General features: G+C 52.2%; 1 protein-coding gene across 1 annotated transcript; it reads left to right on the top strand.

Annotated features, from left to right (window-relative positions):
* The first annotated feature begins 11,618 nt into the window (after positions 1-11,618).
* Positions 11,619-57,904, top strand: dlc (deltaC). Its single transcript, XM_072490310.1, has 10 exons — positions 11,619-11,922; positions 13,031-13,282; positions 13,538-13,595; positions 15,355-15,612; positions 17,151-17,211; positions 21,509-21,809; positions 55,184-55,400; positions 55,505-56,183; positions 56,326-56,443; positions 56,573-57,904. Exons 1-10 carry the CDS (start codon positions 11,872-11,874, stop codon positions 56,576-56,578), a joined length of 2,001 nt encoding a protein of 666 aa, XP_072346411.1. The 5' UTR covers positions 11,619-11,871; the 3' UTR covers positions 56,579-57,904.
* Positions 57,905-64,017: the final 6,113 nt, after the last annotated feature.

Raw genomic sequence — 64,017 nt, 5'->3', positions numbered from 1 at the left:
CACACAAACACGCACACAAACACACATGAACACACTCACACACAAACATGCTCACACACACACATAAACACACGCAAACACACTCACATACACACACAAACACGCTCATGCACACATACACTCACGCACACATACACTCACACACACACATGCGCACACATAAACATGCTCACACAAACATACACACACACACTCAAACACAAACACGCTCACACACACGCATATACTCACACAAACACGCTCACCCACAAATATACACGCTCACACACACACACACACATATATACTCACGCTCACACACGCTCACACACAAACACGCTCACACACACACACACACACACACACAAACACGCTCACACACACACAAACACACACACGCATGTACACATATACCATACACTCACACACACAGAAACTCATACATAAACACACACATACACTCAGACACACAAAAACACGCTCACACACACATTCACATGTACACATATACTCACACACACAAACACACATGAACACGCTCACACACACACAAACACGCACACAAACACACATGAACACACTCACACACAAACATGCTCACACACACACATAAACACACACAAACACACTCACATACACACACAAACACGCTCATGCACACATACACTCACGCACACATACACTCACACACACACATGCGCACACATAAACATGCTCACACAAACATACACACACACACTCAAACACAAACACGCTCACACACACGCATATACTCACACAAACACGCTCACCCACAAATATACACGCTCACACACACACACACACATATATGCTCACGCTCACACACGCTCACACACAAACACGCTCACACACACACAAACACGCTCACACACACACAAACACACACACACATGTACACATATACCATACACTCACACACACAGAAACTCATACATAAACACACACATACACTCAGACACACAAAAACACGCTCACACACACATTCACATGTGCACATATACTCACACACACAAACACACATGAACACGCTCACACACACACAAACACGCACACAAACACACACATACACACAGAAACACGCTCACACACTGGCTGTGATTGGCTGTGTAGGTATCCAGTCTGTGCAGTTTGGGATTCAGTGCTTCAAACCGGTAGACAAGAGGCACCCTGGTCAGTTTAAAACTCGCCCTGGACTGGGCCGTAAATTTGTTACTAATATTTAGATTAGATGGGAAGATGGACAGCTGTTGGAATGCCTCCAGACTTGCCTCAGTTTCTACAGCACCTGCTGGTGTTTAAGAGCCCCGGTTCCTCACAGCCCTGTCTGCTCTTCCCCAGAGGGTAGAAAGCGTCACATCATTCCCAAATCAGGAAGACTCCATCACTCCCCCAGAGAGGGATATGGGATCAGGTTTGGCCGCTGTGCGTGAAGCACCTGAGGGGCTCCTTGCTGCCTGTCCCTCCTGTGGACTCACACTTGTCCAGGCTGTTCTGGGAATGAACCATTCCCGCAGGGCCTCCAATGGCGAGGAACTGTCTCTGAATGGAGACCAGGAGACAAAGCTAGCTGGGTTGCTGCTTTGGGGGTATATACGGGGTATATAAAGGGATGTATATACTCCTATACTTCTGTGGGAATGGGGCACATTATGGCTGTGGACCCCCCCCCCCCCCCCCGCCCCCCGCCCCAGGCCACCCCAAGTCCCGCTGTGCTCAATATGATTAATGTAACTGTACATATTTATTACCACACTATAAATTAACTTCAATCAGATTCACATAGCTGGGACTTAAACAGGTTTAAAATATAGAGCAGAAACAGCTACTGCTGAATGTGACAGTCTAGACTCACATTCTGATCAATTAATAATCTCATGACATGCCAAAACTTTGTGTCTCGCCCATTAATTGGCTCGATAGCAGATATATAAATTCATATCATTCCAGTATATCTCGATGGACCTTTCACACATCACTAAAGTTTTTGGAATGACTAACCTCTGTCTCTTTACCTCTCTCCTACCCACAGATAGGAGCAGCGCTCCGAAAGCTAGTGATTCGAAACAAACCTGTTGGACTTTAACCTGGTGTTGTAAGACTTCGTACTGTGCTCACCCCAGTCCAACGCCGGCACCTCCACATCACAGATAGATAAACAGAGCTCCATGTGTTTCTATCCCACATCTACCTATCCACAAACACCTTCCACCCATCATCTCTGATAACACTCAGCACGGAGTGTCAAATCCTGAGGAGATCTCTGTTCCAATGTTCATTGTGAGAGGGAGATTGGCTCTGCAAAGTTGTTTAATCTGCTGGGGGGGGGTAATTCGCCACTCGTGGGCAATCCTGGTGGCTGCTCCAGTTACTGCAGCCTCGGCTGGGTTGGTTTGATGGTGTCAGTGCCAAGCTATAGGTTCCCACTGGATCACTGCCAGGAATTGACAGGGTGGCACCTGTACGGACTAACGCTACCCAGCCCCCTGCAATCCCTCCCCTCCACCCACCCCTCTCCACTCCCTCCCCTCCACCATTCAACCTCTCCTCCCACCCTCCACTCTTCCCCATCTCTGCCCGTGCCTCATTACCCCCCTCACTCCCTTCATTTTCTTCCCCTCCCTCCCCTCCACCTATTCCCCTCCCCTCAATCCCCTCCCCTGACCTCCTCCCTCCCCTCCACTCATTCCCCATCCTTCCCCACCCCTCATTACCGCCCCTCCCTCCCCTCATTCTCTTCCCCCCCCCACTTCTATCCACCCATTTCCCTCCCCTCTCCCCTCCCCTCATTCCCCATCCTTCCCTCTTGCCCCCCTCATTCCTCTCCTCTCCCCTCCTTTCCCTTATTCTCCATCTCTCCCTTCCCGCCGATCATTCCCCTCCCCTCCCGTCCTTATTTCCTTCTATTCCTGACTCTTGCCTCTATACCTCCATCGACCCTCTTTCAGAATCTCCCTCTCTCTCCCTCTCTCTCTCTATATATATATATCTATCTATCTACCTATCTATTAGATTAGAGGGGGGATCTTATAGAAACATATAAGATTATGAAGGGAATAGATAGGATAGATGCGGGCAGGTTGTTTCCACTGGCGGGTGAAAGCAGAACTGGGGGCATAGCCTCAAAATAAGGGGAAGTAGATTTAGGACTGAGTTTAGGAGGAACTTCTTCACCCAAAGGGTTGTGAATCTATGGAATTCCTTGCCCAGTGAAGCAGTAGAGGCTCCTTCATTAAATGTTTTTAAGATAAAGATAGATAGTTCTTTGAAGAATAAAGGGATTAAGGGTTATGGTGTTCGGGCCGGAAAGTGGAGCTGAGTCCACAAAAGATCAGCCATGATCTCATTGAATGGTGGAGCAGGCTCGAGGGGCCAGATGGCCTACTCCTGCTCCTAGTTCTTATGTTCTTATATCTATCTATCTATATCCATCTACCTATCTACCTATATCTATCTAGCTACCTATATCTACCTATCTGTCTATCCATCTATATCTATCTATCTATCTATCCATCTATCTATCTATCTACCTACCTACCTATATCTACCTACCTATCTATTTATCTACCTATTTATCTATCTATCTATCTATCTATTTAGCTATCTATCTATGTATCTCTCTCTCTCTCTCTCTCTATCTATCTATCTATCTATCTATCTATCTCTCTCTCTATCTCTCTGTCTCTCTCTCTCTCTCTATCTATCTAATCGATCTATCTATATATCTATCTATCTATCTATTTATGTATCTATCTATCTATCTATCTCTCCTGATGTATGACTATATTCTGGGCAAGGTGGTGACAGTCTAATTGGCGGGTAGTGTGTGTGTCTCCACCTGGGAACACTGTGACCCCCCCCCCCCCCCCCCCCCAGCTCAGTGACACAGGAGTGTGAACCATTTGTGCACCAGCCCAGCCCAGCCCCCGGAGCAGGGCGAGGGCCCAAACATTTGCTGTCAGGATGTTAAAATCCTGGAGATTCTGCCACATCGCAGACGGGTTGACAGCGCTGGAACACAAATGGTTATTTGCAGGCAGAGTCCTTACAATAAAACATCCACACCGCCAGAAAGAAATGGGCGAGAAGTTACAAGTGTTTAAAAACTAATTGACTGTAATAATGACAAGTAAAAAATACGACAGGGATCAGATGGAAAAAAACAACACGCATTCTCATTCCAAACTGGGGATTAGCACGGATATTAAAACAGGGTAGATTTCAGCCAGAAAATAGATCTGTCAAGAAGGAGAATGTCCAGGCTGTGGGACGGGATAAAACTCTGGAGTATTCTGCCTGAGATTGGTCACATTGTCAATATCTACCTGTCCTGTCAATTCAACATTTGCTCTCTCTCTCTCTCACTTTCTGTATTAGGATCACCGAATTGTTACTGGCTCTCGGAATGAGCAAATGGATTGGCCATGCTAAATTGTCCCTTAATATTAATCTGTATTGGGCGGCATCTGGCGCAGTGGTTAGCACTGGGACTGTGGCGCTGAGGACCCGGGTTCGATCCCGGCCCTGGGTCACTGTCCGCGTGGAGTTTGCACATTCTCCCCGTATCTGCGTGGGTTTCGCCCCCACAACCCAAAGATGTGCAGCTTAGGTGGATTGGCGGTGGTTAGGTGGATTCCCGTACTGCCCGAATGTGGCGACTAGGGGCTTTTCACAGTAACTTCATTGAAGCCTACTTGTGACAATAAGGGATTATTATTATTTATTATTATTAGTGACCACGCTAAATTGCCCCTTAATTGGAAAATATATAATTGGATATTCTAAATTTAAAAAAAATAAGAAATAATCTATATTATTGTCACAAGTAGGCTTACTGCAATGAAGTTACTGTGAAAAGCCCCTAGTTGCCACATTCCGGCGCCTGTTCGGGTACACGGAGGGAGAATTCAGAATGTCCAGTTCACCTAACAAGCGCCTCTTTCGGGACTTGTGGGAGGAAACCGGAGCACCCGGAGGAAACCCACGCAGACACGGGGAGAACGTGCAGACTCCGCACAGACAGTGACCCAAGCCGGGAATCGAACCCAGGACCCAGGAGCTGTGAAGCAACAGTGCTAACCACTGTGCTACCGTGCCGTCCACCAAAGACGTGCAGGTGAGGTGGATTGGCCACGCTAAATTGTCCCTTAGTGTCCAAAGATGTGCAGATTAGTTCGGGTTGGGGGGGGGGGGGGCTTGGGTAGGGTGCTCTTACAGAGGGTCCCTCCCATTCCCCCCCCCATAAATCAGAATCCACGCTTGCGTGTGTGTTTGATAGATGGCACAGCTTTTGTTTTTGATTTGAGACAAGGTGGGTGGGTGGGGGGGGTGGTCTGTTAACCTCAAGCCTGGAGTCTGCCCTGATGTATGTGAAGTGGGTTGAGCTCCATCGCTTGGACACGCGCGGGGAGCCTGTCTCCTGGGCTATGATGCGAGAGGAGGGTGGCGGGGTGGGGGGGGGTGAGATAAGAAGATAAGAAGGCATTTCTCTCCTCTCCGTCTCTCTCTCTCTCTGTGGAGTCCAGGTCCTATTGTGATGCATCCTCACCCCCACCCCCCCCCCCCCCCCACTCCCTCCCTTAGACTGAAGCGTGCCCTGCTGCTCTATCTGCCCCCTCTACCCCCCCCCCCGCCCCCGTCTATGGAACTATGTGAACAAGAGAAGCAGCAGATGAGGCACGCGTCTCATTCTCCCGCCCTCATCACAATGACAATGCCAAAGGGGCCCAGACAGCAACAGTTTGCAAGTCGCAGCCTGGGAACCTCTATCTGAGGGATCATGTGGCGGTCCCCCTCCCTCAACAAACTAAACGCCACGGCAGAATCCAGGAGAGAAGCGCGTCCCATCTACAGTTCCAAACGTCCAGTCAAACAGTGACAAAACCTGGCGATTCCGCCACGTGTAAAGTAATCCCTTTGGAAACTATCGGGTCCATAAATTCTGATGCTTTTTGCGCGGTGCTACCCATTTTAACTGGCTTCACCCGAGGAAGGAGCAGCGCTCCGAAAGCTAGTGTTTGCAACAAACCGGTTGGACTTTAACCTGGTGTTGTGAGACTTCTTACTGTGCCCGTCCCAGTCCAACGCCGGCATCTCCACATCCTTTTAACTGGGGTAATGGATGCAGACTATTGTGGGATAGTCTGCATAGATGTGAAGAATTTCCCACCCCCACAAAACTTTGAGTGAGTGTCTGACGTGTGCCCCTCTCCCAGAGATTGTCCGCAGTGTTGACAATAGATGAGGACAATTCCCCCGATCTTTTTTTAAACTCCGAATTGAACACATTTTGATGGGAATGGGACCTTTCCTTTTTAAGCCTTCAGATATTTGAAGTGCTCCGAGGTGGGGTATTTAGGGACGGGCGTGGGTGCAGCATTTCCTAGTGGGCTGAATGGTGCAGGGGGTTTAGCAAAAAGAAACCTTTGCAAGATGGGCTGTGAGGGCAGCAGGGTCTGGGTGGGGGGGAGTGAGTGAGGCGGGGGGGGGGGGGGGGGGGAAGAGAGAGAGAGGAGTGGGCTCCAAGCAGATGGCCGGTATAATGACACGAATCCCAGCTTGTAACCACGGGGGCCTGATAAACCCGGCCTTGTATTCCAGTGCAGGTTCTGTGGGGGGGGGCATACAAACTGCCAGGGGCAGAATAAACAGCACAACCAGTGTCATTGAGAGATAGCGGGGGGGGGGGGGGGATCAATCAATTCGGATTGTCCAACAGAATTTTCTCCTTCCACTCCCCACCACCCCTCTTCCTTCCCCCCCCCACCCCTCCTCCCCCCCACCACTCCTCCTCCCCCTCACCACCCCTCCTCCCCCACCACCCTTCCTCTATCCCACCATCAGGTGAGGGAGCCATAGCACGCACCTCAGTCACGTGGCGTAGGTGTGAGTGTGGGGGGTGAGGATGGGGGGGGGGGGGTTGGATGTGTGGGGGTGTGTGCGAGGGGGGGGTGGATGGGTGTGGAGGGGGGTGTAGGTGGGGGTGTTGAAGGTGTGGGGGAGTGTAGGTGTGGGGAGGGCGTGAGTGTGGAGGGGTGTGGGGATGGGGATGGGGGGGTTGGGTGGAGGTGTGGGGAGGTAGGAATAGGTCGAGGGTGTGGGGAGTTGGATGTGTGGGAGGTGGGTGGGTGTGGAGGATCGTATGGGTGAGGGGGGGTTGGATGGAGGGGCGGGGGTGAGGGGGTTGAGTGTGTGTGTATGTGTGTGTGGGGGGGGGTGAATGCGGAGGTGTGTGTGGGTAGGGATGGAGGTGTGGGGTGTGAGTGTGTGAGGGGGGCATGAGGGGGTGAAGGTGTGAGGGGTGAGTGTGTGTTTGTGGGGGTGGTGAGTGTGGAGGAGTGTGTTGGTAGGGTTGGAGGTGTGGGGTGTGAGGGGTGAGTGTGTGAGTGGTGAGTGTGTGAGGGGGATATGGGAGAGTGAAGGTGTGAGGGGTGAGTGTGTGTGTGGGTGTGTGGAGGAGTGTGCGCGTAGGGATGGGGTGTGAGGGGTGAGTGTGTGACGGATGCATGGGGGGGTGAAGGTGTGAGGGGTGAGTGTGTGTGTGGGTGTGTGTGGAGGTGTGTGTGGGGGGGGTGGAGGAGTGTGTGGGTAGGGATGGGGGGTGAGGGGTGAGTGTGTGAGGGGGGTATGGGGGGTGAAGGTGTGAGGGGTGAGTGTGTGTGGGGATGTGTGTGTGGAGGAGTGTGTGGGTAGGGGTGGGGGGCGAGGGGTGAGTGTGTGAGGGGGGTATGGGGGGGGGTGAATGTGTGAGGGGTGAGTGTGTGTGTGGGGTGTGTGTGTGGAGGAGTGTGTGGGTAGGGTTGGAGATGTGGGGTGTGAGGGGTGAGTGTGTGAGGGGTGAGTGTGTGAGGGGGATATGAGAGAGTGACGGTGTGAGGGGTGAGTGTGTGTGGGTGTGTGTGGAGGAGTGTGTGCGTAGGGATGGGGTGTGAGGGGTGAGTGTGTGACGGATGCATGGGGGGGTGAAGGCGTGAGGGGTGAGTGTGTGTGTGGGTGTGTGTGTGTGGAGGAGTGTGTGGGTAGGGATGGGGGGTGAGGGGTGAGCGTGTGATGGGGGTATGGGGGGGGTGAAGGTGTGGGGGGTGAGTGTATGTGTGGGGTGTGTGTGTGTGGAGGAGTGCGTGGGAAGGGTTGGAGGTGTGGGGTGTGAGGGGTGAGTGTGTGTGTGTGTGTGGAGGAGTGTGTGGGGGGGTGGAGGAGTGTGTGGGTAGGGTTGGGGTGTGAGGGGGTGAGTGTGTGACGGATGCATGGGGGGGTGAAGGTGTGAGGGGGTGAGTGTGTGTGTGGGTGTGTGTGTGGTGGAGGAGTGTGTGGGTAGGGATGGGGGGTGATGTGTGAGTGTGTGAGGGGGGTATGGGGGTGTGAAGGTGTGAGGGGTGAGTGTGTGTGGGTGTGTGTGTGTGTGGAGGAGTGTGTGGGTAGGGATGGGGGGGTGAGGGGTGAGTGTGTGAGGGGGGTATGGGGGGGTGAAGGTGTGAGGGGGTGAGTGTGTGTGGGGATGTGTGTGTGGAGGAGTGTGGGTAGGGGTGGGGGGGGCGAGGGGTGAGTGTGTGAGGGGGGGTATGGGGGGGGTGAATGTGTGAGGGTGAGTGTGTGTGTGGGGGTGTGTGTGGAGGAGTGTGTGGGTAGGGATGGGGGGGTGAGGGGTGAGTGTGTGAGGGAGGTATGGGGGGGTGAAGGTGTGAGGGGTGAGTGTGTGTGGGGTGTGTGTGTGGAGGAGTGTGTGGGTAGGGTTGGAGATGTGGTGTGTGAGGGGTGAGTGTGTGAGGGGTGAGTGTGTGAGGGGGATATGAGAGAGTGAAGGTGTGAGGGGTGAGTGTGTGTGTGTGTGTGTGTGTGTGTGTGGAGGAGTGTGTGGGTAGGGATGGGGTGTGAGGGGTGAGTGTGTGAGTGGTGAGTGTGTGAGGGGGATATGGGAGAGTGAAGGTGTGAGGGGTGAGTGTGTGTGTGGGTGTGTGTGGGGGAGTGTGTGGGTAGGGATGGGGGGTGAGGTGATGTGTGTGACGGATGCATGGGGGGTTTGAAGGTGTGAGGGGTGAGTGTGTGTGGGTGTGTGTGTGTGGAGGAGTGTGTGGGTAGGGGATGGGGGGTGAGAGGTGAGCGTGTGATGGGGGTATGGGGGTTGAAGGTGGTGAGGGGTGAGTGTATGTGTGGGTGTGTGTGTGGAGGAGTGTGTGGGGGGGGTGGAGGAGTGTGTGGGTAGGGATGGGGGGGTGAGGTGTGAGTGTGTGAGGGGGGTATGGGGGGGTGAAGGCTGTGAGGGGTGAGTGTGTGTGGGTGTGTGTGTGTGGAGGAGTGTGTGGGTAGGGTTGGAGGTGTGGGAGTGAGGGGTGAGTGTGTGTGTGTGTGTGGAGGAGTGTGTGGGGTAGGGTTGGAGGTGTGGGGTGTGAGGGTGAGTGTGTGTGTGTGGGGGGGGGTGGAGGTGTGTGTGGGTAGGGATGGGGGGGTGAGGGGTGAGTGTGTGAGGGGGTATGGGGGGGTGAAGGTGTGAGGGGTGAGTGTGTGTGGGGATGTGTGTGTGGAGGAGTGTGTGGGGTAGGGGTGGGGGGGGCGAGGGGTGAGTGTGTGAGGGGGGTATGGGGGGGGTGAATGTGTGAGGGTGTGAGTGTGTGTGTGTGTGGAGGAGTGTGTGGGTAGGGGATGGGGGGGTGAGGGGTGAGTGTGTGACGGGGGGTATGGGGGGGTGAAGGTGTGAGGGGTGAGTGTGTGTGTGGGGGGTGTGTGTGGAGGAGTGTGTGGGTAGGGATGGGGGGTGAGGGGTGAGTGTGTGAGGGAGGTATGGGGGGGGTGAAGGTGTGAGGGGTGAGTGTGTGTGGGGTGTGTGTGTGGAGGAGTGTGTGGGTAGGGATGGGGGGGTGAGGGGGTGAGTGTGTGAGGGAGGTAGGGGGGGGTGAAGGTGTGAGGGGTGAGTGTGTGTGGGGTGTGTGTGTGTGTGGGTGTGTGTGTGTGTGGAGGGTGTGTGGGTAGGGATGGGGGGTGAGGGGTGAGTGTGTGACGGGGGTATGGGGGGGGTGAAGGTGTGAGGGGTGTGTGTGGTGTGTGGGGGTGTGTGGGAGTGTGTGGGTAGGGATGGGGGGGGGTGAGGGGTGAGTGTGTGAGGGGGGGTATGGGGGGTTGAAGGTGTGAGGGGTGAGTGTGTGTGTGGGGGTGTGTGGGGGTGGAGGAGTGTGTGGGTAGGGATGGGGGCGAGGGGTGAGTGTGTGAGGGGGGTATGGGGGGGTGAGGTGTGGGGGTGAGTGTGTGTGTGGGGGGGTGTGTGTGTGGAGGAGTGTGTGGGTAGGGATGGGGGGCGAGGGGTGAGTGTGTGAGGGGGGGTATGGGGGGGTGAGGTGTGAGGGGGTGAGTGTGTGTGTGGGGTGTGTGTGTGGAGGAGTGTGTGGGTAGGGATGGGGGGTGAGGGGTGAGTGTGTGAGGGGGGTATGGGGGGGGTGAAGGTGTGAGGGGTGTGTGTGTGTGTGGGGTGTGTGTGTGGAGGAGTGTGTGGGTAGGGATGGGGGGTGAGGGGTGAGTGTGTGAGGGGGGTGAAGGTGTGAGGGGGTGAGTGTGTGTGTGGGGGGGGGGGGGGGGTGCGGGAATATTTTATTGAGCACATATGTTGCTGAGGGCCAGGTTGTAAAATGTCTCACTGATTGATTGGGGGAGGAGGGGAGGGGGTTGTTCTGAAGGAGAGAGGGTTTGTCAGAGAGAGGGAGCCGTGGTCGAGTAGGTGCTTATATATTAACATACAGCTGAATGCAGGGACAAGGAGAATAGACAATCCCCCTAACACCAACCCCCCACCACCTTCCGCCTCATCACATGCCACCTCCCTTAGGGGCCAATGTGGACAAAATACCCCTACAGTCCCACAGTAACTCCCCTTTGCAAAGAACACACAACATAGCACACAGGAGGGATCAGAGGCACACGTCCAGAACAATTAAGCGTTCTTTGGTGTTTAACAGCCCAATCCTCAGAGAGAGAGACCCCCCCCCCCCCCCCCCCCCCCACCACACAGCACATGCCACAGTTTTGTAAAGATTCCAGGAAAGTAAAAAAAAAAAAGTTTTAATAATAAAATGTGTTTTGTGTGTGTAGGATTCATTTGAATGTTTTAAGGTTTAAACCATCTTATCCTAACCCCTTCCAAAATCTCAAGCTGTCAATAACCATTTATTGCTCTGGGAAGAGGCGCGTTTTGATTAAAAATCAAACACACTCCCAATCCAAACTCAATCCCGGGTTTCTCTGCTGTTGTGAAACTTTTTTGCAGAGTTACAAATAAAAGAATGGAAATCTTGATTTATTTCCATGGACCCGGCAGCAAAATTGGGCTTTAAGTTGTTGGGGTTTGTGGAGAAGGACAAACTTTGGAGCAGTTTGACTTGTGTGCTGGACAAGATCAAGGGAGCTGCTCGCCAGCCTGGGCGTTACTGAACCGGGTGCAAGCTGCAACTTCAGGTTTAAATGTAAATGTTTTACTCTCTTCCCCCTGCTGGCTTTACAGCTCTCTCTCTCTCTTCCTCTCCCTCCCTCCTTCCCGGTTTCCCTCTGAGCTTTTATTGATTCGGATCAGTGAGACTGCTGCCACAATGATTGACGGAATCTCACACCCAGTCCAACTATATATAGGGGAGGAGCTGGACTACGTTTCATTCATATCACAGCAGCAGAGGCACACACACAGACAGAGAGCGAGAGAGGAGCTCTGCCGGGCACTGTAACAGGAGAGAGTCCAAACTGCAGACACCAGGGGCAGGAGCAAGACAACGTCTCATTGCCAGCTGCTCAGATCGAAGCACTACTCAACAAAATCACATTGTGTGTGTCATTTTAAAGACTAATCTCAGCAAGCTCTGGATATTTCTCCTGCCTCCTATCGCTGGTCGGTTCAGAATGATTCCAGTCCTCCTCCTTTACATTGTCTTCACATTTCCTTTGCCCCAGGTAAGTTCCAAACTAACTCTGCAATTCTGTCTTCATCCCTCCTGTTTCTTTTAGTGCCCGCGTCCCCATTTCTGTTTTATATTTTGTGTCTTGTGTGTGTGCAACATTTGTGTCTCTGCGTGGTATTTATGTTTTGTGTCTGGAATATTTGCGTGTGTGTAATATTTCTGTGTGTGTGTAATATGTCTGTGTGTAATATTTTGGTCTGTGTGTAATATCTTGGTCTGTGTTGTAATATATTTGCGTGTAATATCTTGGTCTGTGTTTTAATATATTTGTGTGTAATATCTTGGTCTGTATTCATTTGTGTGAAATATTTTGGCCTGTGTGTAATGTTTTTGTGTGTAATATTTTGGTCTGTGTGCAATATTTCTGTGTGTAATATTTTGGTCTGTGTGTAATATTTCTGTGTGTAATATTTTAGTCTGTGTGTGATATCTCTATGTTAAATTTTGGTCTGTGTAATACTTTGGTCTGTGTGCCTGTAGTATTTTTGTGTGTAGTATTTTGGTCTGCATGCGTAATATTTTGGTCTGTGTAATATTTTGGTCCGTGTGGTAATATTTTGGTCACTGTGTGTCATTCTTTGGTCTGTGTGTGCTATTGTGGTCTGTGTATGTAATACTTTGGTCTGTGGAATATTTCTGTGTGTAATATTTTGGTCTTTGTGTAATATTCCTGTGTGTAATATTTTGGTCTGTGTGAAATATTTCAGTGTATCATATTTTCGTCTGTGTGTGTAATATTTCTGTGTGTAATATTTTGGTCTGTGTGTGTAATGTGTGTGTGTGTAATATCTGTGTGTGTAATATTTTGGTCTCTGTGTGTAAATATGTCTGTGTGTGTGTAATATTTATGTGTGTAATATTTTGGTCTGTGTGTGTAATATTTTGGTGTGCGTGTAATATTTCAGTCTGTGTGCAATATTTTGGTCTGTGTAATACTTTGGTCTGTGTGTGTAATATTTTGGTTTGTGTAATATGTTTGTGTGTGTGTAAAATTTTGATCTTGTGTAATATTCTGATCTGTGTGTGATATTTTCGTCTCTGTAATTTTTTTCTCCTCGCCCTCTCTTTTCATTATCCCCTGTCTCCTCGTTGCCTTTCAGACCTCCTCCACCGGTATCTTTGAATTGAAAGTCCACTCATTCACAAACCGGCAGCCAGAGCTGACCATGGGCTGTCAGAGGGGGCTGCGGTGTGGCCGATTCTTCCGGGTCTGCCTCAAACATTACCAGGTGAACATCTCCTCGGAGCCCCCCTGCACTTACGGAGCGGGGACCACTCCGGTCCTGAGGCCAGGGAGCGACTTAGTGCGGGACAGTGATCCCATCCGCATCCCCTTTCATTTCACCTGGCCGGTGAGTACCACCTTTAACTGCAGTCGGGATCACTCACTGCCACTTTGAAGGAGGCTGAAATGGGTTCTGTTTTGGAGTTTGCGTCTAGGTTCAAATGAAAGTCTTGACTGCACGTTTATCTGCTTTCAGTTAAAACTTTGCAAGTTAACTGGGTGTGCCTCACGCAGAAAGAGGGCTGGGGTTCATTGTCATAGTGTTTGAGCTGTCTGTGTTCAATTGCCAATTTGGACATTTTTTCTCTCTATATTTTTACAGGGAACATTCTCTCTCATTCTGGAGGTGTGGAATGCAGAATCGGACGAAGCCAGTATTGGTAATCTCAGTTCAGAATATTTTTACTAGAGGGCGCCTTGAGCTACAAACCAGCCTTATTTCCCAACTCTTTGTTTAAAATAACTTTAGAGTGCCCAATTCTTTTTTTCCAATTAAGGGACAATTTAGTATGGCCAATCCACCTACTCTGCACATCTTTGGGTTGTGGGAATGAGACCCACGCAGACACGGGGAGAATGTGCAAACTCCACACGGACAATGACCCGGGGCCAGGATAGAACCCGGGTCCTCGCACCATGAGGCAACAGTGCTAACCACTGAGGGGGGCGGCAGTGATCAAATCTGGGTTCTCGGCGCCGTGAGGCAACAGTGCTAACCACTGGAGATGGGGGGGGGGGCGTGATCGAACCCGGGTCCTCGGCACATGAGGCAGCATTGCTAACCACTGGGGGGGGGGACCAGGATCGAACCGGGTCCTTGGGACCATGCGGCAACAGGGCTAACTACTGGGGGCCGGGATCGAACCCGGGTCCTCGGTGGCGTGAGGCAGCAGTGCTAACCACTGGGGGCCGGGATCGAACCCGGGTCCTCGGCGCCGTGAGGCAACAGTGCTAACCACTGGGGGCCGGGATCGAACACGGGTCCTCGGCGCCGTGAAGCAACAGTGCTAACCACTGGGGGCCGGGATCGAACCCGGGTCCTCGGCGCCGTGAAGCAGCAGTGCTAACCACTGGGGGCCGGGATCGAACCCTGGTCCTCGGCGCCGTGAGGCAGCAGTGCTAACCACTGGGGGCCGGGATCGAACCCGGGTCCTCGGCGCCGTGAAGCAACAGTGCTAACCACTGGGGGCCGGGATCGAACCCGGGTCCTCGGCACCGTGAGGCAACAGTGCTAACCACTGGGGGCCGGGATCGAACCCGGGTCCTCGGCGCCGTGAGGCAACAGTGCTAACCACTGGGGGCCGGGATCGAACCCGGGTCCTCGGCGCCGTGAAGCAACAGTGCTAACCACTGGGGGCCGGGATCGAACCCGGGTCCTCGGCGTCGTGAAGCAACAGTGCTAACCACTGGGGGCCGGGATCGAACCCGGGTCCTCGGCGCCGTGAAGCAGCAGTGCTAACCACTGGGGGCCGGGATCGAACCCGGGTCCTCGGCGCCGTGAGGCAACAGTGCTAACCACTGGGTGCTGGGATTGAACCCGGGTCCTCGGCGCCGTGAAGCAGCAGTGCTAACCACTGGGGGCCGGGATCGAACCCGGGTCCTCGGCGCCGTGAAGCAACAGTGCTAACCACTGGGTGCTGGGATCGAACCCGGGTCCTCGGCGCCGTGAGGCAACAGTGCTAACCACTGGGGGCCGGGATCGAACCCGGGTCCTCGGCGCCGTGAAGCAACAGTGCTAACCACTGGGGGCCGGGATCGAACCCGGGTCCTCGGCGTCGTGAAGCAACAGTGCTAACCACTGGGGGCCGGGATCGAACCCGGGTCCTCGGCGTCGTGAAGCAACAGTGCTAACCACTGGGGGCCGGGATCGAACCCGGGTCCTCGGCGTCGTGAAGCAACAGTGCTAACCACTGGGGGCCGGGATCGAACCCGGGTCCTCGGCGCCGTGAGGCAACAGTGCTAACCACTGCACCACCGTGCCGCTCCATTTATTTCCCAATTCTTGTTTGTCTCTCTCCTCACCTCCTCCTCCATCCCCGGGTCTGCCAATATCTCAAACGACCTTCCCCACCCCCCTCCTTTATTGTTTTTTTCACTCCTGTTTTGTTGCTTTTTTTTTGTGCATGTGTATCTGTACAGATGACCCAGAGAATCTGATTAGCCGCCTGGCCACTGGGCGGCGCCTGGCCATCGGGGAGGACTGGTCCCAGGATGTCCAGACTGGGGGACAGAGTGAGCTCCGCTATTCCTATCACGTGATGTGCGCGGAGCATTACTACGGTGAGGGTTGCTCTGACTACTGCCGCCCCAGGGACGACACTTTCGGACACTACACCTGCGACGAGAGCGGGAGGAGGGTCTGCTTGGCCGGCTGGAGGGGGAACTACTGCTCTGAACGTAAGGCTTGAGAATCCTCTCAATAACATTGCCCACTCCTTAATGGGGGGGGAGGGGGGGGGGGGCGGTCATTGTCCCCAAGTCGAGAAGGGATTGGGGCTTTAAAATGCAACTTCCTTCAAATATATATTTAAAAAGTGCATTCTTTCTTTTTGCAAATGCAATTTTCAGGATAAATTCTTGAATTTCAAATTGAGGGTTAAATTTGAACCCAATTTAAATTTGTTTATTATTTTTTGAATTTCATAGTGAGGGTTAAATTTGAACCCAATTTAATTTGGGGGATTATTTCTTGAATTTCAAATTAAGGGTTAAATTTGAACCCAATTTAAATTTGGTTGTTATTTTTTGAATTTCAAATTAAGGGTTAAATTTGAACCCAATTTAAATTTGTTTATTATTTTTTGAATTTCATAGTGAGGGTTAAATTTGAACCCAATTTAATTTGGGGGATTATTTCTTGAATTTCAAATTAAGGGTTAAATTTGAACCCAATTTAAATTTGGATATTATTTATTGAATTTCATATTGAGGGTTAAATTTGGCCCCAAATTAATTTGGGGGATTATTTCTTGAATTCCATATTGAGAGTTAAATTTGAACCCAATTTAATTTTGAGGATTTTTTCCTGAATTTCAAATCGGGGGTTAAATTTGAACCCAATTTAATTTTGAGGACTATTTCTTGAATTTCGAGTTGAGGGTTAGAAATGTATCCGATTTAAATTTCGGGATTATTGCATGAATTGAGGGTTAAGTTTTAACCTATTTAATTTTGAGGACTGATTCACGTTGACGGATAGTTTTATTCTGCAAATATCACACCAAAATTGCACCTCCCTTTTATAATGTAAGGGAAGGGGCGGATTTGAGGGTTAAAATTCAGGATGTGAATTGAGTTTGAAGGGTTTGATACGGGGGGGGGGAAGGTTTTGGCAGAAGGAGGTGTGTGTGTACATATACATATATAGAAGGGGATTGATTGAATGCGTATCAATGGAAGCATATGTCGGTCTGGTTAACATATTCAAGTGTGTTAATACAGACCCAGCCCCCTCTTCTTCTGGACACCACAAAACCATCTGACACACGGCAGCTGAGGAATTAAATTTGAATAAATCTCACCACATTTTAAAGAGGCTCATTGTAGAGGGGGAAAGAGAGAGAGAGAGGGTGCATACGAGTGCAAGAGCATGTTGGCATAGACATTTAATTCGTCAGTCTCGGTTGTTAGCACGGGGTGGGGGGGGGCTTTGACTCCCATGTCGTCCCCTGTTTTGAGCCTCCTTTATCCTCGGCTACTTAGTGTCCACAGAGAATGGGTTTGATTATCGCAGATGAGGGCAGTCAGACAGCCTCAATGTGTCCACATTGTTCAGGAGTTCTGTCTGGGAGGAGCCAGCTGCCCTGAACAAAATGCCAAAGAACTTGACAAATTATGCAGATATATGTGTGTGTGTGCATCTCTCCTAAAAAAAGTTATCTTTTTTTCCTTCCCCCTCACCCACTGCAAAAAACCCCAAACCATTTGTTTAACAGCCATCTGCTTGTTGGACTGCACTGATAGTTATGGATACTGTGAACGACCAGGAGAATGCAAGTGAGTTAAGATTTGATTGTTCAACTTTTGTTTCTCCACCCCCCGCTGTGGGGGAACCCACAGAGCAGTTGGGTGTTACATTGCCGGAGGGTGGAATCACTACGATGCAGAAGGGGGGGGGGGGCATTCGGCCCATTGAGTATGCACTGGCCCTCCGGAAAGAGGTACCCAGGGCCCACTCCACTCCCGCCCCTCATCCCTTGTAACTCCACTGCACCTGTAACTCATAGAATTATCATAGAATTTACAGTGCAGAAGGAGGCCATTCGGCCCATCGAGTCTGCACCGGCTCTTGGAAAGAGCACCCTACCCAAGTCAACACCTCCACCCTATCCCCATAACCCAGTAACCCCACCCAACACTAAGGGCAATTTTGGACACTAAAGGGCAATTTATCATGGCCAATCCACCTAACCTGCACGTCTTTGGACTGTGGGAGGAAACCGGAGCACCCGGAGGAAACCCACGCAGACACGGGGAGAACGTGCAGATTCCGCACACAGACAGTCGCCCTAGGCCGGAATCGAACCAGGTTCCCTGGCGCTGTGAGGCAGCAGTGCTAACCGCCGTGCCACCGTGGCGTGACAATCCTGGTCATTGAGTTCGACTCTTTGGTCATTTTTACTGATATCCACTCAGAGTCATAGAATCACAGAAAAGCCCTTCTGCCCATCAGCTCAAATCGACCAACAACATTTACTCTAATCCAGTGTTTTTCAAACTTTTTTTCCGGGGACCCATTTTTACCAACCGGCCGACCTTCGCGACCCACGCCGGCCGACCTTCGCGACCCGCGCCAGCCGACCTTCGCGACCCAGGCCGGCCGACCTTCGCGACCCAGGCCGGAAGACCTTCGCGACCCACGCTGGCCGACCATCGCGACCCACGCCGGCCGACCTTCGCGACCCAGGCCGGAAGACCTTCGCGACCCACGCCGGCCGACCTTCGCGACCCAGGCCGGCCGACCTTCGCGACCCACGCCGGCCGACCTTCGCGACCCAGGCCGGCCGACCTTCGCGACCCAGGCCGGAAGACCTTCGCGACCCACGCCGGCCGACCTTCGCGACCCACGCCGGCCAACCTTCGCGACCCATGCCGGCTGACCTTCGCGACCCGCGCCGGCCGACCATTGCGACCCACGCCGGCCGACCTTCGCGACCCGCGCCGGCCGACCTTCGCGACCCACGCCGGCCGACCTTCGCGACCCACGCCGGCCGACCTTCGCGACCCGCGCCGGCCGACCTTCGCGACCCACGCCGGCCGACCTTCGCGACCCACGCCAGCCGACCTTCGCGACCCGCGCCGGCCGACCATTGCGACCCACGCCGGCCGACCTTCGCGACCCACGCCGGCCGACCTTCGCGACCCACGCCGGCCGACCTTCGCGACCCACGCCGGCCGACCTTCGCGACCCACGCTGGCCGACCTTCGCGACCCACGCCGGCCGACCATCGCGACCCACACCGGCCGACCTTTGCGACCCACCATTTTCTCTTACCTTGCTTGTTGCGACCATATTTAAAAACTGTGGCCGCACTGCGCATGCAAGCCCGATTGCGTGTGGATTTGCACGATCGGGAGCGCCGCGACAGACGGCTCCGCGACCCTCCCGACACCCGCCCGCCCCGGGTTTGACAATGCCTGCTCTAATCTACACTACTCCCACCTCCTAGCCCTTGGCCCATAGCCCTGAATGTTACAGCATTTGAGGTGCTCTTCCAAGTACTTTTTAAACATTGTAAGATTCCCTGTCACAACTAGCCTCCCCGACAGTCCATTCCAAACTCCCACCACCTCCACAATGTTCTCAAATCCCCTCTGAACATAGAACATACTGTGCAGAAGGAGGCCATTCAGCCCATCGAGTCTGCACCGACCCACTTAAGCCCTCACTTCCACCCTATCCCCGTAACCCAATAACCCCTCCTAAACGTTTTGCTCACTAAGGGCAATTTATCACGGCCAATACACCTAACCTGCACATCTTTGGACTGTGGGAGGAAACCGGAGCACCCGGAGGAAACCCACGCACACACGGGGAGGATGTGCAGACTCTGCACAGACAGTGACCCAGCGGGGAATCGAACCTGGGACCCTGGTGCTGTGAAGCCACAGTGCTATCCACTTGTACTACCGTGCTGAACCTTAAAATTCTGCCCCCCTTGTTACTGACCCTTCAACTAAGGGGAGCAGCTGCTCCCTGTCCACCCTGCCCATGCCCCTCACAATCTTGTTCACCTCGATCAGGTCCCCTCTCTGCCCTCTCTGCTCCAGAGGAAACAACCCGAGGTTCTCCAGCCTCTCTTCAGAGCTGAAATGCTCCATCCCGGGCAACATCTTGGTGAATCTCCTCCGCTACACTCCCTCCGGTGCAATCACATCCTATAGTGCGGTGACCAGCACTGAACACAGGACTCCAGCTGTGGCCTGTGCAGCTCCGACATAACCTCCCTACTCTTATTTAAAAATAAATAAATTTAGTGTACCCAATTCATTTTTTCCAATTAAGGGGCAATTTAGCGTGGCCAATCCACCTAGCCTGCACATCTTTGGGTTGTGGGGGCGAAACCCACGCAAGCACGGGGAGAATGTGCAAACTCCACACGGACAGTGACCCGGGGCTGGGATCGAACCTGGGACCTCGGCGCCGTGAGGCAGCCGTGCTAACCACTGCGCCCACCGTGCTGCCCCTACCTCCCTGCTCTTACAATCTATGCCAGGACTGATAAAGGCAAGTTTCCCGTACGCCTTCTTAACAATGCTATTCACCTGCCCTTCCGCCTTCCGGGACCTGTGGAGAAACATCCCAAGCTCCCTCCGTTCCTCTGAACGAGCTAGTTTCTGGCTTCGGAACCGCCAAATAGTTAAAAATCGAACTCAGATTCTCAAAATAGTCTGTTCCCTGGATTCTCTCTTTTCTTCCCTTCCCTCTTTCGCGGGATGGGCCGGGCCCAGCATCTGTTGCCCATCCCTAATTGCCCTTGAATTGAGTGTAACGCTCGGCCATTTCAGTGGGGCAGTTAAGAGCCAACCCCATTGCTGTGGGTCTGGAGTCACATGTAGGCCAGACCGGGGAAGGACGGCAGATTTCCTTCCCTAAAGGGGAAATTGGTGATGTTCTGGGCCAGGGTGTAGAGAGCCCCAAAGTGTATCATGGAGTTCACCTGACCCACAACTTTTACTAGATTGTGGTATGGGGAGCACACGGCCCACTCTACAGGTGTGGGACAGCAGAAATGGAAAAGTATTTTTTAAAGCAAAACAATGTTTATTCTATGAACTCAAGTTAACCTTTTTAAAATATACAGTGAACATCTTAGCAACCATCAATTCAAATACAACCCCCAAAGAATACAACACTAAGTAATCCATTAAGCTTTCCTTGTGACATCCATAAGACTTAAAACACCTTTTACCAGAAGCACATCAGGTTAAAGTCACTGCTGTTATTAATTTTAAATCACCAGGATCGTCTTTAGATTACAGAGAGAGATTCATGCACCTTCTGGCTGTGACTGCAGCTATCCAGCTCTGAAAACGAAACTAAAACACCCCCTGCAGCAAACAGCCTAAAACGAAAGTAAAAAGCTGACAGACAGCCCACACTCTGACACCACTGATAAGCACCCATTTCTTAAAGGTACATTTCTCAAACACCATTTTCTTAAAGGTACTCTCACATGTACAGTGAACCAGCTGGGTTTTTACGACAACCCAGGATAGTTTCAATGTCGCCATTACCGAGACTAGCTTTCAGTTCCAGATTTTGTTTTGAAATTAACTATTAATTAATCATGGGATTTGAACGCATGTTACCAGGGCAGTACTCTGGGCCTTGGGATTACAAGTAGATTACCACCTCACTAATACAGGAACACATTCGTTCAACCACCCTAACTCTGGGATATTTGATGTAACTGCCTATACATGTACAAGTTTAAAAAAATAAATTTAGAGTACCCAATTCAATTTTTGCCAATTATAAGGGGCAATTTAGCGTGGCCAATCCACCTACCCTGCACATCTTTGGGTTGTGGGGGCGAAACCCACGCAGACACGGGGAGAATGTGCAAACTCCACACGGACAGTGACCCGTAGCCGGGATCGAAGCCGAGCTCTCGGCGCCATGGGGCAGCTGTGCTAACCACTGCGCCGCCTTTTGATTTGTTATTTTACAGGTGCTGTGTATTTACAATATATTTTGGTTTTGTTCCTCTTCCATTAGAAACTGCTGTGATTGGCGATGGTTTAAACAATTTGCCTCCTTTACCACCGCCTTCCGCTTCTCCTCCCCCAGGTGCCGCATTGGCTGGCAGGGCCGTTTCTGCGATCAGTGCATCCGATACCCGGGCTGCCTCCACGGGATGTGCCAACAGCCTTGGCAGTGCAACTGCCAGGAGGGCTGGGGTGGCCTCTTCTGCAACCAGGATCTCAACTACTGCACCAACCACAAGCCGTGCAGGAACGGCGCCACCTGCACCAACACCGGGCAAGGCAGCTACACCTGCACCTGCAAACCGGGCTTCAGCGGAACCAACTGCGAGATCGAGGTCAACGAGTGCGAGAGCAACCCTTGCAAAAACGGAGGGAGTTGCACGGTAGGTGCCCGTCCAAGCGATTCGCTGCCCACGCTCGGTTCAATGCTCACTCCCCCGCCACCATTTCCTCGCTGAACGTATTGTGCCCCCCACCCGCCCCCCCCCCCCCCCCCCCCACCACCCCACCCGCAACTAATTCTGTTAACGCCCCCGAATATACTGCGATCACGCTGGAAAATAAATGTTCGTTGCTGCTTTGTGGGAGCTTGCTCTGGGCAGATTAGCTTGGCTCCATGACAACAGTGGCTGGATTCGCACCCCCCCCCCCCCCCAAAAAAAAAGCGCTTCATTGGCTGTGCACTCTGAGACTGTGAAAGGTGCTATAGAAATGCAAATCATTCTTCTCTTCTGTTCCTGCGACTAGTCTGTGCCTGGTACGGAGCGCTCCGCTTCTACCTGCAATGGTTTAGCGCCTGACATCTTTCTCTCCTGTGCTGGACACCATTGTCCCTCTCGTGAGTTGTAACTGAGCTCACTGTAGGTCTGGGCTCCTGCTGTGCGTAACGCTCTCCTGTGGGCTGTGTTTGGGTAGTTAAGGTCGGTGCATCAGAGAATCACAGAATTAGAAAATCCCTGCAGTGTAGAAGGAGGCCACTTTGCCTATCGAGCCTGCCCTGATCCTTTGAAAGAGCACCCTGCCTAGGCCCAATCTCCCGCCCAATCCCTGTATCCCCACCTCACCTTTTGGACACTAAGGGGCAATTTTATCATGGCCGATCCACCTAACCTGCACATCCTGCACCCGGAGGAAACCCACGCAGACACAGGGAGAAGGTGCAAATTCCACACGGACAGTGACCCAAGGCCGAAATTGGACCCGTGAGGCAGCTGTGAGGCAGCAGTGCTAACCACTGTGCCACCGTGCTGTGCTCGAAGTCTCAGCTTCCATTCCTGGTCTGGATTGGTGAGGATTGGGAAGAGACAGGGTCCAAGCCAGCTGGTGAAGTACCAGGACACCTTCGCTGAGAGAGTTCATTGACTTGCTCGGTCTCACAGCTCTGCTCGCACTTAACCCCAGTGTCCCAGCTCTCCCTTAGTCATACGCTTTTTAAAGGAAAAAAAATAAACTGATTGACAAAGCAACGGTCCTTTGAATAAACAAAAATAAAACTTGCAAAAGAAAAGTTGTCGAATTAAATTAAAATGTCATTCCCAGGGCTGACGTTACACTTCAGCCCCTGTGGGGCCTGCCAAGCACGGGAGGTGTGAAGTGTCCGGTTTCCTCCCACAAGTCCCGAAAAAGCGCTGTTAGGTGAATTGGACATTGTGAATTCTCCCTCTGCATACCCGAACAGGCGCCGGAGTGTGGCAACTAGGGGATTTCCACAGTAACTTCATTGCCGTGTTAATGTAAGCCTACTTGTGACAATAATTAAGATTATTATAATGGCCCTGACCCCCCTGGGTGAGGGAACTCTGCTCATGGCCTCAGTCCTTCGATCACCTTTCTGTTTGAAAGTACATGTGCCCACATGCATCGCTAACTTGGCCCCAGAATTTGATCGCACCGACGCTTTCAGGAGGCGGTGAAGGGAACAGTTACATGAGATGTAGCTTTGCTGTTATCATGCTGCCTGGAAGCAGATAGCCCAGAGCTCAAACCTCGGACCTCCCTGATCTGTACCGTAGACCGTTTAAGTTGAACAGGAAGCTTCAGAAGACAATGTGATCCACTGACTTGCCGTTTCCTTTGTCGGAATTGTTGCAGGGATTTGCAAATACGTTCAATATGATTACACTTAAAAACATGCGAGTTGCGCCTTTTGTGTGAATTGAGATTCCTGGACAGCAGGTTGTAAAATTCAATTGTCCTCGAAAAATAATTACTGCAGAATTCCTACAGTGCGGAGGGAGGCCATTCGGCCCATCGAGTCTGCACCGACCCTCTGAAAGAGCCCCCTACCGAGGCCCACTCCTCTCCGCCCTATCCCCGTAACCCCATCTGACCTTTGGACACTAAGGGGCAATTCATCACGGCCAATCCACCTAACCCGCACATCTTTGGACTGTGGGAGGAAACCGGAGCACCCGGAGGAAACCCACGCAGACGCGGGGAGAACGTGCAGACTCCGCACAGACAGTGACCCAAGGCCGGAACCAGAAAGCAAGTTATTTCTATTATTCCGGGTCTTAGTTCGACAAAGCAAGGCCGCATCCTCCAGTAGAATTTTCTCAGTTAAACCTGCGGAGGACCATTGACCCCGTGACAAACTCTGTATCTTCACCATTGAGTCTTCATCATTGAGTCTACCCCCTTTCTGGTCACTGTCTCTGGTTAAGGTCCACCGTTCGAAGAGCATTAACTCCTTTTTACGGTTGTCTGACTCGAGCCCCACCCTATCCGAGATTCCGATTCGATGCCCCCCACCATCAACTATTCCAAAGCTGGCGCGGCATGTGGCGCAGTGGTTAGCACTGGGACTGCGGCGCTGAGGACCCGGGTTCGAATCCTAGCTCTGGGTCACTGTCCATGTGGAACAACATCGTACATCGAACTGTACAGCACAGTACAGGCCCTTCGGCCCACAATGTTGTGCCAAACTAGTCTGAAACTAGGATCAAATCAACCTACTCCCAATCACTCGAGTGCTCTCCATATGTTTATCCGATAACCACTTGAAAGTTCCTAAAGTGTCCGACTCCACTACCATAGCTGGGAGTGCGTTACACGCCCCATCCACTCTCTTAAGAACCTACCTCTGACATTCCTCCTATATCTTCCACCATGATCCTTATCGTTATGCCCCCTTGTAACAGCTACATCCACCCGAGGAAATAGTCTCTGAACGTCCACTCTATCCCTCTCATCATCTTTTACACCTCAATTAAGTCACCTCTCATCCTCCATCACTCCAATGATAAAAGCCCCAGATCCCTCAACCTTTCCTCATAAGACCCACCCTCCAAACCAGGCAGCATCCTGGTAAATCTCCTTTGCACCCTTTCCAATGCTTCCACATCCTTCCTATAATGAGGTGACCAGAACTGCACACGATACTCCAAATGTGGTCTCACTTGGGTCGTGTGCAGTTGCAGCATAACCCCGCGGCTCTTAAACTCAATCCCCCTGTTAATAAACGCTAACACACTATAGGCTTTCTTCACGGCTCTATCCGCTTGGGTGGCAACTTTCAGAGATCTATGGACATGAACTCCGAGATCTCTCTGCTCCACCCCATTCTTCAGAACTCTGCCGTTAACCCTGCAATCCATATTCAAATTTTTCCGACCAAAACGAATCACCTCACACTTATCAGGGTTAAACTCCATCTGCCACTTTTCAGCCCAACTCTGCATCCTATCAATATTTCTTTGCAGCCTACAACAGCCCTCCACATCATCCACTACTCCACCAATCCTGGTGTCATCAGCAAATTTACTGACCCACCCTTCAATTCCATCATCCAAGTCATTGATAAAAATCACAAATAGCAGAGGACCCAGCACTGATCCCTGTGGTACACCGCTGGTAACTGGGCTCCAGGATGAAAATTTACCATCTACCACCACCCTCTGTCTTCTATGTGATAGCCAGTTACTGATCCAATTGGCCAAATTTCCCTCTATGCCATGCCTCCTTACTTTCTGCATGGGCCGACCATGGGGCACCTTATCAAACGCCTTACTAAAATCCATGTAGACGACATCAACTGCTCTACCGTCATCTATGTACTTAGTTACCTCCTCAAAGAATACAATCAAACTTGTGAGGCAAGACTTACCCCTCACAAATCCGTGCTGACTATCCTGGATTAAGCTGTATCTTTCCAAATGATCATAAATCCTATCCCTCAGGACCCTTTCCAATAATTTACCTATGACCGAAGTGAGACTAACCGGCCTATAATTCCCAGGGTTATACCTATTCCCTTTCTTGAACAAGGGGACAACATTCGCCCCTCTCCAGTCTTCTGGCACTATTCCTGTAGACAGTGAGGACATAAATATCAAAGCCAAAGGCTCTGCAATCTCATCCCTCACCTCCCAAAGAATCCTAGGATATATCCCATCAGGCCCAGGGGACTTATCTATCCTCAGGCTTCTCAAACTTTCTAACACATCTTCCTTCCGAATATCTCCCTCCTCCAGCCTACCAGCCTATATCGTACTATCCTCCTCAACAACATGGCCCCTCTCCTTTGTGAACACTGAAGAAAAGTATTCATTTAGGCCTCTCCGATATCTTCAGACTCCATGCACACGTTCCCACTACTGTCCTTGACCGGCCCTAACTTCACCTTGGTCATTCTTTTATTCCTCACATAAGTGTAAAAAGCCTTGGGGTTTTCCTTGATCCTACCTGCCAAGGACTTCTCATGCCCCCTCCGAGCTCTCCTAAGCCCTTTCTTGAGCTCCTGCCTAGCTATCTTGTATCCCTCAAGTGCCCTAACTGAATCTTGTTTTCTCATCCTTACATAAGCCCCCTTCTTCCTCTTGACAAGACATTCAACATAGAACATAGAACATAGAACATTACAGTGCAGTACAGTCCCTTCGGCCCTCGATGTTGCGCCGACCTGTGAAACCACTCTAAAGTCCATCTACACTATTCTCTTATCGTCCATGTCTATCCAATGACCATTTGAATGCCCTCAGTGTTGGCGAGTCCACTACTGTTGCAGGCAGGGCATTCCACGCCCTTACTACTCTCTGAGTAAAGAACCGACCTCTGACATCTGTCTTATATCTATCTCCCCTCAATTTAAAGCTATGTCCCCTCGTGCTAGACATCATCATCCGAGGAAGAAGGCTCTCACTGTCCACCCTATCCAATCCTCTGATCATCTTGTATGCCTCAATTAAGTCACCTCTTAACCTTCTTCTCTCTAACGAAAACAGCCTCAAGTCCCTCAGCCTTTCCTCATAAGATCTTCCCTCCATACCAGGCAACATTCTGGTAAATCTCCTCTGCACCCTTTCCAATGCTTCCACATCCTTCCTATAATGCGGAGACCAGAATTGCACGCAATACTCCAAATGCGGCCGCACCAGAGTTTTGTACAGCTGCAACATGACCTCATGGCTCCGAAACTCAATCCCTCTACCAATAAAAGCTAACACACCGTACGCCTTCTTAACAACCCTCTCAACCTGGGTGGCAACTTTCAGGGATCTATGTACATGGACACCGAGATCTCTCTGCTCATCCACACTGCCAAGAAACTGAATTACCTCACACTTTTCTGCATTAAACTCCATTTGCCACCTCTCAGCCCAGTGCTGCAGCATATCTATGTCCCTCTGTAACTTGTAACATCCATCCGCACTGTCCACAACTCCACCGACTTTAGTGTCATCTGCAAATTTACTCACCCATCCTTCTACACCCTCCTCCAGGTCATTTATAAAAATGACAAACAGCAGTGGCCCCAAAACAGATCCTTGTGGTACACCACTAGTAACTGGACTCCAGTCTGAATATTTCCCATCAACCACCACCCTTTGTCTTCTTCCAGCTAGCCAATTTATGTTCCAAACTGCTAACTCACCCTGAATTCCATGCCTCCGTATTTTCTGCAGTAGCCTACCGCGGGGAAACTTATCAAACATTTTACTGAAATCCATATACACCACATCAACTGCTTTACCCTCATCCACCTGTTTGGTCACCTTCTCAAAGAACTCAATTAGGTTTGTGAGGCACGACCTACCCTTCACAAAACCGTGTTGACTATCTCTAATCAAATTATTCCTTTCTAGATGATTATAAATCTTATCTCTTATAATCCTTTCCAAGACTTTGCCCACAACAGAAGTAAGGCTCACTGGTCTATAGTTACCGGGGTTGTCTCTACTCCCCTTCTTGAACAAGGGGGAAAACATTTGCTATCCTCCAGTCTTCTGGCACTATTCCTGTAGACAATGACGACATAAAGATCAAAGCCAAAGGCTCTGCAATCTCCTCCCTAGCTTCCCAGAGAATCCTAGGATAAATCCCATCTGGCCCAGGGGACTTATCTATTTTCACACTTTCCAGAATCGCTAATACCTCCTCCTTATGAACCTCAAGCCCTTCTAGTCTAGTAGCCTGAATCTCAGTATTCTCCTCGACAACATTGTCTTTTTCCTGTGTGAATACTTACGAAAAATATTCATTTTGCACCTCTCCTATCTCCTCGGACTCCAAGCACAACTTCCTACTACTGTCCTTGACTGGCCCTACTCTTACCCTAGTCATTCTTTTATTCCTGACATATCTATAGAAAGCTTTAGGGTTATCCTTGATCCTACCTGCCAAAGACATCTCATGTCCCCTCCTGGCTCTTCTTAGCTCTCTCTTTAGGTCCTTCCTAGCTAACTTGTAACTCTCGAGTGCCCTAACTGAACCTTCATGTCTCATCTTTACATAAGCCTCCTTCTTCCTCTTGACAAGTGTTTTGACTGCTTTAGTAAACCATGGTTCCCTTGGTCGACCACTTCCTCCCTACGTGACAGGTACATACTTATCAAGGACACGCAGTAGCTGTTCCTTGAACAAGCTCCACATTTCCATTGTGCCCATCCCCTGCAGTTTTCCTCTCCATCTGATGCACCCTAAGTCATCGCATCATAATTGCCTTTCCCCCAGATATAACTCTTGCCCTGCGGTATATACCTACCCCTTTCCATCACTAAAGTAAACATAATCGAATTGTGGTCACTATCACCAAAGTGCTCACCTACCTCCAAATCTAACACCTGTCCTGGTTCATTACCCAGTACCAAATCCAATATGGCCTCGCCTCTCGTTGGCCTATCTACATACTGTGTCAGGAAATCCTCCTGCACACATTGGACAAAAATGGACCCATCTAAAGTACTCGAACTATAGCGTTTCCAGTCAATATTTGGGAAGTTAAAGTCCCCCATAACAACTACCCTGTTGCTTTCGCTCCTATCCAGAATCATCTTTGCAATCCTTTCCTCTACATCTCTGGAACTTTTCGGAGGCCTATAGAAAACCCCTAACAGGGTGACCTCTCCTTTCCTGTTTCTAACCTCAGCCCATACTACCTCAGTAGACGAGTCCTCATCAAACGTCCTTTCTGCCACCGTAATACTGTCCTTGACTAACAATGCCACCCCTCCCCTCTTTACCACCTTCCCTGCGCTTACTGAAATATCTAAACCCCGGCACCTGCAACAACCATTCCTGTCCCTGCTCTATCCATGTCTCCGATATGGCCACAACATCGTAGTCCCAGGTACCAATCCATGCTTCAAGCTCACCAACCTTATTCCTGATGCTCCTCGCATTGAAGTAGACACACTTCAAACCACCTTCCTGCCTGCAGGTCCACTCTTGTGACCTTGGTACCTTCCTCAGTACTGCACTATCCTCAACTTCCTGAACTCCAGCAACGCTATCTCCTGGACTACAAATCAGTTTCCCAGCCCCCTGCCAAATTAGTTTAAACCCCCCAGAAGAGCTGTAGCAAATTTCCCTCCCAGGATATTGGTGCCCCTCTAGTTCAGGTGTAACCCGTCCTGTTTGTACAGGTCCCACCTTCCCCAGAGTGTGCTCCAATTATCCAAGTAACTGAAACCCTCCCCCCTACACCATCCCTGTAGCCACGTGTTTATTTGCACTCTCTCCCTGTTCCTCACCTCGCTAGCACGTGGCACCGGCAACAAACCAGAGATGACAACAAGGTTTGTCCTGGCTCTCAGCTTCCACCCTAGCTCCCTGAATTCCTGTTTCACATCCCCGTCCCTTTTCCTACCTATGTCGTTGGTACCGATGTGTACCACGACTTGTGGTTGCTTCCCCTCCCACTTAAGGATCCTGAAAACACGATCAGAGACATCACGGACCTTGGCACCCAGGAGGCCACACACCAACCGTGAGCCTCTATCGTTGCCACAGAACCGCCTACCTGTACCTCTAACTATAGAGTCTCCAATAACTAATGCTCTCCTCTTCCCCCCTTCCCTTCTGAGCCACAGGGACAGGCTCAGTGCCAGAAACCTGGTCACCGTGGCTTGCTTCTGGTAGGTCCTCCTCCCAACAGTATCCAAAACGGTCTACCTGTTATTGAGGGGAACAACCGCAGGGGATCCCTGCACTGACTGCTTCTTCCCCCTCCTTTTAAACATCACCCAGCTACCTTCATTCTTAGGAGTAACTACATCCCTGTCGCCTCTATCGATAACCGACTCTGCCTCCCGAATGATCCTCAGTTCATCCAGCTCCAGTTCCCTAACACGGTCTTTGAGGAGCTGGAGATGGGTGCATTTCCCGCAGGGGAACTCAGCAGGGCCACTGACGGTGGAGTTTGCACATTCTCCCCGTGTCTGCGTGGGTTTCGCCCCCACAACCCAAAGATGTGCAGGGTGGGTGGACTGGCCACGCTAAAGTGCCCCTTCGAACTAATTTGGGATTCGAACTCGGGACCCCAGAGCATTACCCCCGGGTCTCTGGATTCCTGGTCCGGTCACAATGCCCCTGCGCCACCTCCTCCCCCAAGATCTGAGATGAATAGATTTTTGGTAATAAAGGGTCATAGAGTTGCAGCACAGAAAGAGGCCCCCCGACCCACCGTGTCTGTGCTGGCCATCAAGCACCTATTCTAATCCCATTTCCCAGCACTTGGCCATAGCGTTGTCTGCGGTGGCGCTTACTTTTAGATGCCTGTTAAATGTTGTGAGGATTCCCGCCTATACCTCAAACTCCCACCAGCCTCTGGGTAAAAAGGTTTTTCCTCACATCCCCTCTAAACCTCCTGCCCCCTTACCTTCAATCTCTGCCCCCTGGTCACCGACCCCTCCACCAAAGGGAAAAGTTCCTTCCGTTCGACCCTATCTATATCCCTCATAGTTTGGGATGTGGAGTCAGGTCAGCTTTGATGTCATTGAATGACAGAACAGATCGAGGGGCTGAATGGCCGACTCCTGTTCTTATGTATCCTCACTTGTGACAACCAGCACCTCTGTGTTCACTGACCTGTCTTGGCTCCTGGGTGGGGGGGGTTCAACAATGCACCCATTTGATAAATCTCATCCCTGTGTTCAAATCCAGTCAAGGCCTCTTCCTTCCCTATCTCTGAAGCCTCCTCCAGCCCTCCAATCCTCCAGGAGCCCTGCCCATTTCCCCGGCCCTGGCTTCTTGCATATCCCTCACTTTCTGTAATTGTGGCGATGGTTTTGACAAGCTCTGGGATTTCTTCCCTAAGCCTCATTCCTTCTTGTTTCTTTGCGACCCTCTAAGCTTTTGATCACAGTGGTTAGCACTGCTACCTCATGGCTCCAGGGACCCGGGTTCAATTCCGACTTCGGGTGACTGTAGATTTTGCACGTCCTCCCCGTGTGTGCGTGGGTTTCCTCCGGGTGCTCCGGTTTCCTCCCACAGTCCAAAGATGTGCCGGTCAGGTGGATTGGCCGTGATAAATTGCCCCTAGTGTCCAAAGGTTAGGTGGGGGGTTACGAGGATAGGGTGGAGGCGTGGGCTTAGGTAGGGTGCTCTTTCAAGGGCGGGTGTAGACTCGATGGGCTAAATGTAGGGACTCCATGATTCTATGATCTCTCCTGATATCAGGGTGGCACAGTAGTTAGCACTGCTGCCTCATGGCGCCGAGATTCCAGGTTCAATCCCAGCTGTCCGTGTGGAGTTTGCACATTCGCCTCACATCTGCGTGGGTCTCACCCCCACAACCTTGGGTAGGGTGCTCTTTCCAAGAGCCGGTGCAGTCTCGATGGGCCGAATGGCCTCCTTCTGCACTGTAAATTCTATGTTAATCTATGTGCAGGCTAGGGGGATTGGCCACGTTAAATTGCCCCTTAATTGGAAAAAAAAGAATTGGGTACTCTAAATTTATATTGAAAAAACAATCTCTCCTGTTGGCTCCTTCTTGGCGTCAATTCACATCTGGGGCGGGATTCTCCGACCCCCCGCCGGGTCGGAGAATCGCCGGGGGCTGGCGTGAATCCCGCCCCCGCCGGTTGCCGAATTCTCCGGCAGCGGATATTCGGCGGGGGCGGGAATCGCGCTGCGCCGGTTGGCGGGCCCCCCCCGCGATTCTCCGGCCCGGATGGGCCGAAGTCCCGCTGCTGGAATGCCTGTCCCGCCGGCGTGGATTAAACCACCTACCTTACCGGCGGGACAAGGTGGCTCGGGCGGACTCCGGGTCCTTGGGGGGGGGGGGGGGCGCGGGGTGATCTGGCCCTGGGGGGTGCCCCCGCGGTGGCCTGGCCCGCGATCGGGGCTTACCGATCCGCGGGCGGGCCTGTGCCGTGGGGGCACTCTTTTCCTTCCGCCTTCACCACGGTCTCCACCATGGAGGAGGCGGAAGAGACTCCCTCCACTGCGCGTGCGCGGGGATGCTGTGAGCGGCCGCTGACGCTCCCGCGCACGCGCCCCACGGCAAAGTAATTTCCGCGCCAGCTGGCGGGGCACCAAAGGCCTTTTACGCCAGCTGGCGGGGCGGAAATCAGTCCGGCGCGGGCCTAGCCCCTCAAGGTGAGGGCACGGCCCCTCAAGATGCGGAGAATTCTGCACCTTTGGGACGGTGCGATGCCGGACTGATTCGCGCCGTTTTTGGCGCCGGTCGGCGGACATCACGCCGATTGCGGAGAATCCTGCCCCTGATTATGCTATGGTGATGCACCTTGGGAAATTCTCTATGTTAAGGACAATATATAATCGCAAGTTGTTATTATTGGTGAAGGCTTGAACGAGCCATCAGTACCAGTAGAATCATTGGGTGAACTCACTGGGGAGTCTTGTATAGCATTTTAAAATACGTGTGAAAATAATACTTGGGATGTTCACATGAGGCGCTGAGTTACGTGATAACTATTTAGCTAACTCTTTGATATTCATTCACGGGGTGTGGCTATGCCAGCGGTTAATGACCAGCCCTATTTGCCCTTGGCAAGGTGGTGGGTTCTGAAGTACAACTGGGTATCTTTCTAGACTATTTCAGCTGGTGTGGAGGAGTCATATGAAGGCCAGGAAGGGCAAGAATGGCAGATTTCATTCCCTAAAGAATATTAAAGAACCATTAGCACTGCTGCCTCACGGCGCCGAGGTCCCAGGTTCGATCCCAGCCCCGGGTCACTGTCCGTGTGGAGTTTGCACATTCTCCCCGTGTCTGCGTGGGTCTCACCCCCACAACCCAGCGATGTGCAGGGTAGGTGGATTGGCCACGCTAAATTGCCCCTTCATTGGATAAAAATAATTGGGTACTCTAAATTGATATTAAAAACACTCTCCTCCCCTCCGGGGGCCTGGCTGCCGTACAAACTGAACACAGTAGGAATGGACCACTCAGTCTATCCAGGTTACACTTGTCTTTCGATTCGAATCTAACTGCTCAGATGCTCGATTCCACTCTCGTAGAATAGAATCTCTACAGTGCAGAAGGAGGTCATTCGGCCCCTCGAGTCTGCACCGACCCTCCGAAAGAGCACCCTAACCACGGCCCACTCCCCCATCCTGTATCCGTAACCCAATAACCCCACCTAACCTGCACACCCTGGACACTAAGGGGCAATTTCTATCGTGGCCAATCCACCTAACCTGCACATCTTTGGACTGTGGGAGGAAACCAGAGCACCCGGAGGAAACCCACGCAGACACGGGGAGGATGTGCAGACTCCACACAGACGGTCAGCCGAGGCTGGAATTGAACCCGGGTCCCTGGCGCTGTGAGGCAGCAGTGCTAACCACCCTGCCGCCCTCCACGACGCCCCAATATCTTTGCACATTAAAAACCTACCAATCTCAGTCGCAACTTGCTCCTGATTTCCCGACGAGAGAAACTCAGCCTTTCCCACAGGCCGTGCTGCGCTTCACTCTTTGTGTGAGGGCTGAGGGGTGTCCCCCCCCCCCAGGGCAGGTTGTTTTGTTGCTGGATAACTGGGAGATGGGATTGTAGATGTTTTACCCCCAGAGTCGTCCAGAGTCAGCCAGTGTCTTAGAAACGTAGAAAATAGGAGTAGGAGGAGGCCATTCGGCCCTTCGAGCCAGCCCCGCCATGATCATGGCTGATCATCCGACTCAATAACGTGATCCCGCCTTCCCCCCTTTGTCCTTTGAACCCCTTCGCCCCAAGTGCTCTTTCTAACTGCTTCTTAAAAACATACAAGGGGGCGATTCTCCCGTCGGCTGACTCCAGGGGCGAGATTCTCCGACCCCCCGCCGGTCGGTGAATCGCCGGGGGCTGGCGTGAATCCCGCCCCTGCTGGTTGCCGAATTCTCCGGCACTGGATATTCGGCAGGGACGGGAATCGCGCCGCGCCGGTTGGCGGGCCCGGATGGGCCGAAGTCCCGCCGCTAAAATGCCTGTCCCGCCAGCGTGGATTAAACCACCTCTCTTAACGGCGGGACAAGGCGGCGCGGGGGGGGCTCCGGGGTCCTGGGGGGGGGCGCGGGGCGATCTGGCCCCGGGGGGTGCCCCCACGGTGGCCTGGCCCGCGATCGGGGCCCACCGATCCGTGGGCGGGCCTGTGCCGTGGGGGCACTCTTTTCCTTCAGCCTTCGCCACGGTCTCCACCATGGCGGAGGCTGAAGAGACTCCCTCCACTGCGCATGCGCGGGAATGCCATGAGCGGCCGCTGACGCTCCCGCGCATGCGCCGCCCGGAGATGTCATTTCCGCGCCAGCTGACGGGGCACCAAAGGCCGTTTCCGCCAGCTGGCGGGGCGGAAATTAGTCCGGCGCGGTCCTAGCCCCTTAAGGTTGGGGCTCGGCCCCCAAAGATGCGGAGCATTCCGCACCTTTGGGGCGGCGCGATGCCCGACTGATTTGCGCCGTTTTGGGCGCCGGTCGGCGGACATCGCGCCGATACCGGAGAATTTCGCCCCAGAATCGGGAAATACGATTGGGCGGAGAATTGCTTTTGACGCCGAAATCGTGGCGGCCGCCGGTTTCTTGCCAAATTGCAATTCTCCACCGCCTCGACAGCGACGTCAGTGCGTTCCACTCCGCACGTACAGTAAATGCCGTTGGCACATCATGGGCTGGAGTCTCCGTTTGGAAGACTCAGTCCCCACGCCGGCGCTAAGACGGTGGTGTTTTACGCCCTGAGCATTTCCGGTTCCGTGGCTGAGCAGGCTGGCGGCCTGCAGTGGCGGTCTGAGCCCGCGGACCCGGACCGCAAAGATAGTGCCCCCTTTCGGCCGCTTGCGCACCCCTGACTACCGTCCCGCAGTGCCCCCAGTCCCGAATGAAGCCGCCCCGGTCCGCCAATCGGCACTCCCCAACTGTGGCGGCGCCGGACTGAGCGCGCAGCCGCCACGCGGCGTTCCCGGACGGTGTGAGGACATGTAACCCACGCCGTTGGGAACTCAGCCGATTGGGGGTGGGGCATCGCGGGGCGGGCATCAGGCAATGGCCTGAGTCCGTGGATAATCGGCGCGGTGCACTCCACGAGAACGCCGCTTTTCAGGGGGGCGGAGAATACAAAACTGGCGCCGCTCCCGATTTCGGCGTCGCCGAGCGGTGAATCCAGCCCCATTAGCAGGTCTGCCCCTGTCACCTCCGGGGCTTCCGCAATTCTCCGTCTCCACCGGGGGGGGAATTCCCAACTGCGAGGTTCACTTGTGCTTTCCGAAAATGGTGACGTCAGCGGCGTGGCTGCTGAGGGAGGGAGGGGGGGGGGTGGCGGGGAGAGGGTATAGTGGGGGGGGGGGGGGGGGGTGGCCAGGTGGTGGGCTGTGGGGTCGGGGCGGACGGGAACGGAACACCATTGCCGCAGCCGGCAAGGCAGCCACGCAGCTGCGCACAGCGCTCACTGCCCATTGTGAACGTAGGGCCGCAAGTCGTCTCGGTGTCCCCCCCAGGGCACCCCCCCCAGCCGACCCATCAACGGGGCACCCAGGGCCATCTTGTTGTCTGGGATGAGTGTGTGTGTGGGGGGGAGTGTAATGTGTGTGTGCGGCTGCCGCTTGTCAGCCTCCCGAGTGTCAGTCACGGTCCCGGTGAATCCTGCACCGTTTCTCATTGGAACCGATTGCGTCCCACGTGGCGCCGGCGCGAGCCAACCGGCGCTCCCCAACTGCGGCGCCGCCGGACTGAGCGCTCCCCGGTCGCCGAATCGGTCCAGGTGCGGCACCAGTTTTGCTGTCGTGGAAGTCCGCGGATCCTGCCCCAGCGTCAACACCTAGTCTCAGGAACGGAGATTCCCGCCCACAATGTTTGCCTCCTCTCCCCTCGATGTACCGTGACCCCATCCAGTGCCACGACCCCCTCCCAGCTCTCCCGTTCTCTGATCACCCCTGTATTGCCTCCGTTGGCAATCATGCCCCCCCCCCCCCCCCCATGGGAAACCCCATTGGCCGGCTGCCAGGATGGAGGATACCACTGCCGGCGGGGGGGGGGCGGGGGGGGCACACCAGAACACGGGTGCGACAGGACGGAGGAATCCGCCCCATATGTTTCTACGTTACGAATGTATTAGCTGGACTTCAGGAGAATGAGGGGGGAACCTCAAAGAAACGTATAAAATTCTAACAGGACTGGACAGGGTAGATGCAGGAAGGATGTTCCCGATGGTGGGGGGTGTCCAGAACCAGGGGCGGGATTCTCCGGTATCGGCGCGATGTCCGCCGACCGGCTCCAAAAATGGCGCGAATCAGTCGGGCATCGCGCCGCCCCAAAGGTGCGGAGTCCTCCGCATCTTGAGGGGCCGAGCCCTCACCTTGAGGGGCTAGGCCCGCGCCGGACTGATTTCCGCCCCACCAGCTGGCGCAAAACTGACTTTGCCGGGCGACGTATGCGCGGGAGCGTTAGCGGCCGCTCACGGCAACCCCGCGCATGCGCAGTGGAGGGGGTCTCTTCCGCCTCCGCCATAGTGAAGACCATGGCGAAGGCGGAAGGAAGAGAGTGCCCCCACGGCACAGGCTGCCCGCCGATCGATGGGCCCCGATCGCGGGCCAGGTCACCGTGGGGGCCCCCCCCAGGACCCGCCCGCGCCGCCTTGTCCCGCCGTTCGAAAGGTGGTTCAATCCACGCCGGCTGGCGTGGGTTGACAGCGGCGGGACTTCGGCCCATCGCGGACCGGAGAATCACCGGGGGTGGGCCCGCTGACCGGCGCGATTTCGGCCGACCGGCGCGTCGCGATTCCTGCCGTCCCCCGCCGATTCTCCGACCCGGTGGGGGGTCGGAGAATCGCGCCCCAGGGGTCACAGTCTGAGGATACGGGGTGGACCATTTAGGACAGAGATGAGGAGAAATTTCTCCACCCAGGGAGTGGTCAGCCTGGGAAATTCACCACCACAGTTAATCTCAAAACATTGTATGTTTACAAGAAGCAGTTCGATAGAGCACTGAGGGCGAAGGTGGGTAAAGGGTATGGGGGGGTGAAGGCAGGATTAGGCTATTGAGTTGGATGATCAGCCATGATCATAACGAATAGTGGAGCAGATTCGAAGGGCCGAATGGCCTCCTCCTGCTCCTATTTCCGATGTTTCTAATCCCTACAGTGCAGAAGGAGCCCATTTGGCCCATCAAGTCTGCACCGCCTCACTGAATGAGCCCCCACCTCCTCGCCCCATCCCCATAACCCCACCTAACCTGCACGTATTTTGATACGAAGGGACAATTTATCACGGCCAATCCACCCAACCTGCACGTCTTTCGGGACTTGTGGGGGGGAAACCGGAGCACCCGGAGGAAACCCACGCAGACACGGGGAGAAGGTGCAGACTCCGCACAGACAGTGACCCAAGCCAAGAATTGAAGTTGGATCCCTGGCGCGGTGAAGCAACGGCGCTAACCACTGTGCTACTGTGCCGTCCATATGCAGGTTGGGTGGATTGTCTGTGCTAAATTACCCCGAGTGTCCAAAGATGTGCAGGTTAGGTTAAGGGGATAGGGTGGTGGAGTGGATCTCGGTGGAGCGCTCTAGCGGAGGATCGGTGCAGACCGGATGGGCCGAATGGCCTCCTTCTGCACTGTATGGATTCTGGGACTGGCTGCTGGTGCCTCCTGCCTCTACTTTCATGGATGGATGTTCTTGCAGCTGGTGGATCAGTGAGGATGGGCGGCACACAAGTTTGTTCCCTCTTGTTGGCCTTCTCACTACACCACCGTCCCGACCTGCCTGCTCCATCAGTAGCTATGTCACCGAGCCACTCTTGGTGATGGACATTGAGGTTCTCCATCGAGAATTCTCACTGTGTCCTTGCCGAGCGGTGTTCACCTTGGAGGAGTACTCACCGGAGCGTAGTCGGGGGGAGGGCAGAGAATCAGCAGGACGCTCCCTCCAACCATGTTTGACCTGATGTCACGACCCTGGTGTCAGAGGTGAGGACCCCTGGGGCCCCTCCTCCGGGTGGAGATCACAACGTCTCCACCTCTGGTAGTACGGGACACACCCAGGGATGGTGAATTTAGAATTTAGAACATTACAGCGCAGTACAGGCCCTTCGGCCCTCGATGGTGCGCCGACCTGTGAAACCACTCTAAAGCCCATCTACACTATTCCCTTATCGTCCATATGTCTATCCAATGACGATTTGAATGCCCTTAGTGTTGGCGAGTCCACTACTGTTGCAGGCAGGGCATTCCACGCCCTTACTACTCTCTGAGTAAAGAACCTACCTCTGACATCTGTCTTACATCTATCTCCCCTCAATTTAAAGCTATGTCCCCTCGTGCTAGACATCACCATCCGAGGAAAAAGGCTCTCACTGTCCACCCAACCTAATGCTCTGATCATCTTGTATGCCTCAATTAAGTCACCTCTTAACCTTCTCTCTAACGAAAACAGCCTCAAGTCCCTCAGCCTTTCCTCATAAGATCTTCCCTCCACACCAGGCAACATTCTGGTAAATCTCCTCTGCACCCTTTCCAATGCTTCCACATCCTTCATATAATGCAGCGACCAGAATTGCACGCAATACTCTAATTGTGGCCGCACCAGAGTTTTGTACAGCTGCAACATGACCTCAGGGCTCCGAAACTCAATCCCTCTACCAATAAAAGCTAACACACCGTATGCCTTCTTAACAACCCTATCAACATGGGTGGCAACTTTCAGGGATCTATGTACATGGACACCGAGATCTCTCTGTTCATCCACACTACCAAGAATCTTACCATTAGCCCAGTACTCTGTCTTCCTGTTACTCCTTCCAAAATGAATCACCTCACACTTTTCTGCATTAAACTCCATTTGCCACTTCTCAGCCCATCACCTCACACTTTTCTGCATTAAACTCCATTTGCCACTTCTCAGCCCAGCTCTGCAGCTTATCTATGTCCCTCTGTAACTTGTAACATCCTTCCGCACTGTCCACAACTCCACCGACTTTAGTGTCATCTGCAAATTTACTCACCCATCCTTCTACGCCCTCCTCCAGGTCATTTATAAAAATGACAAACAGCAGCGGCCCCAAAACAGATCCTTGTGGTACACCACTAGTAACTGAACTCCAAGCTGAACATTTCCCATTAACCACCACCCTCTGTCTTCTTACAGCTAGCCAATTTCTGATCCATACCCCTAAATCACCCTCAATCCCATGCCTCCGTATTTTCTGCAACAGCCTACCGTGGGGAACCTTATCAAAAGCTTTACTGAAATCCATTTCCACCACATCAACTGCTTTCCCCTCGTCCACCTGTTTGGTCACCTTCTCAAAGAACTCAATAAGGTTTGTGAGGCACGACCTACCCTTCACAAAACCATGTTGACTATCCCTAATCAAATTATTCCTTTCTAGATGATTATAAATCCTATCTCTTATAATCCTTTCCAAGACATTGCCCACAACAGAAGTAAGGCTCACTGTTCTATAGTTACCGGGGTTGTCTCTACTCCCCTTCTTGAACAAGGGGACAACATTTGCTATCCTCCAGTCTTCTGGCACTATTCCTGTAGACAATGACGACATAAAGATCAAAGCCAAAGGCTCTGCAATCTCCTCCCTAGCTTCCCAAAGAATCCTAGGATAAATCCCATCCGGCCCAGGGGACTTATCTATTTTCACACTTTCCAGAATTGCTAACACCTCCTTATGAACCTCAAGCCCTTCTAGTCTAGTAGCCTGAATCTCAGTATTCTCCTCAACAACATTGTCTTTTTCCTGTGTGAATACTGATGAAAAATATTCATTTAGCGCCTCTCCTATCTCCTCGGACTCCAAGCACAACTTCCCACTGCTGTCCTTGACTGGCCCTACTTTTACCCTAGTCATTCTTTTATTCCTGGCATACCTATAGAAAGCTTTAGGGTTTTCCTTGATCCTACCTGCCAAGGATTTCTCATGTCCCCTCCTGGCTCTTCTTGGCTCTCTCTTTATGTCCTTCCTGGCTAACTTGTAACCCTCAAGCAGCCTAACTGAACCTTCACGTCTCATCTTTACATAAACCTCCTTCTTCCTCTTGACAAGTGATTCAACTACTTTAGTAAACCATGGTTCCCTTGGTCGACCACTTCCTCCCTGCCTGACAGGTTACACACTTATCAAGGACACGCAGTAACTGTTCCTTGAACAAGCTCCACATTTCAATTGTGCCCATCCCCTGCAGTTTCCTTCCCCATCCTATGCATCCTAAGTCTTGCCTAATCACATCATAATTGCCTTTCCCCCAGCTATAGCTCTTGCCCTGCAGTATATACCTATCCCTTTCCATCGCTAAAGTAAACGTAACCGAATTGTGGTCACTATCACCAAAGTGCTCACCTACCTCCAAATCTAACACCTGTCCTGGTTCATTACCCAGTACCAAATCCAACGTGGCCTCGCCTCTCGTTGGCCTATCTACATACTGTGTCAGGAAGCCCTCCTGCACACATTGGACAAAAACGGACCCATCTAAAGTACTCGAACTATCGTGTTTCCAGTCAATATTTGGAAAGTTAAAGTCCCCCATAACAACTACCCTGTTGCTTTCGCTCCTATCCAGAATCATCTTTGCAATCCTTTCATCTACATCTCTGGAACTTTTTGGAGGCCTGTAGAAAACTCCCAACAGGGTGACCTCTCCTTTCCTGTTTCTAACCTCAGCCCATACTACCTCAGTAGACGAGTCCTCATCAAACGTCTTTTCTGCCACCGTAATACTGTCCTTGACTAATAATGCCACACCTCCCCCTCTTTTAACACCTTCCCTGAGCTTACTGAAATATCTAAACCCCGGAACCTGCAACAACCATTCCTGTCCCTGCTCTATCCATGTCTCCGAAATGGCCACAACATCGAAGTCCCAGGTACCAACCCATGCCGCAAGTTCACCCACCTTATGCTCCTGTCATTGAAGTAGACACACTTCAAACCACCTTCCTGCCTGCTGGTACACTGTGACCTTGAAACCTTACTCATGACCTCACTTCTGTCAACCTCCTGTATACTGGAGCTACAATTCAGGTTCCCATCCCCCTGCTGAATTAGTTTAAACCCTCCCGAAGAGCATTAGCAAATTTCCCCCCCCAGGATATTAGTACCCCTCTGGTCCAGGTGTAGACCATCCCGTTTGTAGAGGACCCACCTACCCCAGAATGAGCCCCAATTATCCAGGTATCTGAATCCTTCCCTCCTGCACCAAACCTGTAGTCACGTGTTCAACTCCTCTCTCTCCCTATTCCTCGTCTCGCTATCACGTGGCACGGGTAACAACCCAGAGATAATAACTCTGTTCTAGCTCTAAGATTCCACCCGAGCTCCCTGAATACCGGCCTTACATCCCCATCCCCTTTCCTACCTATGTCGTTGGTGCCTATGTGGACCACGACTTGGGGCTGCTCCCCCTCCCCTTAAGGATCCCGAAAACACGATCCAAGACATCACGGACCCTGGCACCTGGGAGGCAACACACCAACCGTGAGTCTCTCTCGTTCCCACAGAATCTCCTATCTATCCCCCTAACTATGGAGTCCCCAATGACTAATGCTCTACTCCTCTCCCCCCTTCCCTTCTGAGCAACAGGGACAGACTCTGTGCCAGAGACCTGCACCCCATGGCTTACCCCTGGTAAGTCCCCCCCTCCAACAGTATCCAAAGTGGTATACGTGTTACTAAGGGGAAAGGCCACAGGGGATTCCTGTACTGACTGCTTCCTCCCAGCTCCTCTCACCGTCACCCATCTATCTTTATTCTTCAGAGTAACTACATCCCTGAAGCTGCTATCTATGACCACCTCTGCCTCCCGAATGATCCGAAGTTCATCCAGCTCCAGCTCCAGTTCCCTAACGCGGTTTCTGAGGAGCTGGAGATGGGTGCACTTCCCACACGTGAAATCAGCAGGGACACTGACGGTGTCCCTCACCTCAAAAATTCTGCAGGAGGAACATTGCACTGCCTTCCCGGCCATCCCCTCTAGATCACTTGCGGATAAAACACGAAAAAGAAAGAAGGAAAGAAAGAGCTTACCTGATATTCACTCAACCCCTTAGATTAGAGGAGGTGGCTCCTCTCCCGCTTTTAAATCTCCGGCTCCTCTCCCGCTCTTGGTGAAGGTGATGTCTGGGACATAGTCACACTCACAGAGTCCAGACCTTCCAGACAGTGTCTGGCTGTTGACCTGACTCGTCTGTGGGATACCCCCCTCAATTCTGACACAAGTACCTGGATGTGTATGATATCATCTTATTATAGATATTATAGGCCTGGGTGGGTGCTCTTTCAGAGGGTGGGTATGGACCCGATGGGCCGAATGGCCTCCTTCTGCACTGTCGCGATTCTCAGATTCTAATGTGGAGAGACAATGGGCGGGTTTACCAGCTACTCCGACAGGTGGGCTCTGCAGGACCCGCCGACAGTGACTCCCTGCTGCGGGTTACGTGGGTTACCTGTTGACAACAGTGGGACTGGAATATCCCACTTCCAACCTATGGCAGGCTACCTCCGTCGGGGCAAAACGTGCCCCGGGGGAGGCGGGGGGGCTGGGGGTAGCAGAAAATCTCACGCAATATAATCGAAAGTGGGCGCAGGATTGGTGGGACCTGGGCGGGTTTGTGTATATACACCATCGAAGGACAGATTGAGAAAGCGATGGACAGGCCATAGAGAATCTTGGGATTTCTAAATAGCGGCTATGAGTTGCCAAAGCATGGGGGTTATGGTGAAGATTGGCAACGATGGAGCTGTTCCAGGGAAGGGAAGGCTGGTGGGGAGATTTGATGGGGGATGGTCAAAACCGCGAAGGGTAGAGTTGAGCGGGAGAAGGTGTTCCCCATTGAGAGAAGGATCGGGGAGGAGCGGGCACAGATTGACGGTGAATGGCTGAGGAACGCAGCAATGACACAAGGACATCTTAATTAAACAGCGAGGAGTTAGGGCCTGAGAATGTTGTGGAGGCAGGTTCAATCATGGCTTTCAAATAGTTAGAAGTCTTACAACACCAGGTTAAAGTCCAACGGGTTTGTTTCAAATCACTAGCTTTCGGAGCGCTGCTCCTTCCTCAGGCGGATTCGGATTCACCCGAGGAAGGAGCAGCGCTCCGAAAGCTAGTGATTCGAAACAAACCGGTTGGACTTTAACCTGGTGTTGTAAGACTTCTTACTGTGCTCACCCCAGTCCAACGCCGGCAACTCCACATCATGCTTATCAAATAGAAAATTGGACCACTATCTGAGTAGGAAAATGTGCAGAGTTCTCGTGTAAAAGGGGTGGTGGGAAGGGGGAGGGTGAGTGGGGGGTGGAGGACTAGTTGAGGTTCTCCTGCCGAGAGACATCAAGAAGAAAAAAGCCTTCTAAGCGGCCGCCACTTTATGGTTGGTTGGGCAAGATCTGCCTTTGCCACAACTAAACCTGACGCTTTGCTCATTGGTTGGGTCCTCACGGTTTCGCTCTTCTTATATTTTGGGCGCAGCGGCTTTGATACAACTTGGCTGGGCCATCTCGGAGGACAAGAGCAACGTGTAGGCCAGAATCTTCCGGCCGGTCCCTGGCGCCGGGTTGCTCTGGGTTTCCCGGAGTCGTGGGGTGGCTTCAATGGGAATTCCCATTGGCCAGTGGTGGGAACAGAGACCTCCGCTGGCAGGGAACGTTGCTCCGCCTCCCGTGTGGCTGGATGGGGGGGGCGGGGGGCGGGGGGCGGAGGGGGGGGGGGTGCGTAGAATCCAGCCGTTGGCCAGGCCTGGTAAGGGTGGCGGATTTCCTTCCCCAATGAGTCTGACGAGCTTTTACGGACTGTGGGTTAGTTTTGATGTTCATCCATTGCCACCAGCCTTTAATTCTGGGCCGGCGGGTCCCCCATGTCGCGCCGTACAGCCAAACCTCCTCACGCGTTGCTCAAGCGCGGAGACATTTCCCTGCGCTGAATAGAATAAGAGTCGGCTTTGTTCGTTTCTGCCCTGCACCTAGCGGTGTTCATGGCCGACTTGCGCACGTTTCCACAGCGAGGTTTATTCAATCCCCAGAACAGGACGCTAGCCTGCACCAGGGGTAGACCCTGAGCGTGATTCTCCACGCGTCGGCCAGCCGTGCGCCATTCGCCAGCGGTGTGACTCCCATCTTCCCGCTCCTTGTCGATGGGATTATCCATTGAACCCATCTCACGGTGTTGGCAGGGGGGGGGGGGGGGGTGCGCGCTGTAAAATAGAATCGCAATAGCAGGAAAATTCAATTATCTGACCTGGAAAACATCAGTGAATCCAGCAGGGCTTTGGGATTGTGCCCCCTGTTCTGCATGACCCAGTAAAGCAGTTAGACATTCACCAGTTAAGCAATCCGACCGTATTGCTTAATTTCCAATTCATTTTGAAAACCTGACGAATTATAAAACGCACGCCTGCCCGTTCTCCTCTGTGTAAATGTGTATGGCCAAGGAAAACTAATGTTCAAAACCACAGGGACCTGTGCTTCAGACCGCGCTCTCTGGAGGACTCTGTTGCCGCTCTCTGAGCACAGCTCCCTCATTAACAAACATCTCTTTAGACCAGCTGACTTTTATCTCCTGGTCGCCAAGGTGACGAACATTGCCGCTGGGAGTCGAACATTTTCCTGCTGTCAACAGGAAACATTGCAAGGAAAAGTATGAGTAACACATCGCAGGTCAAGTACAGAGAGATCCCGGGATGGGTACAGGATGGGCTAATGACTCTGGGTTGGGTACAGAATGGGTTAATGACTCTGGGTTGGGTACAGGATGGGTTAATGACTCTGGGTTGGGTACAGAATGGGTTAATGACTCTGGGTTGGGTACAGGATGGGTTAAAGATCCCGGGTTGGCACAGGATGGGTTAATGAAGCCCGGTTGGGTAGACCATGGGAAATTGATCCCTGGTTGGGTAATGGATGGGCTCATAACACTGGGTTGGGCATAGGATTGGTTAATGATCTGGTTTGGGTACAGGATGGGTTAATGGCTCTGGACTGGGTATAGGATGGGTTAAAGATCCCGGGTTGGCGCAGGATGGGTTAATGATCCCAGGTTGCGTTCAGCATGGGGTAGTGTTCCCGGGTTGGGTACAGGATGGGGTAATAACCCCGGGTTAGGTAGAGAATGGGTTAATGACTCTGGGTTGGGTACAGGATGGGTTAATGCCCCAGGTCTTTACAGGGTGGGTTAATAGCCAGGATTGGGTACAGGATGGGGTAATGACCCTGGGTGAGGTAGAGGAAGGGCTAATGACTCCGGGTACAGGATGGGTTAATGACCCTGGGCTGGGCACAGGAAGGGTTAATGACTCTGGTTTGGGTACAGATTGGGTTAATGACTCTGGGTTGGGTACAGAATGGGTTAATGACTCTGGGTTGGGTACAGATTGGGTTAATGACTCTGGGTTTGGTACACGATGGGGTTAATGACCCCGAGTTGGGTACAGGAAGGGTTAATGACTCTGGGTTGGGTACAGATTGGGTTAATGACCCCGGGCTGGGTATAGGATGGGTTATTGACGTTGGGCTGGGTACAGGATGGGGTGGATGACTCTGGATTGGGTACAGGAAGGGTTAATGACCCCAGGCTGGGTACAGGAAGGGTTAATGACTCCGGGCTGGGTACAGGAAGGGTTAACGACTCGGGGTTCGGCACAGGATGGGTTAATGACCCCGGGTTGGTACACGATTGGGTTAATGATCCCGGGCTGTGTACAGAATGGGTTAATGGCCCCGGGCTGGGTACAGGATGGGTTAATGACCCCGGGTTGGGTACAGGATGGGTTAATGACCCCGGGTTGGGTACAGGATGGGTTAATGACTCTGGGTTGGGTACAGGAAGGGTTAATGACCCCGGGCTGGGTATAGGATGGGTTAATGACTCTGGGCTGGGTACAGGATGGGTTAATGACTCTGGGTTGGGTACAGGAAGGGTTAATGACTCTGGGCTGGGTACAGGATGGGTTAATGACCCCAGGCTGGGTACAGGAAGGGTTAATGACCCCAGGCTGGGTACAGGAAGGGTTAATGACCCCAGGTTGGGTACAGGAGGGGTTAATGACCCCGGGCTGGGTACAGGGTGGGTAAATGACCCCGGGCTGGGTACAGGAAGGGTTAATGACACCGGGCTGGGTACAGAATGGGTTAATGACCCCGGGCTGGGTACAGGGTGGGTTAATGACCCCGGGCTGGGTACAGGAAGGGTTAATGACCCCGGGTTGGGTACAGGAAGGGTTAATGACCCCGGGCTGGGTACAGGAAAGGTTAATGACTCTGGGCTGGGTACAGGATGGGTTAATGACTCTGGGTTGGGTACAGGAAGGGTTAATGACCCCGGGCTGGGTACAGGATGGGTTAATGACCCCAGGCTGGGTACAGGAAGGGTTAATGACCCCGGGTTGGGTACAGGAAGGGTTAATGACCCCGGGCTGGGTACAGGAAAGGTTAATGACTCTGGGCTGGGTACAGGATGGGTTAATGACTCTGGGTTGGGTACAGGAAGGGTTAATGACTCTGGGCTGGGTACAGGATGGGTTAATGACCCCAGGCTGGGTACAGGAAGGGTTAATGACCCCGGGCTGGGTACAGGAAGGGTTAATGACCCCGGGTTGGGTACAGGAAGGGTTAATGACCCCGGGCTGGGTACAGGAAAGGTTAATGACTCTGGGCTGGGTACAGGATGGGTTAATGACTCTGGGCTGGGTACAGGATGGGTTAATGACTCTGGGTTGGGTACAGGAAGGGTTAATGACTCTGGGCTGGGTACAGGATGGGTTAATGACCCCAGGCTGGGTACAGGAAGGGTTAATGACCCCAGGCTGGGTACAGGAAGGGTTAATGACCCCGGGTTGGGTACAGGAGGGGTTAATGACCCCGGGCGGGGTACAGGAGGGGTTAATGACCCCGGGCTGGGTACAGGAAAGGTTAATGACTCTGGGCTGGGTACAGGATGGGTTAATGACTCTGGGTTGGGTACAGGAAGGGTTAATGACCCCGGGCTGGGTATAGGATGGGTTAATGACTCTGGGCTGGGTACAGGATGGGTTAATGACTCTGGGTTGGGTACAGGAAGGGTTAATGACTCTGGGCTGGGTACAGGATGGGTTAATGACCCCAGGCTGGGTACAGGAAGGGTTAATGACCCCAGGCTGGGTACAGGAAGGGTTAATGACCCCGGGTTGGGTACAGGAGGGGTTAATGACCCCGGGCTGGGTACAGGGTGGGTAAATGACCCCGGGTTGGGTACAGGAAGGGTTAATGACCCCGGGTTGGGTACAGGAGGGGTTAATGACCCCGGGCGGGGTACAGGAGGGGTTAATGACCCCGGGCTGGGTACAGGATGGGTTAATAACCCCAGTTTGTTTAGACTGTGAGTTTGGAATTTGTGTTCTGTTTTGGGTTACAACAGGAATGACATTTTCCAGGTAATGTATCGCATGCGCCTTGCTGCATGTTTCAGATTCCTGTTCTCGACTTGACATTGGGGAATAATTATGTCCTGTTCCCCCTTTGTGTGAAATTCTGGATGTGTCGTTTGAGCATGTGGCCTGGTCCAGCTTCGAATCTTCCCTTTGTGTTTCTGAGCATCCACCTTCTCTTGTCAGAGACATAACAATTTCTCACTCTGTCTCTTTGAGTAATGGATGTGATAATTACTCCCTGTACTGTTCTCCATCCCCAGGAACCCACCCATTTCTCTCTCCGTGTTGTATAGACCGTTACCCTTCCTTTCGTGCTCTGATGCTGGTCTGGCAGTGATTGGCGAGTTGATCACAGACAAAGAACAAAACAAATACAGCACAGGAACAGGTCCTTCGGCCCTCCAGGCCTGTGCTGATCCTGGTGCCCTAACTAAAAAAAAAAACCTTCTGCCCTTCCTCTGTCCATATTCCTCCATTTCCCCCCTAATCATGGACCCATCGAGATGCCTCTTAAATGTTACTAATGTGCCTGCCTCCACCACATCCTCTGGCAGCGCATTCCAGGCACCCACCACTCCCTGCGTGAAAAACGTACCTGTCATGATAGGCAGACATGCAGATAATGATATACAGACAGGCACAGACAGGCAGCTAATGAACACAGAGAGCTGGACATGACCAATGAGCAGGCAGGACACTCAGGGGTGGTATCTCACTATAAAAGGCACGAGGCGCCCACACTCCACCTCTTTCCACTGATGAACATCTGGAGAGTGAGTCAGGGTGTATGTACAGTATCACACCTCCAGCACGTGGCTAAGAGCTAGTCTGGTTCAGTCAGACAGAGTAACCACACTTCGGTTAGCAGAGAGTCAAACTCACAGAGAACTGTGCTAACTGTGCTACTGGTTCAATAAATCAGATTGAACTAACTTCAAGGTCTGGAGTATCTTTTGGTTAAAGCTGCGTCCCGTTGCAGCCTGTGTTATAGAACATAGAACATTACAGCGCAGTACAGGCCCTTCGGCCTTCGATGTTGCGCCGACCTGTGAAACCACTCGAAAGCCCATCTACACTATTCCCTTATCGTCTATATGTCTTTCCAATGACCATTTGAATGCCCTTAGTGTTGGCGAGTCCACTACTGTTGCAGGCAGGGCATTCCACGCCCTTACTACTCTCTGAGTAAAGAAGCTACCTCTGACATCTGTCCTATATCTATCTCCCCTCAATTTAAAGCTATGTCCCCTCGTGCTAGACATCACCATCCGAGGAAAAAGGCTCTCACTGTCCACCCTATCTAATGCTCTGATCATCTTGTATGCCTCAATTAAGTCACCTCTTAACCTTCGTCTCTCAAACGAAAACAGCCTCAAGTCCCTCAGCCTTTCCTCATAAGACCTTCCCTCCATACCAGGCAACATTCTGGTAAATCTCCTCTGCACCCTTTCCAATGCTTCCACATCCTTCCTATAATGCGGCGACCAGAATTGCACGCAATACTCCAAATGCGGCCGCACCAGAGTTTTGTACAGCTGCAACATGACCTCATGGCTCCGAAACTCAATCCCTTTACCAATAAAAGCTAACACACCATACGCCTTCTTAACAACCCTCTCAACCTGGGTGGCAACGTTCAGGGATCTACGTACATGGACACCGAGATCTCTCTGCTCATCCACACTGCCAAGAATCTTACCATTAGCCCAGTACTCTGTCTTCCTGTTATTGCTTCCAAAATGAATCACCTCACACTTTTCTGCATTAAACTCCATTTGCCACCTCTCAGCCCAGCGCTGCAGCTTATCTATGTCCCTCTGTAATTGTAACATCCTTCCGCACTGTCCACAACTCCACCGACTTTAGTGTCATCTCCAAATTTACTCACCCATCCTTCTATGCCCTCCTCCAGGTCATTTATAAAAATGACAAACAGCAGTGGCCCCAAAACAGATCCTTATGGTACACCACTAGTAACTGGACTCCAGTCTGAACATTTCCCATCAACCACCACCCTTTGTCTTCTTCCAGCTAGCCAATTTCTGATCCAAACTGCTGAATCACCCTGAATCCCAAGCCTCCATATTTTCTGCAGTAGCCTACCGTGGGGAACCTTATCAAACGCTTTACTGAAATCCATATACACCACATCAACTGCTTTACCTCATCCACCTGTTTGGTCACCTTCTCAAAGAACTCAATAAGGTTTGTGAGGCACAACCTACCCTTCACAAAACCGTGTTGACTATCTCTAATCAAATTATTCCTTTCCAGATGATTATACACCCTATCTCTTATAAACCTTTCCAAGACTTTGCCCACAACAGAAGTAAGGCTCACTGATCTATAGTTACCGGGGTTGTCTCTACTCCCCTTCTTGAACAAGGGGACAACAATTGCTATCCTCCAGTCTTCTGGCACTATTCCTGTAGACAAAGATGACTTAAAGATCAAAGCCAAAGGCTCAGCAATCTCCTCCCTAAATAACACATCATGCTACCAGGAGACTGCTGAATCTAGGTGGTTTATCTCAGTCCGTTCCGTGACGACCAGCGAATGTATCCCGGCGCCATGGAGAAGATTCAGGCTCCTCACCAGCTCAGGACCTCCGGCAATCTCAGTGCCAACTGGCGGACATTCAAGCAAAAGTTTCTGCTGTACGTCGAAGCGTCGGACCTCGCGGGTGCGTCTGATGCGAGGAAGATCGAGCTTCTCCTCTCAACAGCGGGTGATCAAGCCATCCAACTCTTCAACTCTTTTCACTTCACCGAAGGTCAGGACAAGACAAAGTTTCAGACCATCCTGGATAAGTTTGACAGTCACTGTGAAGTGGACACCAATGAAATCTTCGAGCACTACATATTCAAACAGCGTCGACAAGGTAAAGATTAATCTTTCAACTCCTTCTTAACTAACCTCCGCCTGCTAGCGCTGTCCTGCAAATTTGGTGATATTGCTGACTCCATGATCCGAGACCAAATCGTGTTTGGAGTTCACTCTGATCCTGTGAGAGAGCAGCTACTGAAAATCAAGCACATGACCCTGCCAGTCGCGATTGAAACATGCATAGTGCATGAGCACGCCAAAAATCGGTATGCCCAGTACAAACCGGCAGACAATGAGAAACTTGCCTCCCACGAGGCACAGAGTGTGCAGGCCATCTCCTGGATGCAGCGCCTCAGCATTGATGAAAGCGGCCATTTCGCACGCTTTTCCCGGGGCCCCACGCATGCGCGATGCGACAGGATAACGAAGCGGCCGACACCCGCACTGCGCATGTGCGACGACGCGCGGAGCGTCAGGACGCCAACGTCATGACGTGCTCGAACTGCGGCAACGCCCACTTAAAGGGACACTGCCCTGCAAGAGGCAGGCGATGTTTAAACTGCGGGAAGCATGGACACTATGCAGCCTTGTGCAGGTCTGGACCACCAGTCAGGGGCCAGCGCTCCCAATTCTGCGACGGCGGGTTCAGAGTGCGCAACAACGATTACAGGATTCTGATCCTGGCAGCACAACGGATCCAGAGGACGAATGCCTGGACTCCGCCTACTGTGTGGGCATCATTACCAAATGTGAATATACCACATCCAACTCAATCACAAATTCAATCCATCCTCGCTGTGGATTCTGCGGACGAATGGCGTGCGGTGTTGCAGGTCAACCACTGCTCCGTCCAGTTTAAGCTGGACACAGGTGCTTCTGCCAACCTCCTCTCACAGGCAGATTTCAAACGCATCAAGAAGCCCCCCAAGGTCCTTCCAGCAGCCTGTAGGCTCCTGAACTAAATGGAAATGCCATCACGGCACTGGGATCCTGCCATCTACTCGTCTCCAACCGCAGCACCCCATGCACGGTTACGTTTGAAATTGTCAAGCCAGACAGGGCGTCCCTACTTGGCGCGCAGGCCTGCAAGCAGCTGAACCTCGTGCAGCGGGTTTACACAACAACATCCTCCAATGTGGATCTTCAGGCCGGCATTGACGACATCCTCGCTCAGTATCCGGATGTGTTCGACGGGATGGGCACGCTGCCATATCGATACAAGATTCTGCTACGACCTGATGCCAAGCCAGTGGTCCACGCACCACGCCGGGTCCCGGCTCCGCTGAGGGAGCGCCTGAAGGCACAGCTCAAGAATCTTCAGCAACAGGGCATCATTTCCAAGGTAACCGAACCGACTGACTGGGTCAGCGCGATGGTATGTGTTAGAAAGCCTCCGGGAGACCTGCGCGTCTGCATTGATCCCAAGGATCTCAACAAGAATATAATGCGTGAACACTACCCCATCCCGAAGTGCGAGAAACTCACCAGTGAGACAGCACACGCACGTTTTTTCACCAAGTTAGATGCGTCACATGGATTTTGGCAAATCCAGCTGGATGAGTCCAGCAGAAGGCTCTGCACCTTCAACACACCGTTTGGCAGATACTGCTATAATCGCAAGCCGTTTGGCATTGTCTCGGCATCGGAGATCTTCCATCGCATCATGGAGCAGATGATGGAGGGCATTGAAGGGGTTCGTGTGTACGTGGGCGACATCATCATATGGTCCACGACCCCTGAAGAGCATGTTTCCCGTCTCCAGCAGGTATTCCGCCGTGTCCACGCCAATGGTCTGAAGCTGAACAGGTCGAAATGTTGCTTTGGCATGTCGACACTCAAGTTCCGAGGAGACCAGATCTCTCAGCAGGGCGTGCGCCCGGACACAGACAAGGTCAAGGCCATCGCAGCCATGAAGGTCCCTGAAGACAAGAAGGCGGTGTTGCGCTTCCTGGGCATGGTCAATTTTCTGGGCAAGTTCATCCCAAACCTGGCCTCACACACCACGGCCCTACGAAACCTGGTGAAAAAGTCCACTGCCTTCGAGTGGAAGGCGGCCCATCAGGCAGAGTGGTTGGAGCTGAAAGCCAAGCTCACCACTGCACCCGTCTTGGCATTTTCGACCCAGACAGGGAGACGAAGATCTCGACAGATGCGAGCCAGGATGGCATCGGTGCGGTGCTGCTTCAACGCGATGACACTTCATCCTGAGCACCGGTAGCCTACGCATCGAGGGCCATGACGCCCACCGAAACAAGGTATGCGCAACTAGAGAAGGAACGCCTGGGTCTTCTCACTGGCATTCTCAAGTTTCACGACTGTGTCTACGGCCTGCCGACATTCACTGTCGAGACGGATCACAGGCCCCTGGTCCACATTATCCGCAAGAACCTGAACGACATGACGCCTCGGTTGCAGCGCATCCTCCTCAGACTCCGAAGGTACGACTTTGACTTAGTGTACACGCCTGGCAAGGAGCTCCTCATCGCTGATGCATTGTCCCGCTCCATCACATTGCCTAGTGAACCGCTGGAAATCGTCCGGCAGATTGAATCACAGGTGCAGCTGTGTGCTCGCACCCTCCCGGCGTCTGATGAGAAGGTGGTTCGTATCCGCGAGGAGACAGCCAAAGACCCCCTCTTGCAACGTGTCACAGCACCACCTCGCCAATGGCTGGCAGAAAGGGCAGTGCCCTCAATTTTACAATGTAAAGGACGACCTGGCGGTGATTGATGGTATCCTCCTCAAGCTGGACCGGATTGTTATTCCACTCAGTCTCCAGAGCTTGGTGCTCCGCCAAATCCATGAGGGACGCCTGGGCATCGAGAAGTGCAGACGCAGAGCCGGGCAGGTTGTCTACTGGCCCGGGATCAGCCAGGACGTCTCGAACATGGTCCTCAACTGTGCGACCTGTCAACGCTTCCAGCCAGCGCAGAGCAAGGAGACACTCCAGCAGCATGAAATCGAGGCCTCCCCGTGGTCCAAGGTTGGCATCGACCTCTTTTGTGCGAATGGTCGTGACTACGTGTTGATTATTGACTATTTCTCCAATTACCCTGAAGTCGTGAAGCTCTCAGGCCTCACATCTCGGACCGTCATCAAGGCTTGTAAGGAGACGTTCTCCAGGCATGGTATCCCACTCACTGTCATGAGTGACAATGGCCCGTGCTTCAACGGCCACGACTGGTCTATGTTTGCCAAGTCATACCACTTCAAACATATCACTTCCAGCCCACACTATCCGCAGTCCAATGGGAAGGTTGAGAAAGGGGCACATTGTGAAACAGCTCATCTGCAAAGCCGCGGATTCTGCTTCTGACATCTACCTCACGCTGCTCGTGTACAGGGCGCCCCCACTGTCCACTGGCATGTCGCCGGCTCAACTCCTGATGAACAGGGACCTGCGGACGACACTTCCAGCCATACACTTGCCCAACCTGGATCACCTCCTGGTGCTGCAGAAGGTGCAGCAGCTCCGAAACCGGCAAAAGCAGGGCTATGATGCTCATGCCACCGATTTGCCCGTGTTATCCCCGGCAGACACTGTCAGGGTCAAGAAACCGGATGGTGGCTGGTCTGCTCCAGCTTTTGTTGTTCGACAGGCTGCGCCCCGCTCGTATGTTGTACGTATGGCTGATGGTTCTGTTGTGCGACGAAACAGACGGGTACTGCGCAAAGTAGCCTGCCCGCAACCGCTTTCTTCTCCGTTTCCGTCCGTTGTTTTGCCACCTCCTGATACCTCGAACCACGAGGCCACCAGTCAGGCTTCCATCCGGCCTGTCAAGACACCGTCGTCCCCACCACCATCTCTCCAGCGGTCGACAAGGATCAAACGCAAGCCCCAGAGACTGGACGTATGAACATTTGTTTTGTTTGCTATGTTCTGTTTTCTCACATTAGACAGCTGTCTTCACATGTAAATACGTTCACATATGCCACCGCTTGTAAATATGTTAATATATGCCACCACATGTAAGTACGTTCCCATGTGCCAACAAAACATTTTAAAAAAGGGGAGATGTCATGATATGCAGACATGCAGATAATGATCTACAGACAGGCACAAACAGGCAGCTAATGAACACAGAGAACAGGACATGACCAATGAGCAGGCAGGACACTCAGGGGTGGGATCTCACTATAGAAGGCTCTCACTATAGAAGGCACGAGGCACTCACACTCCACCTCTTTCCACTGATGAACATCTACAGAGTGAGTCAGGGTGTATGTACAGTATCACACCTCCAGCACGTGGCTAAGAGCTAGTCTGGTTCAGTCAGGCACAGTAACCACACTTAGGTTAGCAGAGAGTCGAACTCATAGAGAACTGTGCTAACTGTGCTACTGGTTCAATACATCAGATTGAACTAAATTCAAGGTCTGGAGTATCTTTTGGTTAAAGCTGCATCCCGTTGCAGCCTGTGTCATCCCAGAGTACATAACCCAACATTAAACTGCACATCTCCCGTAAACTTTTCCCCTCTCACCTTGAACCTGTGCCCCCTTGTAATTGACACTTCCACCCATGGGAAAAGCCTCTGACGATCCACCTCTCATAATTTTGTAGACCTGTGATTGTATCCTGGTCCTCCCAGCCTCCGGATGGCTCCACATCTTCCCGCAAACGTGTTCCCTAGCCGGCCATTGGAGGCTGACACCGGGTGCCGTGTTCCGGGCAGTTTGCCATCCATGCCAGGCCCCGTCGATATCTCTTCCGACAAAGGCCGGTTTACGTTGTCGTGTCAAATGTGGGTCGTCTGACCTCCTGCGTCTCCCCCCCCCCCCCCCCCCCCCCCAGCACACGCCTGCTTTGCCCAATTCCCTTGCATTTGGCGGTGAACAGTTTAATTTTTCTCTCTTTCTCTGTTTGTGGCAATCTTTTAGGATCTAGAGAATAATTATACGTGCACCTGTCCGCAAGGATTCTATGGCAAGAACTGCGAAATCAGCGCCATGACGTGCGCTGACGCCCCGTGTTTTAATGGCGGTTCCTGCACTGAAAAACCCTACGGGGGCTACAGCTGCCGTTGCCCCGTCGGCTTCACCGGTTCCAACTGCGAGAAGAAGATTGACCGTTGTACCAACAACCCCTGCGCGAATGGTAAGCCTCAATCCTTGTTCACCCCCCCGCCCGTCCGTCCGTCCGTTTCCCCCTCCCCACGCTCCCCATTTTGACTTGCTCTAACTCCCCTTTCTTCTCAAAAGGGTACTGCTTGGACATTGGCCGGAGTTTGATCTGCCGTTGCCGGACCGGGTTCGCCGGCCCGCGGTGTAAGGTCAACTTGGACGACTGCGCCAAGAACCCGTGCGCCAATGGCGGCACCTGCATTGACGGAGTCAACTCCTTCCACTGCAGCTGCACTCTCGGCTACGGCGGGAAGGACTGCAGGATTCGCATGGACGCCTGCCACAGCAACCCCTGCAGGAATAAAGGTATTTGTTACACTCACTACACTGGCCACGTCTGCGAGTGCCCGGCTGGATTTATGGGGCCCAGCTGCGAGTTTCGGGTGAAGCCCACCAACCCGACCGACGTGGACAGCCCTTTCCCCGTGGCCCTGGCCATCTCCTTCGCCTTGGGCCTCGTCACGCTTGCCCTGGTGGTGTTTGCCGCCGTGGTGATCCTAAAGCACCTCCGCAAGGGCCAGGCAGGCCGGAACGCCGTGCGGAACGACCTGGAGACCATCAACAACCTGTCGGATTACCAGAGGGAGAAGGAGGCCTTCATCATCTCCACGGGGCCGTTCAAGATCTCCAACAAGGACGCCGAGCTGAGCAGCGACTGCCTAGTTGACAAGTTCAGCTGTAAACACAAACTTCACCCGATGGATTACAATCTGGCGGGTGAGCTGGAGGAACAGGCTTCCAAAAAGAATCTTGTAAAGTGAGTTTCGCGCTTAACTAACTTAGAAGCAACCATCTCCGGTGGTTATGCAATGTTGAAGGTTTTCGATTGAAGCAGCCAATGGGACTCTAATGCCACCTGCACCTTTTCCACCCCTCGCCCTCCCCTTTCTCCCTTTTAGTAAGAAAACTGAATGCCTGGCACCCTCCAAACCCCCGATATCATTTCAGAAGGAGGGACTGTACCATCCGATGTACATTCTGCCCGATCGCGTGGAGCCGTGCATATTCGCAACTGAGGTAAGCGCCGCTCGCTCGCGGAGCTAGTGGTAAGGCTAGCGGGAGAGCGGGGACAAGGCCAGGCTACCATTGCACCGTGACTAATCATTCTGTCTTTTCCTCCCCCCCCTCCCTTTTTTGTTCCCGCAGGTATGAATTTCCCCCTCCTCAGATGTATATGATGCAGCTTCCTTATCTCTGAATGTTTACAGATCTATTGGACATTATGGGGTTTTATATTCCTGTATTTAATATTTATTCATGCTGCTCACTGTTGGAATGGATAACCTCTTTATTGTCTATGCATATATATGTGTGTGTGTATATATATTATATATAATATGCATATATATATATATGCTTGCCTGTGTGTTGGTATGTGTGTGTATAAAAAGTCTGGGCTGGATTCTCCGTCAGCATGAACCTCCTTTTCTCCGGCTGCGCACTCACGCCCCGCGATTTACCGACGGCATGGGGGGTGCCCTCAACGGGAAACCCCATTGGCCGGCTGGCGGGGATGGGGGCTCCCGTTGCCGGCGGGGGCGCGCCGCCCCGGAAAACGGGTGCGGCGGGAAGGAGAATCCCACCCGCTTATTTGTGTACCTTCTTTCTGACCATGAAGAATACCTTTGAAAGCTGGGAGACCTTTGCACTATTGTCATTGGCGAAGGCGTTCCTGCAACGCCTGCATGCCAAGGATCGGAGGGGTTCCGAATCGAAAAAAAGGCAGGACCTTTCGAACTGATTTGCGAGTTCCCACACACTGCAGTGAGTGCCCTCCCCTTAGGTAAGAGGCACTGAATGTGAGTAGCAGAATCTTATCGTGACGTAGCACCCCTCCCGTTCCCACCCCCCCTGCACACACACACACACACACACACACACACACAAAGTCTTGCAGGGCTGTCACGCTTCACGTCGGGACCACCCTCTCTGCTTCTTCTACACTTGATTGACAGACGTTATAGCATTGGAAGAGCCCAATATTGAACAACAAAACCAGCCGTGCGCCGTGTACATTACAGACGATGAAAGGACTGGAAAGTTGAGTTGAAAGGCAGTCGTCTACACTCCCCCGTTCCGACTCCAACGAATCTCGCCTCTGACTCTGTGGTCCGGGACATCGTTTGATCTTTTCAGTGGAATTTCCGCCTCCAAATCGATTCTCGTTATTCTATATATAGTCAAACATGAGAATGTATCGTGTATTTGTCTGACGATGAAGGACTCCTTTTATTAACAAAACATGAAAGATTATTGCTGTTCTGTTTCAAAATCAAGCCAATGTTATTTTAATATTTTATAATTTAAGAATTTTTGATATGCATACAAAATGAAATATACTTTTTTCTAATTTTATTTTGTATATAGTGTATATTTATAAGAGAATTGTATATATGTTTATTATGTTTTATATATGTCTTTTCTGTTGAAGAGAAGTTCAAATTTATTTTTTTCCAAAATAAATGAAAATCATTCTAATATATATTTGCGTTTTTCTGGGAACTTGGCGAATTGGTGCGCGCTGTTAGACGGTCTGTCACCTGCAGCGAAAACTGGTTCTCGATATACCTCCTCTTTTACTCCTGCTTTTTCCTCTTTTCACCCCCCCTCCCTGATGTCCTCCAAGATGGTGACCCTCTCCGACTCCAGGGGTGATGCCAGCTTCTGTACCAAGTTGCCTTGGAAACCGAGTGACTAATAATGTGCGCCCTGTGTACAGGCAGCAGATTAGATCGAATAGGTGAAGTGATTAGCACTACTGCCTCACGGCGCCAAGGACCCGGGTTCGATCCGGCCCCGGGTCACTATCCGTGTGGACATTCTCCCCGTGTATACGCTGGTCTCACCCCCATATCCTAAAGATGTGCCGGGTAGGTGGATTGGCCGCACTAAATTGCCCCTTAATTGGAAAAAAAGAATTGGGTACTCTCAATTTATAAAGAAAAAAGATCGAATAGGTGAAGGAAATGGCGACCAGGCAGATAAATGTGATTAAGACCATTGGCGGGTAAGGGCTGATAGATTAAATGGGCTGAGTGGCTTGTATCTAACCTCTATATAAAAAAACTTTGGAATATCCAATTATTTTTTTGCAATTAAGGGGCAATGAACATGGCCAATCCACCTACCCTGCACATCTTTGGGTTGTGAGGGTGAGACCCACGCGGACACGGGGAGAATGTGCAAACTCTCCATGGACAGTGACCCGGGGCCAGGATCGAACCTGAGTCCTCGGTGCCGTGAGGCAGCAGTGCTAACCCACCGTGCCGCCCGTCTCACTCTCTTTCGCTCTTTTTACATATATATATATATATATATATAAAGCTGGACATCTGACGGAGTTGATTGGCCAGCACAGTGGCACAGAGGTTAGCGCTACTGCCTCACAGCGCCAGGGACCCGGGTTCAATTCCGGTCTTGGGTGACTGTGCGGAGTCTGCACGTTCTCCCCTTGTCTGCGTGGGTCTCCTCCGGGTGCTCCGGTTTCGGCCCACAGTCCAGAGCTGTTCTGGTGAGGTGGATTGGCTGCGCTAAATTGACTCCTCGTGTCCAAAAGAAGATGTGTAGGTCAGATTAAGGGGTTAATTGGATCGGGGCGGAGGAGTGAGCTTGAGTGAAGTACACTTTCGGAGGGTCGGTGCAGGCCCAATGGGCCGGATGCCCTCCTTCTGCACGGTGAGGATTCTATGACTCCTGTACCCAGTCCCATCCAATAACCATGGAGTCGCTGGATAATGGTGAACAGATACAATCGCACCTCTCTGTTCCCTCCCCTCTCTAAAGTGGGTCAGCTGAGACCAATTGCAGCGCCTACGCCATGTTAAGAGGATCTAAGGCCGGCTTCGCGAAGCAGGAACCGATGCGCCGAGCTTTTCTTTTCCTGAGGCAGTTTACTGACTTGTTCAGCCTCTCAACTCTCCTCCGACCCAGCCCAGTGTCCCATCTATCACCTATTTAAGTGTGCTGAAAGGCAATTCATCCCCGTCACTGGTTCCTTTTAACCGTGAGAACGTAATTGACATGAACACACCATAAACAATGAAATTAATCAGGGATCTAGGCGCCGCAGCCAATGCAGCGACAACGGTTTCATTCGGGAAAGGCCTAGAGATGAGGAATCTGGAACTTTCTTGATCTTTCCCCTCAGCACCAGAACCCAACGAGAATTGAATAAGTTTAGCTAATAAGAACAAAGAACAAAGAAAATTACAGCACAGGAACAGGCCCTTCGGCCCTCCCAGCCTGCGCCGATCCAGATCCTTTATCTAAACCTGTCGCCTATTTTCCAAGGATCTACTTCCCTCTGTTCCCCGCCCGTTCATATATCTGTCTAGATGCATCTTAAATGATGCTATCGTGCCCGCCTCTACCACCTCCGCTGGCAAAGCGTTCCAGGCACCCACCACCTTCTGCGTAAAAAACTTTCCACTCACATCTCCCTTAAACTTTCCCCCTCTCACCTTGAAGTCGTGACCCCTTGTAATTGACACCCCCACTCTTGGAAAAAGCTTGTTGCTATCCACCCTGTCCATACCTCTCATAATTTTGTAGACCTCAATCAAGGTCCCCCCTCAGCCTCCGTCTTTCCAACAAAAACAATCCTAATCTACTCAACGTTTCTTCACAGCTAGCACCCTCCATACCAGGCAATATCCTGGTGAACCTCCTCTGCACCCTCTCTAAAGCATCCACATCCTTCTGGTAATGTGGCGACCACAACTGCACGCACTATTCCAAATGTGGCCTAACCAAAGTCCCTTACAACTGTAACATGACCTGCTGACTCTTGTACTCAATACCCCGTCCGATAAAGGCAAGCATGCTGTAGGCCTTCTTGACCACTCTATCGACCAGCGTTGCCACCTTCAGGGTACAATGGACCTGAACTCCCAGATCTCTCTGTACATCAATATAATCAATATGGAAGAGAGAATAATAAGTGAATGGGATGCATCCATGGTACACCGATAAATATTTGCAACGGATTAAAATACATGGGACATTGGGAACAGCATTGATTGAAGTTGGCACATAAGAGTGTTGGGAGAATTAGGATTAAACGGCTATAGTGGTCAGGGTTGGTCAAAATAGCTATTCGGACTTGACAGACCCCAAAAACCAACTCCTGCTCCTCAATCCTTGCAGCCCTGATGTTCCAATTACTGTTTTAAACAAGGAGCGAGATGCAGAACAAGTTCCTTTGAAACTAGCTGTGTCAGAACTGCAAGATCGCTATAATATCGGCGTTCTTTCATAGAGTCCCTGCTACAGTGAAGAAGGAGGACATTTGGCCCAAGAATCTGCACCGACCCACTGAAATAACACCCTACCTAAGCCCACTGCCCCCACCCTATCCCCGTAACCCCACTTCCTAACCTGTACATCTTGAGACACTATGGGGCTATTTAGAACGGCCAATCCACCTAACCTGCACATCTCTGGACACTAAGGGGCAACTTATCATGGACAATCCACCTAACCTGCACATCTCTGGACACTAAGGGGCAATTTATCACGGACAATCCACCTAACCTGCACATCTTTGGACTGTGGGACGAAACCGGAGCACCCGGAGGAAACCCACGCAGACACGGGGAGAACGTGCAAACTCCACACAGTCACCTGAGGTCGGAATCGAACTCGGGTCCCTGACGCTGTGAGGCAGCAGTGCTAACCACTGTGCCACCGTGCCGCCCCATATTCTCCTGTCCCTTGACCAATCGACTACCACTATTGTTCTTCCTGATCTAACGGGAGTGACTGAGTCCAGGATCAAAGTGTCCCTGTAACTCTTCCCCCTCCCATCCCAGATGCAGACTCAATGGGACAAACAGTCCTTCTGTACTGTTGGAATTAAATGGTTCTATGCACAGCCAGTCAGGCGGGTAAGGGTGTGGTAGTATGTATTGGGGGTCATGTGGGACTGGAAGCCCTAATGTCATTGGCTGACAAATCCCGGGTCCTGGTTGGCCGTTGACCTCAAGCTCCGCCCTGAAGGCGGAGTATAAGAAGCCGGAGTCTTCCCCCGCAGGCCAGTTTACTATCGAGCCGCGGGGGAACAGACACGCTTAATAAAGCCTCATCGACTTCACTCTATTCGTCTCATGGAGTCTTTGTGCGCTACAATTTATTAAGCGTGCCTAAAAAGGACTATGGAGCTCAGGATCATTCCAGAATGCCTGAGGATCAGCCCCCACGCAGTGAACGCGGCAGCAGCCTTCAAACACTGGCAGACTTGCTTCGAGGCCTACATCAGAACGACCACCGGCCGGGTCTCAGATGAACAAAAACTGCAGGTCCTGCACTCGAGGGTGAGCACGGAGATTTTCACCCTCATTGAAGACACCCACGATTTCCAGATGGCGTTCACAGCACTCAGAAGTCTCTACGTTCGCCCAGTTAACCAAATCTACGCTCGCTACCAGCTCGCGACGAGACGGCAAGCTCCCGGAGAATCGATGGACGAATTCTACGCCGCGCTGCTGATTTTGGGATGAGCCTGCAGCTGCCCGTCGGTGAACGCAAATGAACACACGGACAAGTTAATGCGCGATGCTTTTGTGGCAGGTATGCAATCCTCCCAAATCCGCCAAAGACTTCTAGAAAGAGAGCCGCTAGGACTCTCAGAGGCACGGGCCCTAGCAGCCTCCCTAGACGTGGCCGCGCGTAATATCTGCACCTACGGCCCCGACCGCGCGGCAGCCCATTGGGCCCCGTACGTACCCGTCGCGGCAAACCCCCTACCCCCCCCCCGGACACCCCACAGGCTTGCGCAGTCCAAACGCCGAGTCGCACTGGGGGCGCCCGCTGTTATTTCTGCGGCCAGGCGAAACACCCCCGACAGCGCTGTCCGACCCGCGCAGCTATCTGCAAAAGCTGCGGGAAAAAGGGCCATTATGCGGTTGTGTGCGGTGTTAGTGAGGCCACACCTGGAGTATTGTGTTCAGTTTTGGTCTCCTTACCTGAGAAAGGATGTACTGGCGCTGGAGGGTGTGCAGAGGAGATTCACTAGGTTAATCCCAGAGCTGAAGGGGTTGGATTACGAGCAGAGGTTGAGTAGACTGGGACTGTACTCGTTGGAATTTAGAAGGATGCGGGGGGGGGGGGGGGGATCTTATAGAAACATATAAAATTATGAAGGGAACAGATAGGATAGATGCGGGCAGGTTGTTTCCACTGGCGGGTGAAAGCAGAACTAGGGGGCATAGCCTCAAAATAAGAGGAAGTAGATTTAGGACGGAGTTTAGGAGGAACTTCTTCACCCAAAGGGTTGTGAATCTATGGAATTCCTTGCCCAGTGAAGCAGTTGAGGCTCCTTCATTAAATGTTTTTAAGATAAAGATAGATAGTTTTTTGAAGAATAAAAGGATTAAGGGTTATGGTTTTCGGGCTGGAAAGTGGAGCTGAGTCCACAAAAGTTCAGCTATGATCTCATTGAATGGTGGAGCAGGCTCGAGGGGCCAGATGGCCTACTCCTGCTCCTAGTTCTTATCTTCTTATCTTCTTATGAATCCTCCCGCACTTCGTGCTCGCGGATTCGTCCGGCCCCATCAATGGCGATTCTCTCTCCCCCCACCCCCCTCACCATGGCAGGTTCCTCTGTCACCATGGAGTGGGAGGGGGTGGGGTAGAAAATCCCGCCCAATATTTTGGAATGACAGACAGAATGGCAAAGGAGGGGGAGCAACCCGGATAGTAAAGGATGACAGAAGGACCTTAGCCAGGAAGGGCCTGGCCTCGGGTGTACTTTGTTGGTCTCCTAACAATGGTTCTGCCAATGGGCAAGGCGTTAAACATGAAATGATTGGAACCTGCAACAAAGGAAATGGAGGCAGCACGGTGGCACAGTGGGTTAGCACTGCTGCCTCACGGCGCCGAGGTCCCAGGTTCGATCCCGGGTCTGGGTCACTGTCCGTGTGGAGTTTGCACATTCTCCCCGTGTCTGTGTGGGTCTCACCCCCACAACCCAAAGATGTGCAGGGTAGGTGGATTGGCCACGCTAAATTGCCCCTTAATTGGGAAAAAATGAATTGGGTACTCTAAATTTATTTTTTAAAATGTTTTAAAAAACAAAAAAAACAAAGGAAATGTAATAATTGTCGGGGACTTTAATCTCCATGTGGACCAGGACAATCAAATTGGTAAAGAGGGGGCTGGAAAGTTAGCTTGTCGGATGTTTTTGCCGCAGTCCCTTGGAGCAATACGATTTGCAATCCAGTAGGGATTAAGCTATCTTAGATCTAGTATTGTGCAGGGCAGCACGGTGGCGCAGTGGTTAGCACCGCTGCCTACGGTGCTGAGGGCCCAGGTTCGAATCACGGCCCTGGGTCACTGTCCATGCGGAGTTTGCACATTCTCCCCGTGTTTGCGTGGGTTTCACCCCCACAACCCAAAGATGTGCAGAGTAGGTGGATTGGCCACACTAAATTGCCCTTAATTGGAAGAAAATAATGGGGTACTCTAAATTTAAAAAAAAAGATGTAGTATTGTGTCATGAAGCAGAGTTAATTAGTTATCTCAGAGCAAACGATCCCTGGGAAATAGTGATCATAACACATTGAATTCAATGGTAAGTTTGAAAGTGGCGCACT

Source organism: Scyliorhinus torazame, chromosome 25 (genome assembly GCF_047496885.1).
Source record: "Scyliorhinus torazame isolate Kashiwa2021f chromosome 25, sScyTor2.1, whole genome shotgun sequence".
In the NCBI taxonomy this organism is placed as follows: domain Eukaryota; kingdom Metazoa; phylum Chordata; class Chondrichthyes; order Carcharhiniformes; family Scyliorhinidae; genus Scyliorhinus; species Scyliorhinus torazame.
Note: the sequence above shows the minus strand (reverse complement) of the source record. Positions and strands in the feature narration are given on the sequence as shown.

Coding starts and splice junctions, on each gene's coding strand:
- dlc (XM_072490310.1), top strand. CDS start 11,872: ATGATTCCAGTCCTCCTCCTTTACATTGTCTTCACATTTCCTTTGCCC. Junction 13,283..13,537: donor CCTTTCATTTCACCTGGCCG/GTGAGTACCACC, acceptor ATATTTTTACAG/GGAACATTCTCTCTCATTCT. Junction 56,184..56,325: donor TCCAAAAAGAATCTTGTAAA/GTGAGTTTCGCG, acceptor TCTCCCTTTTAG/TAAGAAAACTGAATGCCTGG.